The sequence below is a fragment of the Magnolia sinica genome, chromosome 9 (genome assembly GCF_029962835.1).
Source record: "Magnolia sinica isolate HGM2019 chromosome 9, MsV1, whole genome shotgun sequence".
NCBI lineage: Eukaryota > Viridiplantae > Streptophyta > Magnoliopsida > Magnoliales > Magnoliaceae > Magnolia > Magnolia sinica.
The window spans coordinates 20,655,396-20,727,484 of record NC_080581.1 but is presented as its reverse complement, the minus strand read 5'-3'; the positions used below and the strand labels follow the sequence as shown (position 1 = coordinate 20,727,484).

At 38.3% G+C, this 72,089-nt stretch overlaps 1 protein-coding gene across 15 annotated transcripts; it reads left to right on the top strand.

Moving 5' to 3' along the window:
• Positions 1-12,956: 12,956 nt before the first annotated feature.
• Positions 12,957-69,368, top strand: LOC131254709 (ubiquitin-like domain-containing protein CIP73). 15 transcript variants are annotated; one of them, XR_009175810.1, is made up of 19 exons: positions 12,959-13,175; positions 28,335-28,490; positions 30,755-30,872; positions 31,778-31,894; positions 48,996-49,114; positions 49,220-49,291; positions 49,460-49,621; positions 49,734-49,803; positions 50,141-50,316; positions 50,818-50,985; positions 51,074-51,145; positions 51,561-51,693; positions 51,799-52,326; positions 57,319-57,716; positions 57,979-58,059; positions 58,231-58,325; positions 58,416-58,651; positions 68,884-68,951; positions 69,063-69,368. XR_009175810.1 is itself a non-coding variant. In XM_058255410.1 (17 exons), the coding sequence occupies exons 2-16, from the start codon at positions 28,359-28,361 to the stop codon at positions 58,279-58,281; spliced, it is 2,397 nt and encodes a 798-aa protein (XP_058111393.1). In that variant the 5' UTR covers positions 12,959-13,175; positions 28,335-28,358; the 3' UTR covers positions 58,282-58,325; positions 69,063-69,368. The 15 variants fall into 15 exon arrangements, 11 of the variants coding, with proteins under 11 accessions (XP_058111395.1, XP_058111401.1, XP_058111392.1 ...); XR_009175812.1 differs by lacking the exon at positions 68,884-68,951 and having other exon boundaries at positions 12,957-13,175; positions 57,319-57,680; XR_009175809.1 differs by lacking the exon at positions 68,884-68,951.
• The last annotated feature ends 2,721 nt before the right edge of the window (positions 69,369-72,089 follow it).

The window sequence follows — 72,089 nt, the reverse complement described above, 5'->3', positions numbered from 1 at the left end:
GTTGATGGAAACCCCCAAATAGGACCTAAGAGTCATGTAATGAGGCCCACTTGTGGTTTAGATATGCCCCATCCCTGCGTAAGTGTCCCGCAACATGGTTAAAATAAAATAAAATGATTTATAATAAAGTAATAATCATAAAATTTGCATTAATATTAGTATCTGGTTAGTTACTCATTACGAAAGACATACAAACAGCCATTAGGACCCTTTGAACCATTGACGTTAAATTTCAGGATGATCTGACCATTAGATTAATGGGAATCCACCAATATGACCCAAAATCAAGATGTGGGGCCCACTTAAGCTTTGGATTTGCCAAATATGTGGTCAAAGGCCCTGACTTGGGGCCCTTAAAGAGCGTGGATGGTGCGGATTTCACTGATCAATATGGTGGACCCCACTTTCAAAGTTGTAAGTGCACAAGAGGGCGTGCACCCGCAGTGCACTGAGCTGAGAAGCTCGGTCAAATTACTTTGACCCAAAATTTTCCCAAAAAGAGAGTATTCTCTCTGCTTTTAGCTCCCGCCCGAAGAAGCTTTAAACGGACTGTCTCCCTGAACGTTGATCTATGGCCCACCATCACGGCCTAGGGCCATGATCTGACTCGTCCATCCGATAGAGGACCCATGTGCGACCAAAACTCAATAGGTTTCGCACTATTCCACATGTGTGCATGCACACGATTCCCGCTGATCGTAAATATGTCTACTTAGGTCAAGATGAGACATACCTGGTGGTGATTTCTTCCTAACTTAAAAAGGAGCAAGAGAGTATGCTTATTTCTACTCTCGTTGAGCATAAATGAGCCCTTAGATTATCAATTGTGTACCTTTAGGGAATTAATCCTTTAATTTGTACTCACCGCATTCATCTTAATGATAATGCAAACACCTCCCGACAACCACAACGTCAATTAAATCCAAATATGAAGTGGTTAAATGAGAGGTACTTCAAGTTGTTAGATGTGGGTATTATATACCCTATATTCGACGGTCAACGGGTGAGTCCAAATCAGGTGGTTCCTAAGAAGTCCAGAATCACCATCGTAGCCAATGCCGATAATGAACTCATGCCAACTAGAGTTACTACTGATTGGAGAATGTGCATTGACTACAGAAAGTTGAATACCGTCATCAGGAAGGACCAGTTTCCTTTGCCCTTCATTAATCGAATTTTGGAAATGCTAGCTGGTCATTCTTACTACTGCTTCCTTGATGAATATTCGGGCTACAATCAGATAAAGATAGCCCTTGAAGATTAGGAAAAGACTACATTCACGTGTCCCTTTAGTACCTTTGCTTATCGAAGAATGTCATTCAGACTATGTAATGCCTCAGCCACTTTTCAGCTATGCATGTTGAGTATTTTTTCTAACTGGTAGGGAGGGCAATATTTAGAGGTCTTCATAGATGACTTCTTTGTCTTTGGTTCATCCTTCAGCGAGTGCTTGAAAAATCTTTAAAATGTGCTGAAGTGATGTGAAGAGAAGAATTTACTTTTGAATTTGAAGGAGTGTCATTTTATAGTTCCTAAGGGAATACTGCTTGGATATATAATTTCGTCCAAGGGAACTAAGGTAGACAAGGTGAAAATTGACCTTATCTCTAACCTACCTCCACCAAAGAGTATACACGACATGCGATCCTTCTTAGGACACACTGCATTCTACAGACAATTCATAAAGGACTTTAGTCACCTCTCTTGTCCTTCGTGTAATCTACTTCAAAAGGACACCCCATTCAAGTGAACTGAGCAACGCCAAGAAGCTTTCACTAAACTCAAAGGCATGTTAACTACTACACCTATCATGCAGCCACCCGATTGGAACATTTCTTTTGAAATTATATGCGATACGTCTGACTATGCTATTGGGACGGTGTTACGTTAGAGAAAAGAGAAAAAGCCCTATGTTATTCATTATGCAAGTAGAACCTTAAATCCTTCCCAAGTGAACTACTCTAATATGGAGAAGGAACTTTTAGTCGAAGTATTCGACTTGGACAAATTTCGGTCCTATTTGATCGGATCCAAGATCATCATTTACACTGATCATGCGGCGCTAAAATACCATTTTTCTAAGAATGATGCTAAGGCCCCCTTGATAAGATGGATCCTCCTAATCCAAGAATTTGATTTGGAAATATGAGACAAAAAGGGAGTAGAGAACGTAGTGGCTGACCATCTCTCGAGGCTTGATCTCCCCGATTCCCTTAAGACAACACTCATAAATGACATATTCCCTGATGAACAATTGTTCAAACTCTCCCAACTACCTTGGTTTGATGACATTGTAAATTATCTTGCTACAGGTTTCACGCTGACACATTAGACTACATAAGATAAAAGAAAATTCTTCGCTAAGGTACGTAAGTTCTTCTAGGATGATTCATATTTGTTTAAATACTGCCCAGACCAAATTCTAAGGAGATGCATACCAGACAATGAACACAAAAGTGTCATCTCCTTCTGTCATTATCAGGCCTGTGGTGGTCACTTTTCTGCTAAAAAGACCACGACTAAAATCTTGCAGTGCGGCTTTTATTGGCCCACCATGTTCAGAGATACTCATGAGTTTTGCAGAGCTTGTAAGCATTGTCAGAAATTAAGAGCATTGTCCCATTGAAATATGATGTCTCTAAATCTCATCTTGATTATTGAAGCATTTGATTGCTGGGGCATCGATTTCATGGACACATTCCCCCAATCCTTTGGGAATGTGTACATTTTGTTGGTAGTGGACTATGTTACTAAGTGGGTCGAAGCAATCCCGTGCCGAAACAATGACCATCGAACGGTCATTAGGTTCTTAAAAGAAAACATCATTTCTAGGTTTAGAACACCTCGGGCCATAATTAGTGATGGAGGTCCACACTTTTGTAATAGGTCATTCGAAAATTTAATGAAGAAATATGGCACCTGCGGACAAGCAAAAAAGCTGAGATTTCCAACAGAAAAATTAAACAAATTCTGAAGAAAATGATTAACCCTGATCGTAAGGATTGGTCAATCCATTTGACCGATGCTTTATTGGCATACCACACAGCTTTTAAGACCTATATTGGAATGTCTCCCTTTAGAATCGCCTATGGGAAAGCTTGTCACTTGCTTATGGAACTGGAACATCGAGCCTACTGGGCTATCAAAATTTTGAACTTTAGCTTAGACAATGCTGGCTCTCTGTGCAAACTCTAATTGAATGAACTTGAGGAAATCCATAATGATAGATACGAGAATTCAAGAATTTACAAATACGGGATGAATGTGTTTCATGAAAGGAACATCCTTTAGAAATCATTCTTAACCGGTCAAAAAGTCCTCATGTACAATTCTCGGTTACACCTTTTTCCAGGTAAACTTGGATCTCGTTGAACCAGCCCTTTTACTATTGCTAATGTCTATCCTCATGGGGCCGTCGAGATAAAGAACCCAACAAATGGCAATGTTTTTAAAGAAAATGGACATCCCCTAAAGTCATTTGTTGAAAAGTTTGATTCAGAGGACATGTCCATACCTCCGACTGATACTGGGTACCAGGATTGACCTCCTAATCTAATAGAGGTGTAGTTAGGTTTATTACTTTTATAGAATTTAGGACTAGAATAGTTTGCTTACACTTGTTTAGTCGTTATGCTAACCCATCTTCACATTGAGAACTTTGGAAGAGCAGCAATTCACCGTCTTCAGGTACTAGCTTTCCATCACTTTTCCTTTCTTTTCGTTGCCTCATGTGCATTACATGCGTATATCTTTTACATTGAGGATAATGTAAATTTTAGGTTGGGAGTGTGGATTAGGTAAACTAATCAGTGTAATTAATGTTTTTCTTAGTTTTTGAACAAAACTTGTGGAAATTTTTAACTTTTCAAAGTAAAAACCTGTTTGAAAAGCGATATTTTGTGCATTTTTTAAGAATGTTTTGAGTATGATAAGATGAAAATTAAATTTTAAATTGTTGAAATTTAATCAACTGAGTAGTTTATCACTTAAAGTTCTTGCACTCAATTGATTAAGAGGAAGTTTAAATATCATGTTGATCTAAATCATAAGACACATTCAATTTGCTTTCTGAAAGTAGTGCTAGAATTACTGAACATTAGCATATGAATCATTGATAGATGTTGAGAATTAAGTCTGAAAAATTTTATCCACCTTAAAAGATGAAAAGAACCAGTTAAAAAATAGTGAGATGGACAAAAAGGTCATGTATGATGAAAAGAATGAAAAATCTGATAAGAATGATGATGAAAAGACTGAAAATAATGAATAAATAAAAAGAGACCGTCGATATAAAATTAAAATCTGAAAAATAAAAGAAAAAGGGGATAAGTTCGGAATCAGCACTTGATTATTCAATTAATCTTGAGGTGATGAACATGCCTAATATTATGAAATGATAGTATTTTTATGGAAAGTAAGTTGGAATTCACTGAGCACGTTGGAAAATTTTGATATATGAACTTATGCTCTTGAATAATTAATGAAGAACCTATTTGATTGATTGCTCACTTAGTTCGGCTCTAGGTTTTTAAATTTTCACTCTCGCTTCTTTGGATTATACTCATTCATACTCATCTGCACAAAAGATTGTTTTCTAAAAGAAATTTTGAACTTTGAGAATGGAAGATTATTTCACGCATGTTTTGCTTGAGACTAGCAAAATGTTGGTTGGGGAGTGTGTTGAGTGTCAAATATTGCATATTTTTTCCTATTTATATCTTGATTTTACGAACATGATAATGCTTAATGATATATTTCATACATGTTTGTGTTGCAAGGTGAATATGAGAGCTTTGATTGAAAAGAATGCTAAAAGTATAAATTTAATGCTCAAGAATCACCAAAGCAAGGAGTGGATTTTAGAAGACTAAGATTGAAGATTTCAAGACCTCAAGATCAAAGAAAACTAAGTACAAAGGATGAGTTCTGTTGGGAATTTAGCACCTGTACCACCACTTCAGCCAATGCCATAGATATTTCCCCTATGGTGAAATACACCACCTATTCCTATCCCTGGTCTAGTCTAAGACGTGTGAAATTCACCAATACCAGTAGATTTCAAATATCATAAGCGTATTCCTCTCCAGGATATATAAAATTCACCATCATTGGTAGATTTCAAGCGTTCTAAACTTGAGAAGAGGAATTTAATCTTAAAAGTCAGGAATCAAGGAATACCTGGGGAGCAACAATTGTTTAAAAACTAACTTTTTATTGAAAAATAATATCAAGTTAATCCGGAAAGACCATCAGTTACAATGCAACAATACTGGAGGCATAACCAAATTGTTCAACTGGTTTAGGAAGTAATAAGGCAAGCTAGCAAGGCAAACTTTATGCTAAACTACTACTTCAATTTATCATAAGTCATATCTTAACTGGATATGCCAGTAATATCCATTACTGACGAAATATCGACCTAACTTTACACTAATTACAAGTGATACATTTCAATCAAATATAGAACACATAGGTTAATTTATCATACAATGTGAAGAGTTGGCCAATAAATGGTATTATAAATTACAACTATTTGGTCATTCACTTATTATGGTAGCTTTTACCTGGTATTCTAATCTGCCATCAAATTCCGTACAGAATTAGTAAGAGATTAAAAAAAATTTCATACTCAATCTTTTATAAGGACAAAATTTTATATGGCCAATCTTGCTCGTTTTTAGCAGTTACCAATAAAATCGGTCGAAAATTATATTGTTTGGTTTAAGAGAGAAAAAATTTGATGCATGGTAGTCATGAACAAAGTAGAATTTGTCCAGTTAGCTCAAGATAGACTTGAATTCAAGCTTCAAAACAAAATTCACATATCTTTATGATTTGACAAGGAAAGTGTCATGGTATAAGGCATTTCTTTAGGAGTCAATGCGATGAAGAATTCATCAGTAAGGACCTATTATTATGACCCTAATTACAATGTAGCAGTAGTTGAAGTGATGGTTAAACAACCATTCATATGTTCGGCTTTAGTTAAAGCAAAGACAACGACATCCTTTAATTAAAAAGTTCAAAGAACGTACACCTTTGATATTTCTCGCGCTAACGAAATCTTTGATATTATGTTTAGCCAATAAATTTATCAAAATTCTTGTTAACCATAAGATTCTAACATTCGAAGAATTAAAGAAAGTTAATTACTGTAAATGACATGGAACTCGGTCGTATTTCACTAACAAATGTGTTATTTTCAGGAATATTATTCAAGACAACATCGACAAATGGTTATTGAAGTTTCCGAAAAAAGAAAAAGAAGTAATGTTGATTGATATTGATCTATTTTTGTCCAATATCGAGATTAATATGACCACCATTAATCCTCAAAGGTTAGTTCGGTCGTGACAAAAGATTGATCTCGAAAACCATATGAGTTAAGCCGAGGAGCTAAAGGATGGTAAGAGTAGTATGAGTCATAAGCCTATGGTCGATCAGACTGAAGCACATTCGAATGCAATAATATCAAATTATCAACCCTTTATAACAAATGTGTGAGGTCAACTGAATCAAATGGGAGATTTTATCAACCGAAATATCAAATAATACAATCAGTCAATCAAAACTCTGGGGAAAGAAATACATTTTACACATAAAAGGCTAAACACGCCAGCAATCACTCTAGGTCAGTTCAAGGGCAAATGATGGTTAACTGTCGGCCTGTCTAACAAGGAGTGTGGAAAATGCCCAACCATTTGAAATTTCCAATAATACCAGAAGGGATGACTCGTACTCAGAAATAACATTGGCAAAGGCAACATGCAGTAAAGAGAAGACACTTGGTTGATGTATGGGACAAACTCAAATGTACCCACCAACCTAATCAAGCCTGGCAATACCAAAAGCAGAAAGGAAAGAACAGATATCAGTCAATACAATCGAGCTTCATGTGGGGTTTAAAGTGGTTAGTAACCAAAACTACAATAATGAAGGAATTGATGTGGGGAGATCGACTAAATACTTAAGCGATGAAGAGTTCTCAGATGATCTTTATTAGGCAACCCTAAGTGTAGGGTTGCAGTGCGATAATAACTCAGTGAGACCGAGGTCAATCCATAGGGAATTGGTGAGAACACAGTGAAAGCTAAATGATTTTCCGAGTTTCTAATCCAACTAAGAATTGAATAAAAGTTAGGAATCCATTTATAGAAATTACAATATCTAATTTACTGCTTCAACTCTTGTGACTCAATTGGAATCGAAATTCGACCATATCTAATCATAATTATATTAAACCAATCATAAACACCAACAAAACATGAATTCAATTAAATGATTCTCGGAACTCAACCACAGATAATCAAGAGTATCTATTATAATTAAGGTCTACAATAGATCAATCAATTATATAGATTGATTTCTTCTCCAATTATAAGCTAAGTAATTGCTAAATCATATCATTCATTATATCCGTAGTTCATAACAAATTCAGAAATAAATAACTCAAAGGCCTTAAAGTAAAATCTAAATCAATTCAATCTAATATCATCATTCAAACCATTGTTGTTAAATCAAATAAACTAAATATTGTAATTAACTATAAGCTTCATCCATTAACCTTATCTAAGAGATTAACCTAACACGGTTAACATGATAGAACAAAAGAAAATATGAAAAACAAACTAGAACCGAAGAATTGAAGAAGAATGACAACTCCGTGGAAGCTCTATCACCCTTTGCTTTCTCTCCCAAGCCCTAATTCGTACTTAGGATGGCTTAAAACACCCCTTTAAATAGAGAAATTCAACTATAACTTTATACTGATTTCAATTTTTTGCACTTTTATTACACTTTAGTTGTACCAATGATAGCCATTGGTCGCACCAAAGTCGAGCCAAATTAACTTTCTATTGAAGCTAAATTTCTTCAAAATGTGTCTAAACCCTGCCTCTTTTCCGTCACACCGAACATCACTTCGGCCGTACCTAATAGTCAAGCCAAATTTACTTTGAAAATCACTATTATTGTTGGACCGTTTTTGGCACTTTCGGTGGGAACGAATAGTTTGTTATTTCTGTATTTGACTATATAATTTTCCAAACTTTTCTCCATTTTTGATACTTAGTTTTCTTTGATTTTTAGCACTTGAAATTTTCATTTTTAGTCTCCAAATCTTCAATTCTTCATTGTCTTTGAGCTTAATATCTTTATGAGCTTTAAATCATCCATTTAAGCACATATTCGACTTTAGATCCAAAATCACCTTGCATGTAGAAAATATATCTTATTAGATCGAATTAGTAATTGAATACATTCGAAACTAGTATAATTGAGGGGATAAATATGCAATATTTAAGCTTGATCAATCTTCTGATTGAAGAATTGATTGTTAAAGCAAGAACTCTAGAACCAACTTCTTCTAGACCGAGTAAAGGAATCAAGAATAAAGTTGTAAATGAATCGAATTCAAAGACACATGGGGCAATGCCCGAATTTAATCATACAACTTGACTCTTTCTACCGATCACATTAGATTATAATATGGTGCTGATATTACCATTAAATTTCAGGCTAAACCATCTCAGCCAAGCATGATGGAAAAAGATGTGGAAGAGTTAGACCCTTCGATAATCATACAACATAGATCCTTTGATTTTAAGGAGGAAGCCAAAAAGGTGTTGACCGTGACGAACGAAATAGGGTCCCCTTTAAAAAAAATCATTATTAAAAGGCCTACTCTTACAATGACTCAACATTTGAAACCATTGTATATCTTCGTTCACCTAGAAAGCTGTTCGACCACTTGGGTTTTGCTTGATAACAAGAATATTGTTAACATTCTCCTAGTCATAATGGTGGCTAAATTAAGAAAGACTCAAGATGACATTATCCTTATCGAGGTCATAATGAGTAATTTCGCTAGAAGAGTAGCGTAAACGTAAAGCATTTTACAGGTCAAATTAATGGTAAGAACCAAGAACGTGCTGACTGCTTTCTTTGTAGTCGACACTTCGTTAAATTATAATGTTTTGCTTAGACAAGATTAGATTCATTCGTTTTTGTGCATTCCATCATCGCCACATCAGTCGTGATCTTTTATAATCAAGATAGAATATAAATTATTTTGAGTGATAACAAATCATTCTTAACCATGTCTAATGCAGTCGATGCTTATTTCTATGGAAATGAGATTGGACCAATACGGTTTACAAGAGAAATAAGAACGATAAACCGACCGAAATTAATACTAAACCCAATTCTGCTAATGTCGTACAGGATATTATTGTCATACTTTGATTAAATAAAGAGTTGCCAAAGACAATAATTTCCTTCTGTGCAACTATAAGTTATACGATTAAAGAAATCCCATGATGGGTCGATCATCGATTAAGGCCGAGTTTGGGCAATAGTACAGCAGCTCGAGGAGAGTTTGCGAGATCATGATAATGAATATTTCGTTGATATGGCCAAGATAGTAGTACCAGCCGATCGGATAGTTGAAGATGGTATTGAGATGAAGGATTTAAGACTAATTCTAACGAAATTAGAAGATTCTCAAACTCAGGTTCAAGATCCTCTAATAGAGGCAGATTTGGGGACAGCAACATCCCAAGCCAATTTTTATCAGTGGATTATTTGATTCTCAAATATATGCAGAACTTATTAACTTACTTAAAGAGTTTGCCAATTGTTTTGCTTAGAACTATCATGAGTTGGCTGGATTAGAACGAAATCTAGATAAACACAAGTTACCTATGAAAGATGGCTATTGGTCACATAAACAACCGTCTACGAAGAAATCTAGCGGCTTTTGAAAGTATGTTTCATTAAACCCATCAAACATGCCGAATGGATTTCTAACATTATATATGTTGTTAAAAAGAATGGTAAGCTCAGAGTGTGTATTGACCTTTAGAATTTAAATTGAGCCACATCAAAGGGTGAGTACCATATACGTATGGTCGATCAACTGATCGATCGAGCTACTAAACATCAAATGGTATCATTTATGGATGACCATCCCCAATATAATCAAATAAACATTATAGTGGAAGATATCTCAAAGACAACATTCAAATGTTCTGGTACTTTAGGTATGTTTTGCTGTGTCGTAATGTTATTTAGGCTAAAAAAATGCAGGGGCTATTTATCAAAGAGCCATGAATGCCATTCTCTATTATATGATTGATTGATTAGTGAAAATCTATATCGGTGATGTAATGGTTAAATCAATTTGACTGGACATCTTGATCACTTACAAAAGTCATTTGAAATAATGAAATTCATAAATTTAAAATGAGCCCTCTTAATTATGCTTTTGAGGTATTGACTGGCAATTTTATGGGATTTATGGTTCATCATAGATGAATTAAAATTAATCAGCATAAGACACGAGTGATAATAAAAGTTCGACATCAAAGAACCAAAATTAAGTCACAAAAGTTTCATGGCAATGTTAATTTTATGCGGCGATTTATTTCTAATTACACCGTAAAAACTAATGTGATTTCCCCTTTAATGAAGATTAAACAAGGATATGAATTGATATGGGAGGTAGAGCATCAATTGTCTTTTGATAGCATTAAAAATTATTTATCTAGGCCATCAATATTGATGCTACCAGTAAAGGGTCAACCACTCGAGTTGTATATCACAACTTCTGCAGAATCGATTGGAACTTTATTAGCACAATACGACGATGACCGAAAAGAGCATGTAATCCATTATTTTAGTCGAACATTATTAGATACCGAGAGACAGTATTCTATCGTATAAAAGTTATGTTTATTATTGTACTTTACTGCTACAAAATTACGACATTATTTATTGACCAAGATAGTTAATGTAATTGCAGTGACTGATTTAATAAAGTATATGTTAAATCAGTCGATTCTAAATGTCTGAATTGACAAATGGATTCTTGCATTCTTTGAGTTTGATTTAGTGTATGTGCTACAAAGGGCTGTGAAAGGACAAGTCATAACAAATTTCCTAACTAATCATCATTCATATATGAAAAGTCAACTTTCATTAGAGGCCTTAGACTTATGTATGGTTTTCGGTCACATTGGAGACTGATATTTTACGATTTAAAGACCGACAAAGGATCAAGAGCAGGAATTGTTTTGATCGATCCAGCTGGTAGAAAACAAGAATTCGCATTCCATCTTAAGTTCGATTGCACCAATAATCAACAAGAATACGAAACAACGGTCTAAAACTGTTGGGCGATCTAGGAGCAAAAGAGGCTTTGGTTATGGGTGATTCCTTATTAGTGATAAACCAGTTAATTAGTTTGTATAATTGTACAGGATGACTGTATAATCATATCCTATTTTGACGACATAATTGTTAAGTAGATTTGATGAGGTCGGGCCAAAACATATAACTCAGGAGAGTAATATACATGCAAATGAAATGACACAGTTAGCATTAGACCTTTAAATCGCGCAAGGATTTGAAGATATAATGATGATCGTTTAGAAGAATTTATTACCCTAAGTTTTTCAGAGGAAGACTGCCAACAGGATTTGTCGAGTCAAAGTGAGCGATAATGATTGGAGAGCTCCAATCATAGAATATCTTCAGTCTTCACAGATGAAGGTTGGCCGAGACATTAGAAGAATGCTTGTAAACTATATGTTAATTAATAATGAGCTATATCGAAAAGGGGTAGATGGAGTGTTGTTGCGATGTTTAACAAAAATGAGTCTATATTAGCCTTAGGTGATGTGCATGAAAGAATTTGTGGAGTACACCAAGTTGAAGGAAAATGAAGCTTACACTTCGATGTTATGAATATTTTTGGCCAAATATGTCTGCCAATTGTAATTAATATGCTAAATGATGTGAAGCATGTAAGAAACATGGATCGGTACAGCATGTGCCTACGATCGAATTGCATCCTTTTGTCAAACTTTAGCCATTTCGAGGATGAGCTATTTATTCAATAGAAATTTTTTATCATCCATCATCCGAGGGGCACAACTTTATTATTGTGAGGACTGATTATTTTACCAAATAGGTAGAATCAAAACGCATGTTGGGAATAGATCATCAATATATTATTTAGTTAATTTGGGCTCATATAATTCAACGATTTGGAATTCTTGAATCGATTACTTTAGATCGAGGAGCAACATTTTTATTAAGGCAGATCAGGGCGATGGATGATCAATATAAAATCAAGTTAATGCATTCATAACCTTATTATGCTTAAGCAAACGATCAAACAGAGACTAACAATAAGGTCATCAAAAATATTTTACGAAAAATGATCGATGGGAATCCTAGACAATGACATGTTAAGTTATTAAAAACTTTTTCAGCTTATTGCAACTCATTTCGAACAAACACATGTATGATTCCATTTGGCTTAGTATATGAGCATGATGCTATGTTACCATTGAAAGTGATTGTGGTGTCATCACAGGTAGCCTATCAGGCTAACTTGACCCTGGCCAAGCTCACAGAGGCTGCTGATGGTCGAACTCAAGGACTTAAACGAAATTCGACAAATGACTTTAAATTCCATTACAACGAATGAGGCCATAGTTGCTCAAATGTACAATTAAACAGTAAAAAAAAAAAAAAAAGCTTTCAGTGAAAGTGATATGGTTTAAAAAGTGATATTACTTTTCAGAAATAAGGATGTTTAATTATGTAAATAATTGCCTATGAAAGATGGAACATATATAATTATAAAAGTTATCCATTGAAAAGCTTAACGCTTTGCAATATTAATGAAAAAATAGAGAAATTTTTAATAAATAATCAAATTTTAAAAGCATCCAATATCAATTTATGAAAAATATGAAAAGATCAGTCCAAACTAAATCAATTCAATGACAAAACAAACCAAAGTGCCAGCGGGACCAAACTTATTTTTGCACCAGGTGATGTTGGTGATGGGCCACCTTTTCAACCGCTCGGAAGCTCTCCACATGTTGCACGTGTGCATCCATTGCGTGTGAAGTTCACATGCAACGGCAGTGCAGGCGAGGTCGGCCATTGCAAATAGGACCCTAGAAAGTGTATAAATCCTCTCCCTCACCCTTTCTCTCTCTTTCGAGGAAGATGGATCTCTAATTCGTCGAATCCTTCAAGAGAGAGGAGAAAGGAAACCCGCTTCGTGCTTTCCGTGAGAGAGTGGAGAACTGAGAAAACCTCTCGACCGTCTCTTTTAGGTTTCCCTGAAAACCTGTCATCATCACCCTTCATCTCGTCAGGTAATACATCCAAAATCACCTTCTCTAATCTCAGCATATCATCCTCTTTCAATCTTCTGTAATCGAATTCAAGCATCTTGCTCGATTAGCCTTTCTCACGATTCCGGAAATCTATCCCTTTTCTAATCTTTTTTGGCAGTTTTTTCATTTCTGTAGGTGTTATGGATGAATTTATTGATCTGTTGTAAACCCTAGCCTCTTGCCTTTACGATTCAATGCGAAATTCAGGTGCAGGCTTGCTGTGACTCGAATTCCTGATGTCGGATGTTGCAATTTTGTTGATTTATGGTGATTGAGATTGCAATTGAGGTTGCATATTGTTGCTGAGTTTTGTTCTGATTGTGAAAAGATTTTGGCAGAATCAGATTTTTAGCCTTTGACTGCATTTGGCATTTGGGATGGAAGAAGAATAAGAAATTGTTTACTTTTTTAGAAAAGGGAAAGAAAAAATGAAGAAGAATTATGTTGAATTTGAATCTTTCTTGTATTTTGAGTTTGGACTAATTCAGCATGTGGGAATGCAGTTAGCTTCGATATTGCCAAGAATGAATTAGAGAGACTGGGAACGGAAATATAGAAAACTGATGTTTGGAAATGCCAAACAGCTGCTGCCCGAATCAGACATAGGTGTTCATTTCCTTTGGTAAAAGAGTGTTAATCCACCAAGCTCAGTGACAGTGTAGCCAAGTTGGTGGGTGGTATTCCCAGAGTGCAGTTTAAATGGGATTTCAAAATTACATTTAAAAAATAAAATAAAATTGTTGGGATTCACACATACCAACCTCGGATGGTTGGAGATTGGTGTATACCATGCATAGGCATTAGGCCCTTTCTTGTTTTATCCATTGACATAGCTTCATTTTATATTGATCACAAAAGAATAAAAACTATGGATGCTTTTTTGTAAATAACAAATTTATGGAAGAAAGCAAGGAAAAGAAAAAAAAAAAAACAAAAAACAAAAAAGGGAGAGCATTACAAGGGTTGTAGTGAATGCTGCCCAACAGACTATTTCTAAAGCATTCTGATTTAGCTGAGGAATCAACCACGTCATTAGCATCCGTTGGGATAGGAACAGATTCTACATTTGAACCGGAAACAAGACTGCAGATTTTGTCAAGCACAAAGGCCAACTGCCATGATTCCTTCTCCTTCTTGCTTGTGCAAGTGATGATGCCCACTGAATCACCCTCTTTGGTAATTCTTCATTGGAAATTCTTTTAACAGTTTGGTGCCCTTTGAGGGCTGCAACTTGGGTTCAGGTAAACCCGAGTTCAGATCAGGTTGGGTAGGGTTGTCAAGGTCCTCAGGTCTGGTTCGGGCTGGAAAACGCCAAATTGGTTTGAAATTTGGTTGGGTTCAGGTTGAGAAAATTGAGATTGGGTTAGGTCCGGTTGGTAATAATCACATTTATTTGGGTCGAGTCGGGTTGGGCCAAGTCGAGTATAGAGGAATTTGGGTCAGGTCGGGCCTAGTCAAGTATAGAGGAATTTGGGTTGGGTTCAGGTTTGGTACCTCAGGTTGGAATTCGGGTCGGGTTGTGTATTTGGTCCTCTTGAGGTCGGGTCAGGTTTGGGTTAACCCTCAACCCGACCCAACTCGCCTGAGTTGCACCTCTATTCCATAGATGCATTTTTCCCAATTGGTTTGAAGAAAGAGTCAACTGCCTTACTCATCCCATTTCTTATAATGTGACCAATGGTTTGTTTGAATGTCACTGATGCTTGTTAGATCTGAATTCCAGAGGCACTTCATCGAAGTTCATTTTAAATGTGCCTGACAGAGATCCCTCCAAACAACCTCACCTTCTCTATATATCTTTTGATCGATGAGAATTGAATCTATTAAGAAAGAGAAAAAAGAAGAAGCAGACAACAAGGGCTGCTGGCTACCTGGAAATTACATTACAATGAATTAGATGCTACAATAGCATCTCAAAGAGTACCTTCCCTTACAAGAAAGTAAGTGGCTGTATGACAATTGACAATGGATGACTACCACCTGACAGTTATGTTAGCAATGCATTAGAAGCTACAAGAGCATCTCTAAAAACACATTCCTTAGCAAGAAAGTTAGCGGCCTCATTTTCCTTTCAATGAACACGGGAAAAGGAAACATCACAATTACCAACATGGTCCATCATTTAATAAATGTCCGCCTTCTTACACAGGAACACCCAAAAGATGCCCATCAAAGTGGAGCCATTTGCAACAATTCTGTCCGAGGGATTAACTTTTGATGAATCCAGGTGCCGTTAAGCAACTCTCGAGCTTCAGCAGTGAAGCCTCATTTGAATCATAAGTCATAGCAGTACACCTAAATGTAGGATGGCCCTCTGGATCTCGAAATAAGCCTCATCTCTAGAAAGCCCTCTAAAACAACATTCCAGTGAGATACGAATCATTAAAAGTTAATCCCCAAAATTCCTTTCTACCTAGGTCCCAATGAATAATCATAGCTTTAACTTTCTCAGTGAACTGCTAGATGGATATCTGTCTTTCTAAAATATTCTTGCATTTCTCTCAAGCCCAATTTTGTAAAGAAGGATAGTATGGAGAATCCTCCAGAGAATTTTGGCTCTTAAACCAAAAACTCCATTGGCCAATTCATTAATTAACTCACAATTCTTCAAGGCATGACCCAATCAAAGCTGTAAAAGATTAATAGTACCAAATGCCTCTAGATCTATTGCAATGCAAAAAGATGGTCAACAGTTTCTTCGTCTTTCTGACACATGACACGTGTTAGCCAAATCATTCATTCATTTTATTTTTTATTTTTTATTTTTTTGCTAAATATTTTTTTAATGGTATTGTTTGGTTTCTTTTGTCACATTTGAGAATTTTGTTCACCGCTGCCAATAAACAGGCCTCTCTGCAGTGTTGTCAAGTTCAATGTTTTTGTTACTTGTGAACATGAGAAAGTCAAGTTCAATGATTTTGCTACTTTGTCATCATTTGTTGGGCCACTCTTTGATTGATAAATGATGTTTTAAAGGAGCCTGAGATCATGTGATTTCGACATGATGTTGGGAAGTTATTGCCAAAACACTAGGGTTGTAGTAGTGTGACAGGAATTTTAGATATATGTTTATTTTCATAGATTGTTAAGTTTATTAGGACCAGGACTCTTTTGTTGGGTTTTGTTTCTACTTTTCCAGAACTCGAAAATCTCTGTTTAGAGATCGGTTTATTTGAGTTTATTAAGGGCTAGGATTTTAGATATGAATGGTGAGGATTAGATTAGGGTTTCTTTTACGTTGGGTGAAATATATATTTGTGTGTGAATAGTTGAATGACTGATCGAAGAATTTTATGCATATAGAGAGATCATCTTGCCTCTTGTGATGCTAGCCTCATCAAGGTACAAACAATAAATCTTCTTTTTTGGCATTCAAATGTAGTTTATTTATGGCTTTTTCTTGACATTTTGGCATGTCAAGGCAAACCAATACATCCATCGTCACATCATCGGTTACATTCTAGTTAAAACATGGTGTGCCGTAAAGGCCGTTACGGGGCCGTAAAGGACGTTACGTAAAGGTAACGGTGGCAACCGTTACACGTTACGGGGTCGTAATGGCCGTAACAACCGTTATGGAAAAAAATGACCCGTAATTGCTGTTAATGGCACGTTACGTCCCCTATAAAGGCCATAACAGCCCTGTAATTGCTGTTATGGGGCAGATACAAGTTTTTCATACTTTTAAATCAACATTACAGGGCAAATACAGGTTTTTCAGGATTTTTTTTCAATAAAAAAAGAGACCGTAATGGCTGTTACGAGGCCCGTAATAGCTGTTACGACCCGTATTGTAAAGGTAACAGTGGTGGCTGTTACGGCCACCGTTACCGTTACAGAACACCTTGAGTTAAAAAGCCTAATCTTCAAGCCAAAAAGCTTACATATGGAATTGGTGGAAGGACAAGACAACCGATATATCTCTCATGAATTACATCCTATTTAAAAAGCCTAACCTTCAAGGCTATCACTCAAGGTGTACCTAGTAAATGATACTCGACTCATGATCACGATTGGCTTCCAAGTGAAATGTAAGGCACTAGCCATCAACATGCATAATCAAGTAGTCATAAGGAAAAACAACCTTGATGCAGCAAGCATTGTTTCAAATATCGACGATATCGGCCGATATATCCCACGATATATCTCGTATCCCACCTCTGCGATACGAAATGCACTGGTAGTGCCGATATATGCCACCTATTTGATCCGGTGAGCATTTTCGATTTTCGATCCATTTAAAAAAAAAAAAAAAACTATAAATCACATTAAATCAGTGTCAAATGGTTACAAATCTATAATTCTTCATGTTTTCAATAAAAAATCATGGATTTGGAGCTTCGATTTCGAGATTTGGGAGAGATGGGGCAAGTTGCAGAAAATTGGGAAGAACCAAAATTTCTCAATTTCTCGCAACTCAGTTGTAAATCTTTGTATCTAAACACAAAATCAAACATGTATGTAACCTGATCTAGTGATTCTTCTTTTGCTTTCAAATGTATTGTTTGTGTTTCCATACATGTCTTTTTACATTTATAAATTACATGAATATACTTTAAATATACTTGCATCAATTCAGTTAGACAGTGCATGTATTAGGATCCCATACAAAGGAAACCTCTATTATGTGCACTTTTTTTTTTTGTGTAATGTTTTGATTTCTAAGTGTGTATTGATGTCTTTTTCAACAATCCTTGAAGTTTCCGTGAAAAATTCGACCAATTTCTCGATGTTCCCATTTTTGCTAACAACAGCGATACAACTGATATATCCCATGCGATAACCGATATGTATCCGTATCCTAAAGGAGTGATACATTACGCGATAACGATATTTAAAACATTGGCAGCAAGTAAGATGGAATCAATGCAATTAAAGGCATTAGATGCCCTGGAGCCTTGAAACACCTAGGTGCACGCGTGGAGAATTCAAGTTTTTTTTATTTCTGAATTTAGATAATAACTATTAATATTTATGGGTGATCTTAAACATTTGATTAATGGAATGGAAAATGGACATTCGAGATTGAGCAATGAAACAAAATAGGTCTAATCATCATCTTGATTATTCGATAGTTTCCACTTTGTATTGCTTATTATTCCAAAAGTAACTCTTTGATTTGAACCATTCGATCCAAGGCTCATAAAAATGGATGAGGTGACAAATTGCCCCATTCAAAGGGTTAGGATCATCCCATCGGTGCGAGTCTTGCACCATGGTTTGCTCCTAATGGTACGTTTGAATGGATATCTGGATTGATGATGGGCGCGCCCCATGCCATTTACAAACTTTGGGATCATTGCTAACGTTCCCGTGATGGTGGGGATGTTAGCATTACCCTATATATATATGTATAAATATGAATAAAGCATAATATTCATATAGGGTTGGGCCTACCACAGCTTGTTGTAGGGTTGAGCTATGTGGGGCCCACCATGATGCTGTTGGACATCCACCCCATCCACTAGATGTACACTCCCATGGTGGGCCATGTGTCCAAAAATAAGCCAATCCATGTCCATGACTTACATGAGCCATAACACAAGGAATGGTTGAGTGGACGCCCACCCTCAATTGCATGTGGGGCCCACAATATTTAATCAAATATTTGATTCATCTAAGTGGGAGTGCCACCTAGATGAGGAGTTCCACCAAATTTCAGGCCATTCCAAAACTGAGGTCAGCCCTGCCATGTGATTTTAGAGATTTAAGGCATGATTCCATACTATTCCAGATGGTGTGGTCCTCTTGAGTCCTGGATATGGCTTTTTTTGGAGCTCAAAGTTCTTGATGGGGCTCACCATATGCACAATCCAGATGCTACATAAACATCAGGATGCGGCCCACTTTGTTCATCCTATCAGGTTGTGGTGGGGTTGACTCTATAAGAGCATTTTCCATATAATGTATATGGATTTTCCCAATGTCCCTACCTTCATGGGGTCATTAGCAATGTTGCCAAAGCTTTTAATCAACACATGGGAGGAGCAATCATCAATTAGAACCGTCCATTCTTTTCATACAACTAGGGAGAAGTGGTGTGACCAAGGTATTCTAAAATGGTTACATAATGGTCATACGGTAATGGTGGTAACTGTTACACATTACGGGGTTGTAGGCTGTTATGGATAAAATGGTCCATAATAGTCCCGTATCGGTTCGTTATGGGGTTGAAACATTTTCTTTTAAATGGTGTAATGGTCTTTACAACTTGTATCATAAGCAATGTTGTCAAATCGCATATTTGATCCCCCTCCTCGGCATTACCCAATACACGTGGTTGTGGGTAATTGCGTGTATCTGCAGAGAATAGTCTTACCTTGAAAGGAGTGGGGGCACCCTGTGTCTTTAAAAAAAAATAAAAAAAAAAATAAAATTGCATATGTGATCATATGCGACCAACATATGTTGTTTGCATATGCGATCCCATATTGCTCTGGCCTCCTTTTAAAAAAGTAAAAAAATAAAAAAATGTAAAAAAATGTAAAAATATGGGAGAAAATAGGAAAAACTGTCTAATTATTACAAGCGATTGGATTGGTTTTTTTTACCTATCGCATTATAGTATGAATGTTTGAGACTATTAGACCATCTATAAATTAAGTTATATACTTATATACTTAATTACTTATATTATATTTATATAATATTTAACAAAACTATCGACAAGTTACATTAAGACTTAAGAGAGAATTAATTATTGAAAACTTCGAACATAGAAATTTTATTGATAAATTATACCTTGATAACTTGAACAACTTACAAGTTACAACTTAATTTACAAATATAATTTATAATTTACCAAAAAAAGGCACAACTTACAAAGTATGCCATAACATATGGAGTATGCCATTGCATACTCGCATACGCGATCATGTACGTATTGCATAAAAAAGTATGCTATTGCATACTCTCATGGATCGCATATGCCATAATTGCATATGTAATCCTGCTAAAAAAATGGCATATGCGATCGCATGACAACAATGATTGTAATGGTAACAACGGTAGTTGTAACTATAGAATGCCTTGGGTGCAATAATCCAACGAATTGGTTGATCCTAAGCATTCGATCAATAACATGGAAAATGAATGGTCAAGATTTAGCGGATAAACAAATATGTCCAATCATTGTCTTGACCTATCTATTTGATAGATCCTACTTTGTGTTGCTTATGATTCCAAAGTAGCACTTTGATTTGATAACTCTAATCATGTGATCTATAGCTCGTAAAAAACAAAAGGTTGTAACCAATTGGCCTCATTCATAGAGTTAGGATCTAAGTTGTAGCCCAACTAGTCAGCTACACAAATCGTGTTCGACCATTCCACTATCAATGACCATATCCTCAATTAAACCATAGGTCAACAAGTCTTTTCTTACTAACCTTCCTCCATGCCCTTTTGGGCCTTCCCCTTAAGCTTTTTAAAGCCTTGAACTTGTGTAATCCTAATCGTTGTAAAAACATAGTTCTTGGTCTTTGTTGCACGTGGATCTCATACTCTCATGTATAGCATATGCCATCATGGCATATGTAATCCTTCTAAAAAAATGGCATATGCGATCGCACATGATAACAATGATTGTAATGGTAATAGTGGCGGCCGTAACTTTAGAATGCCTTGGGTGCAATCAAGGTGTTCCAAAACAGTAACTGTCGCCATAACGACCACCACCGCCATTAAGGCCCCTGTATCGGCCGTTATGCTCCTTTTTTGTTTTTTGAAAAAACTGTTACAGGATTGTTACGAGACTGTTACAGGTCCGTTAGGCCATTACAGGACAGTTATGGGGCTGTTATGGACCGTTTCGACCCCGTAACTCGTAATGGTTATGGCCGTTACGTTACCGATTTTGAATACCTTGAATAGTCCAACCAATTGGATGATCGTAAGCATTTGATCAATAACATGGAAAATGACCAGTAAAGATTGAGCAGATAAACAATTAGGTCCAATCATTGTCTTGACCCCATCTATTTGATAGATCACACTTTGTATTGTTTATGATTCCAAAGTAGCACTTCGATTTGATAACTCTAACCATGTGATCTATAGCTCGTAAAAAACAAAAGGTTGTAACAAATTGGCCTCGTTCATAGAGTTAGGATCCAAGCTGTATCCCAACTAGTCTGCTACACAAATCATGTTTGGCCATTCCACCATCAATGACCTTATCCTCAATTAAACCATAGGTCGTCTTTTCTTACTTACCTCTCCCCATGTCCTTTTGGGCCTTCCCCCTAAGCTTTTTAAAGCCTTGAATTCATGCACTCCCAATCGTCGTAAAAACATAGTTCTTGGTCTTTGTTGCATGTGGATCGCATATGCCATCATGGCATATGTAATTCTTCTAAAAAAATGGCATATGCGATCGCACATGACAAAATGATTGTAATGGTAACAATGGTGGTCGTAACTATAGAATGCCTTGGGTGCAATAATCCAACAAATTGGATGATCGTAAGCATTTGATCAATAACATGGAAAATGAATAGTCAAGATTGAGTGGATAAACAAATAGGTCCAATCATTGTCTTGAACCATCTATTTGATGGATCCCACTTTGTATTGCTTATGATTCATAAGTAGCACTTTGATTTGATAACTCTAACCATGTGGTCTATAGTTCATAAAAACAAAAGGTTGTCACAAATTGGCCTCATTCATAGAGTTAGGATCTAAGTTGTATCCCAACTAGTTGGCTACACAAATCCTATTCGGCCATTCCACTATCAATGACTATATCATCAATTAAACCATAGGTCATCAAGTCTTTTCTTACTAACGTCTCCCCATGTCCTTTTGGGCCTTCCCTAAAGCTTTTTAAAGCCTTGAACTCATGCGCTCCTAATTGTTGTAAAAACATAGTTCTTGGTCTTTGTTGCATTTGGGAAAACCATCTAAGTCTACTTTCTATCATTTTACTACCAATTGGTGCAACTCCCAAATTTCCTCAAATGTGTTCATTACCAATTCCATCCTTCCTAATATTGCCACTCGTCCATCTCAACATCCTCATTTCAAGTACGTGGTATGTCCATCCTATGAACTCGTTTTTTATTTAATTGCCTAACATTGTCCCATAAAGTATGGTTGGTCCTATTGCTATCTTATAAAATTTCCCCTTCAATTCAATTGGTATGCAGCGATCGCATAAAACCGCAGAGGCAAATCTCCACTTCTTCTGCACAACTTGAATTCTATAAGCAACATCCTTAATCTCTTTGCTGTCATGAATTATCGACACAAGGTATCAAAAATGGTCATTTTGGAATTTATAGGGTTTTGATAACATCCCCACCTAGATGGGGGGATGTTGGTGGGAATGTTAGCAATGTCCCTGAAACTTTTAAATGACATTTGGGACACCCCATCATTGATCAAGACAGTTCATTCGATAGTACCATTGGGAGCAAGCCATGGTGCAAAAATCACAATGATCGGATGATTCTAACCCTTTAAATGGGGCCAATTTGTTACAGCTGTCCTTTATTTAAGAGCCATATGTCACATGGTTAGAATCATCAAACCAAGGTGCTACTCTATAATCATAAGCAATACAAAGTGGGATCTATTTAGTATATGTTTCAAGATGATGATTGGACCCATTTTGTTTATTCGCTCAATCCTGCCTATCCTTTTTCCATGCTATTGATTGGATGGTGTGATTTTGGCACCATGGCTTGCTCGTAGTTGTATGAATGAATGAACGGTTCATATCAATGATAGGTTACCCCATGTGCCATTTGAAAGCTTGGGGTACGCTCCTAAGTCCTAACTTCCCCACCATATATATTCTTTCTTTGTCTCTCTCTATATGTGCATGCACACGCGTCCCTTTGATGGAGAAGAGGAGTAAGAGGAAGTGAAAGACAAAAATCCAGGAGGAAAATAAAAGTGAAACAATGGGGCAATGCTCAACCAAAATAGAAGTTTTAACTTCAAACAAGATAAGAAAGACCAATTCTAATGATCCAAATGTCCCTCCCTTCACCCTGAATTTAAAGGACTCTTTTCATCCCGACCCTTGATTCCACCAAAGATTTACACCTAATACAATTTTCAAGTACACTATTAACGATCTAAGACTTTGACATCCCTTTGGAACTCTAAATTACTGCACCATGAAAGTAACAACTTCCAATATCACATTCATATCCCAGGTGCATGGAATGCAAATTCAAAATTTAAAAAGCCTTTTGACGTTTTAATGTCCTTGTTGGTACCTAAATGGGACCCACAAGCTAGTCACTCATGGAACCACCGCCATATGTGCTATATCAACCTTTGTCCACAAAGCTAAATGCCAAACTTAATTCCTACCAGGCCTAACTTGCTTTGCCTACTTTAATTCAAAGTTCAAACTACCCAATGTTAAATTGTACTAAGAAAGGAAAGACTAATAATCACTATTAACCAACTCCTACATAAAGAACCATGTATACCTGTTGGGATGTATGTTTGCACAAAAACCCAGTTGATACATATGCGATTTGTAAATAAATAGCTAGAAGTCATCCAGTTCGACCTGTGGGCCCCACTGTCCAGTTGGTTCATTCTTTGGTCATCCAATTGGATCCATGGACCCACAGTCCAATTGGACCACTGACTTGGCCCTAAGCTTCAATCGACCAGCAGGTGGTTGACCTCCTTTACTGATCAGCTATGCCCCCTGCATGAATCCTTTGAGCACGAGAATCTACATGGGAAAATCCTTTGAAAGGTTCCTTGGGATGTAAACTTATTGAATGGTTTCAAGAAGCAAAGAGAACTCCCATGTTCTGGGAACCAAAGTTCCACTTGGCCTAGCTATTTCAGATAGTTCTCCATCACATAAGGATCTTCAACTAAATGAAAAAGATTGAAGATTCCTCCACAAGTGGAGCAATGCAACAAACTTATTTACTCAAACCTCGTATTATTCTCCACCTTGACCTAAGTTCGCTTCTAGTTCCAAGCATGGGACACCCACCAGCATGCCTTATATCCAATCCCTCCCATCATCATTCCACTCTTCGCTGGTATTCCCATTATAGAATTCTATACTAGCATTGATCTTTCTGCTCCATTGTCCATGACACTTTTCATATAGACGTAAAAGCTATTCCCCCGTTAACACCTCCAAATTTATAGAAGCGAACACCTTTTATATTGGGATTTTCCAAGCTATCGTTTATTGCCAAGTTCTCCATAGAGAGAAGACATTTGTTTCTCTTTGATTGCTGACCTGATGCAAATTTGATGTTGTTGAAGATAGTTTAGACAGATTACCTTCTAGTTACAACAGGAAATTTCCTTCCCACTAGGGCAGTCATTAACCCAAAATTTTTCTTTCATAATAGCAGGCCATGAGAGGTCGGAAAGGCATCACAACATATTCAAGAATTCTAGTGTTTAATACTTCTAATATCTATATATAATCTAAACCATGCCTTTTCATATGTTAATTATTGTTCCTTGATTCCCTAATTCATAATGCCTTCTCAAGAAACGAGCCTGGGTAATTGGCATGTTCCCAAATATTATCCATTGGGACATATTGCAAGTGGCATAGCATGGTCACTTTATCACTAGTGTGAGACCAACTAGCATGGATTTATTCATTGCCTTATAATTGTGCGAGCTGATCACCACCAGAGAGCGGAAGACCTTCCCTTGGACCTCTAGAGAGAGCAAGAAGGCCACTGGATGATTTAGGTGTTTGTTTGTTGGAGAAAAAGAGATTTAGGTATTGCAACTCATGAAATATGCTGTCAGATCTGCCTAGATTTCCTCTCCAAAATCCATTATTTAAAAGATTTATACACTCCGAAGGGCAATTCAACTCTCTCTTCAAGGCTAGTCCTTTGGCAGTAGAGCCAAAGATGCATTGATTGCTTCATGTGTTGTTAGTCTCCACACAAACTTGATGATGTCTTCTTCTTCTTCTTTTTGAAAGATGACGAAGTTTTATTAAGAAACGAAAGAAATGAGGAACTAGAACAGAGTGGGATACCGAGAAAGTGACCCAACACTACCCAAGAAAATTCAGATTGCAAATCCTTTAATTTGGAGACGTAAGAACCCCATTCAATAACCATAAGTCTACCCCTTTGGGATATGCTTCCCACCGGCTTACTAACATTGTTAAAGCACCTTGCATTTCTTTCTTCCCAAACAGCCTACCATATTGCGAGTAATGCCATTTTCCAAAGCACTATGTTTTTTTTTTTCCCTTATGTAGGACATGAAAATTTAAATATGCTATGCAAGATTCTAGGCTTTAGATCATATTAGTTCAAAAACAATCACACAAAATTTCATATCCCACATAAAGTCAAGCACTCAACAAAGTGGAATCTATGCGGGTCTAAGCTTATACATGCTAGGGCTGGATCAATTAAAGTTATAGACCAAACAATACTCAAAGGAGAGTAGATTCAACCACACATGCACATGAATACTTTCCCCAATCCAAGGGATTTACAAGTTTCAATTCGGGAAACCCTAGGGTTAGAAAAAGGAGCAAAGAAATTGAAATTTAAGACAATCTAGGGTTAGGGTAAAGGAAATCGGGTAAAAGAGGAATGAAAGAGAGGAGAGAATGAACCTGAAGTTAGCCCGCGTGTGTGAATAGCAAGCCAGGCCTGACGCATGTGCGCTAATGGCTGTCCGCACGTGCGTGGGGCCCACGAACCCAAAAACCCCCAGCTAAGGTCTGGTTGGCCAGGGCTGGGCCACACAATCATCAAGTTTCAGCCTGATCCGAGATCTGGTCCACGCGTGGTGCTCCGCCAAAGTTTCAGCCCTCCTGTAGGGCTGAATTCTGGAAATCTATTGCAAGGAATGATTGACTGCAAAATAATGATGGATTTGAAGGTTTAATGGCTGTAGAGAAAGGTGAATATGGATGGTAGAAGATGGGGGCGAATTGGGATGGGTGTGGCTTCGCACCACGGTAGTTAGCCCTTTGAGAAAGGGAATGTTTCGCACCCAATTGGATTTTCACAACTCGGAGAGGAGCAGGAAAACGCAGAAATTTTATTCAATCTTCAATGAGAAAAAAAGACTACAAGAGGTGCCTATTTATAATAAAATCCTATACCCCAAAACTCGCGCCATGTGTGCATCATATTACTTAGAGACGAAGTAATCACAAATAATAACTAATCAAAACAATATAAACCATCCATGATGTTCCTAATAATAATAATAACCAAAACTCATAGTACTAGCTCGTTTAGAATAGTGGGTCACGATCATGAGAGTCCATGGTGGGATTCACATGATGATCAGGTCTATTCCAAGGAACCAAAATGCAGTCCTCTAACTAGGAGACCCTCCCTGGCCATCGTCATTGATCCAGATCGATGGTGGAGCCCTCCTCCTCCTTGCGCGTGTGCATAAAGGGGGGGGGGGGGGGTTGCGTGTGCGCGTGATGTCCCCATAATTTTCTCTCCTAAGCCCACACCCCATTCCAAGAGGAGATAAAAGGCAACCCATCGAATCCAAGGCGACCCACATTAAATGGAAGCGACCCAACACATCAGCCTAAATCGGACTTAGGAAAGAGCAGTGCGCAAACAAGTGGTCCACTATCTCCTCATCGTGCATGCACAAAAGGCAAATATTTGGAAGCACCATAGATCTCTTTTGAAGATTATCGATGGTTAGAACTTTCTTCCCTCCCACCCACCAACGAAAAGCTGCTATCTTTGGAGGAACATTATAGTGCCAAATGAATCTCGTGCTCTCCATCTTCCTTTGGTGCTCGCCTCCCCTCGCATGGGAATAAAGGGATTTAACCGAGAAAGAGCCCGATTTATCGATCTTCCACACAATCTTATCCGGCTCGGAGGATATCGGAGCATATAAGTGAATGTTCTCAAGGAGGGTGGCATAATCAATCACTTCCTCATCATGAAGATAGTGCCTACGAGGAGGCTCCCAAACAACTGTCCCTCCAATATGGGAAAAGCACTTCGCCACCATGATAGTGGGATTTGGGGCCAACTGATAAATACTAGGAAAATCGTCTTTTAGATAGGATGCTCCTACTCAAATATCTTTCTAGAACCTTATTTTTTTCACCGTTACCTACTGAGAATCCCATACCTTCCAAGAAAGCTGATTTTACGGAATGAACTCCTTTCCATAGAGCCAAAGCCCTATAGATAACCGAGTCTTTGGTCCACCAATCCCCACTCGAGGAACCGTATTTGCTTTTGATAACCCTTCTCCAAAGGGCCCTGTCTTCCTCTCCAAACCTCCAAAGCCATTTCCCAAGCAATGCTATGTTCATTGACTTTAGATCCTTAAAACCTGCTCCCTCATACGTTCTACAAATTTCATCCCAACTCACTAGATGGAATTTCTTTTTTTCTTCCGCTCCTTGCCACATAAGGTCTCGCCTTAGCTTTTGAAGTCTTGTAAGAATCAATGCCGGACATTTGAATAGAGACATGAAATAAAGTGGAAGATTCGATAAGGCGGCTTTGATGAGAACATGACAGTGTCTTCTAAACTCTAGGGAAATTTACAAAATTGTTAATGCTCACTATTGCTTTTTTGCATACAACTTTCGATGGCTGCCATAACCTCAGCTTCAAAGTTTCCTCAATATTATGAAAGAATTCCATTGATAAGAAATCAAACCCACAGCTTTTGAAAATAACCCTTTGGGCTTCTTCTGGCATACACAGCCTCCATCTTGCTCATTTTGACCAAGGGTCTGTGTTTCTTCAACCTAGTTACGTATGGCATCCTTTTTACTGCATGATCTACGCGTTTATTAGAATTGTTAATGTCATTAACAAGTTATCAAAATATCTAAAATACTAAGAATGACATATTTGGTTTGGCTTTCATTGCGTTTTGTATGCATTTAGCTTTTCAAGATTCTCATTTTAATACATTGAATATTCCCTTAAACTTTGGAACTAATATAGTAATTTAGCCACTATATGGGGTCTTTCTATGTCTAAGGTTATCTGATTTAGAAGGCTGGTTTAGTTGAGTTTTGTGCAACTGATTGGGCAATTGAGAAGGATATTTGTTTCATGGGCTTGTTTCTTCATTAATTCCAGTGCAATTAGTGGTAGCTGTTTTTGTTCGAAACAAAATTTTTGATTTATTTTGTGGCCATATTCCTTTCAGGTTTCAATTAGGGTTCTGAAGAGGATGGAAGCTAATGGTGGTGCTGATGAAGTCATGATCTCTGGCAGTGATGTGGCTGAATGTTCACAAACCACTGTTGAAATAAAGATAAAAACTCTGGATTCTCAAACATACAGATTACGAGTGAATAAATGTGTAAACACCATTTTCCCATTTATTGTTAACCCATAAAAATTCCTGCAGTGTTTTTGTTTGGTTGCTGAATGATTTTGAAAATATTGTTGGACATATTGAAAATTTGAAACCTCTATGCTCTGAATGCTGTGATGTAGTTATTTGAACCATGTTTTGTGTAGGTCCTAGACACAAACATGGAAGCTGCACCATATCTGCTCACATATTGAAATTTTGATGTAGTTATTTGATCCATGTGTTGTGTAGGTCCTAGATACAAACATGGAAGCTGCACTATGATCTGCTCACATATTGAAATTTTGAAACACTTCTATGCTCTGAATGCTGTGATGTAGTTATTTGATCCATATGTGTTGCATAGGTCCTAGATACAAAGATGGAAGCTGCATCTTTATCTGCTCACAGAGTAAGCAGAAGGGTTACTGATGTGGCGATCCTGTCCAATCTTTTTCTATTTTCAGATCCCTTTCCTTCAATAATGAGATTTCTAAAATACCACTGTATTTTTTTAGCTACTATGATATTAAGGGGCATTTTAGTCTTTTCACCTTCATACTCAACACGCCGACATTGTTCGCAGAACTCTCCCTATATTATCGTTCTAAAAAATGGCTACAATGCAGCTGTATCATAATTGTATCGGCTACCCCTGAGATGTGATATAGGGGTGAATTAGACTGTAAAAAAAAGACCCTATCAGCCAATATAGGCTGATATGGGCCGTTTTGGTACTAGTACGGCCAATACGACCATAAAGCCCCCTTGCAATTTTTTGTTTTTAAATTTCCCTCATTTTCCACTTGTCTCTTCATTTCAACTATGGGTGAAAGCTTAGAAACTCATTTAGAGTAGATCTAGGCCTATTTTGGGATCAAACACATGATTTGTGTGGGATTTGATGAATTGAAGTGTGATGGGCCATTTTTAGGAAAAATTGGAAGACTCTCGTAAACCATCAACTTTTTTTTTTTTTTCTTTCATTTTCTTTATTGTTGTATTTCAATGTAATGGGCCCCAATCCATCAAGTCATTCTTGATTTGTGTTTGACTAGGGTTTTTTTTTTTCCCACTTTCAGCAAGTTAAGTGGACAGACCAATGTTGTCGAATCGCATATGCGATCATGTACGATCGCATATGGCTATGCGCATATGTGATCGCGATTGCATATGTGGCCGCATTTTATTTTATTTTTTTGAAAAGTTTATATATATATATATATATACATATAATAGGGAAAAAATTTAAAAAATGTAAAAAAATATAAGAAACTAAGGAGAACTTTTCTAAGTTAATAGATAACTAATTTTACATATTTAAAATACATTTAAGAGATAAAATCAATTAAACAATGAATTAAACATCAAGTCATCAACATTTAACAATATAGTTAACAAGAAGTAACAAAAAAATCAACAAGCTATTTATTTATTATTGTAGAAAATCAACAAGCTATCTTCCTTGAAACTTGAAAGTGCTTGAATCTTGATCTTCCAACTTCCAAGAGACAGGGAATGTAGGGGGGAGAGAGAGAGAGAGAGAGAGAGAGAGAGAGAGATAGAGAGAGAGACCACTTGTGAAGCCTTTTTTATAGGCAAAATGTTGTTTTTTTTTTTTTTCGAAAAAATTAAAAAAAAATAATTCAACGTGCCATTGCCAATATGCAATCGCATACATCGCATATGCGATCGCATATTTTCGCATATGCCACATATGCGATCGCATATGTGCCATGATCGCATATGCGATTTGCATATGGATATGTGCATATGCGGTCGCACATGACAACACTGGGACATACAACATTCTTATAAAAGAACGGTCTGGTCCACCATTGGATGCATGTCAAAAACACCAAAAATGAAGATTCTAGTGTCTTTTATATATATATATATATATATATATATATATATATATATACTATTTTTCATTAATTTTTCAAAACTTTTTGGGCCGAAAATATTTTTTTAGCGGGTACAGGTCTGTATCGGCCAATACGGTCCCTTAACCTTGGTATTGTATTGTTTTTCTAACTGGCCTATGATAAGTGATTTGGGCTGAGTGGAAGATCCAAATCAATGAAATAGATGACCTTTTATGTCCAATTTCAACTGTGTGCATGGGAAGCTTCTTTGCACATGACCATGTTTAGCGTTTTTCATATTTTAAAATGTCATTCACATAAGTCTTTTTACCTTTTTCATTGAAGGTTACTCACTTTACACTTCAGCCTTTGACTTCATTCTTTGGATTTTCTGTCCTGCAGATGCCAGTCCCTGCACTGAAGGAACAAATAGCGTCTGTCACAGGTGTATTATCAGAGCAACAACGCCTAATATGTCGTGGGAAGGTTTTAAAGGATGATCAGCTCCTCTCGGCATACCGTATCCATTATCTGTATTTCACTTGTCGTGGTTTATTTTTCTGATCGAGAATTAAGTTGCTTATACAATCTATGTTATTGAAAAGAGGAATTATAATCCTGATGCATCAGAGTGTACATAGACTCCTGATGCACCATCCTTGCAAGTGGGCCCCACTGCAGGAGAGGACCCAAACTTTCTCCATATTGGAAGGTTGTAGACATGCAGTGTTCGACCTTTATCTGGACAGCTGCTTTCTTTTTCTCCTAACCATCTATGTCCAAATCACTGATCTAAAAGTCTAGAAAATTTGATCTTGGAGATTTTTGTGGATCCCCCATCCATGGTAGGGCCTATCAACTAAATGCCCTAGTTTACCGAACTATGTGCCCCATTTGTACACATTATTATTATTAATTTTTTTATGACGATCCCTACTGATGAATGCAATCACCCGCCAACCACGTGCATCGGGTAATCCATGGGGAGGGGAATTGAACTCTTGTCTATGCGGAGCAAACCCACAACCCCAAGCCATTCGCTCAAACCGTGATGGCAATAATTTGTACACATTATTGCATCAGAACACTATTCAATGCAGAAAAGTTCTATAATTCCTCTATTGAGAAAGATAGGCTAAGCATCCACTAGTTGTTTGGGGCGCAACCCTTCTAGAGGGAAGACTCAGGTTTGAGTACCACTGATGCAAATGTTTCAGTCTGCCTATTTAGGATATTAGTTAGTTCTTTGGCTTCTTGGTCTGGTTTGTTTAGGCATTTCATCAAATATCTACCTCTTGTGATTTTTCTTTAGACGCATTTTAATGTGACTTTGTTTTTTACAATTATCAATTCTTAACGGTGTCCTCTTTAGCATTAACTTTTGAATTCACTGAGACATTCTGTTTCATACTTAATTCAGTTTAGATGTGGAAGATGGTCACACATTGCATTTGGTTGTTAGGCAACCACTTCATTCATCATCTTCATCCACAGCAGGGGCAGCAGGGGTAGTGGGATCTGAGACTGCACCAGATCATCCAGGTTGGCTATGCTTTAAGAAACTAGCTAATCTATTATGTTCAAATCAACCATTTTATTGACTACCCTTTTCTAATACTATTTACAATTTCGGTGAACTCCATTGCCTTTTTATGGTAGAGACGAAACTTTTCTTTGTGAAGCATTTCTTACAGGAGTGGCTATTTTGTTTTTTCCACCTATCTGTATTGGTTTATGCATATGCATCATGCGTTCTGTGTTCATTTCGTGAAGAAAGGCCCTAGCATTGGCATTGTCCACTGTATATAGGCTTCTTATTGTTTCACACTCCATTGCCTTTTTATGGTAGATGAGACCTTTTCTTCATGAAGCATTTCTTGCGGGACTAGCTGTTTTGTTTTTCCCAGCTATCTATATTGTTTTATGCATAGACATTATGCAGTCCTGAGCTCATTTCGTGAAGAGAGGCCCTAGCGTTGGCATTATACACTATATTATAGGTTTCATATTGTTTCACACATCTCTTCCCTAAATGGCTTCAGAAAGTGCTTAGATTTTGAAAGTAATTAAGTCTTTGGGAACACCTTGAGAAGTAAGAAAATTCATTCCAACTGTCAAAAAAATTTGTAGCAGAGGTGAAGTTGTTCTGATCTTTTTTTCTTTTTCTTTGGGGTAATAGAGCTGTTGATCTTTATTGCTGGAAAAAGATTTACACCTAATTTCCAACTTAACTCAAACCTTTTTGAAGGGTAACTTTTTTTTCTTTTTCTTTTCCTTTTTATGTTGGGTGAGGGATAACTTGAGTCACCCAACATATGTTGTATTTTAAAGCATTTAAATTTGTAAGTGATGCAAAACCTAGAAAGTTTTTACCAAGCCTTTTACCTGTTTGATACCACTTACTTTTTAATATGGTTTTATTCCTTTGAAAAAAAAAAATGATTTTAAGAGTCAAGAGACAGTTTAATTAGGTACTGTATGTATCATTGAGGCACTGATCTACTTTCGAGACATGATCTCTCTCCATCACCCATACAGCCTTTTTGTATTTGTTATGGAAATAGTAAATAGTGCACCCCCGTACTATTCTAATAAGTACAAAAGGGATGTATTCATAAACAATAGAGTACATATATCATTTCTTGCATGCGTGTGTGTGTCCATATGCTTGTGTGTGCGCGATATGTGCTATATGTGTCTGCGTGCATGGAAATGCTCCATGAGCTGTGAATGGAACCTCCGTATGCACATATGATGCATCTAGCTGCAGATCAGGCCTCACCCCTGCAGATTCAAAATTTGGTGGAATCTGATTGGATTTTGTGCCACACAAGTCCAATCAGATTGCATTTTCAGACTCAATATTGACTGGTTGGTTGATCTATTTCATGCATATGCACAGACTTATTGCATAAATACAGATACACGCGCTTCGTATGGTGTTGGTGTGGGTGGAGTCAAAGTGGGTTTGGACACTTCTGTGGATGGTATTTAATAATCTTTATACCAAATGCATGTAGCAAAAAGGGATCTTGTGTAATAGCTGGTTGCCACCATGGGATTTGCGTGATGAGCCCCGTATCTGTAAACTCAGTTCCTACAGTTGATACATGTGGAGTCCTGATGAGATTTGATGACTATATACAAACCATGTGAAGAAAAGAAGAGATTTGCCTATTCACACAGGCCCCGGCATTCATACGGGTGTGTGTAAAGACTCGTATGGGGGGTTATAATGAACCTAGACGACTCTTTAGTCTTTTTGTTTGCTGTTTTGTAGAGGAAGTTGACCATTCTATGCCGCCGCCTTATTAAATATGTTATCAACGGGGATTCTTCATTTTTTTCGCATTAAAGTACTGCTTATGTACTTATTGCTAAAAAAATCCATAGGGAATTGAGAAACATGGCTGATTGACGAAGAATTTATTTTATGAGGTTTATCATTATAGCATGCATCGCCCCGTTCATCATTAGTTTCTGGGATTATCATCGCATGTGTTGCATGTCTATTATCTGGCTCAGTACTCATTCTTGAGGTCTTCAAATGAACAAGTTTGGTAGAGAGTGTAGTGTGTATGAGTGATCCACGGTTCAATCCCTGGTAGTGTTATCTTTCAAAAAAAATTGTTTGGAATAAAAAACTGGTACATATTTTCAGATATTGCAAATGAATCTACCTTCCAGGATTTGTTGCATCAATTGTTGTATTAAAGCAAGTTGTTAGGGAACTTATGCTCTCTCTCTCTTCCCCCAATCCCAAATCTTTCCAATCAGCCTAAACCCTAAATTTTCCCAATTTTCCTGATTAGAATCCCCAAACTCAATATTTTTCAATTTCCTAAAATTCACAGTTCCCCTACATGTAGATTAGTTGATTTCTCTAATTTCCTAAACCCTAAACTCAATTCACCCCAAATCCCCATTTCCCTAGTCCCTACAACCCTAAATTTACAAATCCCCAGTTTTCTTTCCTGAAACCTTAACTCTGAATTTTCTAATTTCAATAATTTAAAACTCCAATTTCCCCAAATTCCTGTAAAACTAAACCCTAATTCCCAAATCTTCCCCCATATCTCCCATCTCTACCCCCTAGAACCATATTCCAGCTTTAAACCAACCCTGCTGCAAACCCTAACACCCTTTCGGAACCATGACCTATGTTTGGGAGGGATGATAACTTTGGAAAAGAAATCAATTTCCATGGATATCTATTTTTCCCCCATCTGAGAAAAGGAAAGTTGGTATGTAAATTGATTTCAATTTCCAAGGTTTCGTCAAGAAATGTGGATATCAATTTCTTTTTAAAAGAACCTGTTAAATGTAGATTACAGTGTGAGGCTGTCTCACCTTTTGACCATTGACGCTTTTAACATTTTCATGGAAAACTACTCTCAAGCCAAAGAATGGAATTACTGTTGGATTCCACACTTTTCTAGTTCTTGAGGATTCCATGGGGTTTTCCATGTCCACGTTTTGGATTCTCTCTATCCAAAATGGCCCCAAATGTGCAACCAAATTCAGTCCTAATCTTAAACCCCATCCAAAACTGTAAAGCTAACTTCAATCTATCCAAGCCTCCCAAATCATAAAATCAGCCCCAATATTTCAAAAGTTTGTCCCAGATTTCAAATCTAAACCTGTTCTGATAACTCTAAATTCTACCCTTCTTTCAACAAAAACAATAAATAAATCAGTCAGGATAAATATTAATTACTGCAGTAATTTCAGCCTCTTATTGTCCCCAATCAGCCATTAAAATTTATCCCTATTAGCTGTGACCAGTACCCATAATCTGTTGTATCTGCAGCTTCAAAACCCAGCCTAATTGCACTCCTTATCAGCTTAATACAGCCTGAAACATGGCCTAATTCTTGTCCTGAAACCTAGCACCCAAACTGCCTCTAGATAACAGCCTAACCAGCCATTTTGCTAAAAAATCTGTTCCCTATCACCAATTGCAGCAGGTCTCTCAAACTAGCTCTTTAACCTGTCTGCAGATTGCCTTTTATCCGAATTCCAGACCTAAATTCTGTCCCAGATAAACTACTGAATCTGCCCATTATCCACTCTTAAAAGTCCCTTGATATACATTGATATGCCATCCTCTAATGGCTCGAGCTTTTAGAGCAAAGTGGTTATTTGACATGGTATCAAAGTGGAAGGTCAAGTGTTCGAATCCCAGGGGCAGCAAATATGCCTCCGTAATATATTCGCCCATGGAGGGTGATGAGGACATCACTTCATGGACACCCTTGCGTACGTATCAGAAGAGGAGGTAGGCCACACCGATTTCCTTGTGGCTAGGCAAGTGCCCGTGATTATGCTAAAGACCCCATGTGCATGTGCAAACATCTGGAAGACCCCGCACTGGGAAGATGCACATGGGTTGCTTTATGGAGTGATCCGAACCATTGGATTGGAGGGACGTGATGATCGGGCCATTGATCGTAATCGTCCACAATAGTTTTTCTTAAAGTTTATCAGGTTATATGATTTAGTTTTGTTTATGTTATGTTTAGACGCCATTATGAGTGTTTTTAGTTGATTTGAGTTAGGCTAGATATATTTTCATCAAAATTCACAAAATAAGGTGTTTATTGTAATTTTCGAACTTTCTTGGATCCATAGAAGAGGGTGGGTGTGTGACTTTCTCCCTCATTGGATTTTGTGATTGTGATAATTTTTTTTTTTTTAAAAGAGAGAGAGAGAGAGAGAGAGAGAGAGAGAGAGAGAGAGAGAAGCTCTTGCTTTCTTCTTCCATCTTCATTCGATTTGAAGATACTTCCATACGATTTGGAAAAGAGATTGGTGCGAGGTTAATCTTCATCAACGGAGGTGCGAGGTCTCCATCTATCCTCACACCGTCTTCTTTCTTCCCCTCTATCAAGGTATTTTCTTCGAATTCTTCGATTCTCCCATCTTAAGCCTTCATCCTTTCATAAACCCATATTTCCTTTATCTTTCAACATTCTCAAACCCTAATTGACCTACCCATCCATCCCACGCCACACGTGTGACCGTACGACCACACGTGTGAATCCTTCAGGTTGGCTGTACGGCCACGCCTTGCCCCTTTTTTGATTTTCCATCATCCTTTTATCAAAACTCCTTTCTTCTATTCCCAAAACCCTAAGTCTAAATCTAAAATCCCTAATTTTGCTACTTTCCCAAATTACCCAAACCCTAATTTTTACCTTAGGTTGTATTAGGTTTTCTACTTTGAAATAGACTATACCCTATGCTAATTGGATGCCCCTACATCCATTAGATCCTAGTTTTGTTTTATTTAATGATCTTGTGTGATGATGTTGGTAACTTAGGCTATGATCATGCGTGATGTTTTTTTTGGTTTTCATGGGATTTGTGATGATTATGACAATGGTTGTGTTTTTTTTTTTTTTTTGGTTAATTGTCTTAATTCTGCTACTTGATCTCACATGTCATTTGGTTCATGCATCGGTCTTGCATTAGAGGGCCATTGTTTATGGTGTGAGTGTCCCTCCACCCTTGCCCAGTATGTTCCTGTGTGGAGTTCATTGGATGCCCCTATATCCATTAGATCCTAGTTTCGTTTTATTTAATGATCTTGTGTGATGATGTTGGTAACTTAGGCTAGGATCATGCATGATGTTTTTTTGGTTTTCATGGGATTCGTGATGGTTATGGCAATGCTTTTTTTGTTTTTTTTGTTTTTGTTAATTGTCTTAATTCTACTACTTGATCTCACATGTTATTTGGTTTATGCATCGGTCTTGCATCAGAGGGCCATTGTTTATGGTGTGAGTGTCCCTCCACCCTTGCCCAGTATGTTCCTGTGCGGAGTTTCACCCCGCGCGTGCAGGGAAGTGCTAAAGTCCCTTGATACACATTGATATGCCATCCTCTAATGACTCGAGCTTTAGAGCAAAGTGATTATTTGACACACTAATTCTGGGCCCGTTGTAGCACTAGTCCCCAAAACTGCCCCCAGACTTCAACCCAGTACAGACACCTTGTTCTAAATCGACACTAGTCCCCAAAACTGCCCCCAAACTTCAACTCAGTAGAGACACCTTGAATCAGCCAATATCAACCCCGAAAGTTTCAGCCCATAGCCTTTAATGGGCCAGGCTATGGTCTAACTGCAGTTATGGCCCTTGATATAGTGGAATGGTGGAAGAAGATTCAAGTAGTTGGTCCAATTAGTTGGATAAGGCTTAGATGATGATGAGCCTGTTGTGAGCTGGACCATTCAGCATTGCTCGGATGTCGATGAGAGGATGGTTGCATGAATTATGATTATTCCTATAATCCTATCTGAGATCTGGCCCTGTTATCAGCATCCTTATCTTTTGTATGATTCTAACCCTGGTTATCCCTAGTCCTGACCAATATAATTGCTCTTCATATCACCCCAATCCATGTTTTTTCTAATGGTTATTATGGTGATCTGTATCAATAGTCTCCCCTATGAAACTACGTAACGGTATGTTGGTCATTTGGAAACTTTCCATTATAAGGACCCATGTGAGAAATCAAAGGTGGTGGAGAAGACAGGAGGAAATGAGAGGATTCAAGGAATGGAATGGATTCAATGAGCAACAGAAAAGGATTTGACAAAGATTTCAAACAATTCGAAGAATCAGAAAAGTTTTTCAAGTGTATAACTGTATATGGATGGTATCATCATAAGGAAGATCACACTGAATCTCAATCTATCGAATCCGAAGACTCAAAAGAAGCCATGCTTGAGACTGTTAACATCTAAGAGTAATACACGATCATATTGCTTGATGGACCCACGAGTAGATCTGTTGAAGGATCAAATTGATTGAAAGATCAATCATTGAAGGGATCTGCAAAGGCAGAGTCCAAGTTGACCATTGGATTGACCTATGCATTGACAATTGGACCGACACAAATCCACCAGTGGGTTAGTTAATAGATTCAATGATGGATAAAGTTGTCAATGCACAATCAAATCTTTCAATTGGCACAACCTGAATATTCAAAATTGAAGCTGAAGCCAACCCTAGGCGCAGCCTATTAAAATTCTTGCTGATGGACCATTGACAAACAGATGGATCTCAACAATGTCCACATTGAACTGCCTTTGAAATGTTGATTGTTGCAAGAAAATAGGGGCAGACTGTTCTAGATCTAAGGAGAAATTTAAACTTGCAACAGGATTTGGAATTTACAAAAGTGTTAAGTGGAAGCAACCTTTTCTACAAAGACTCCAACAAAGGTTTTGCCAGACTTTGCATAGGATTGAACAATGTTATGAATAGCACTGTAGCGTCGTGTGTAGTGTATGCTACGTAGCATAGCGTACCAAAAACGCTATGTAGCGTATGGAAATAGTGTATTTCCACTGTAGCATATGCTACACATAGGTAGTGTGTAGCGTTCGTCGCGTACGCCTCAAGACTATGGTACTTTCCTTTAAAATAAAAGCTCTATTTTATTATGTGAGTTGACAAATTGTTTTAAAATGGTGGTGGCCCATATTTTTCACACGTGGCAGCATGTAGATCCATCCAAACCATCCTTCACACACGTGGCACTTTGTAGGTTATAAATATGTACTCATTTGAACATTTTTACAATCTAAACCATTAAAAAATGGGCCTTGAAATGTATGGCTGAGACTTTTTCCCTTTGAGTAGGCGGGAGACTCATATTTTAAGAAAAAAGAAAAAATTTAAAACTATCGAAATAGGGCTTTCGAACAACCCTATCTCAGTGCCGCAGCAGCTGGACTTTCTACCATTTTCAAGCTTTGATTCCTACCGATCAAAAGGCCCATTGTAGATCAGATTTTAGGCATTCAATTGGACCTACAAGAGCATCTTCTTGCTGGATTTTCAAGAGCATTGAAGCCCAAACAAGGGAGAAATCACATTTCCCTCTTTTCACAGCTGCGCGGACACGTAGCTTAAAAAAATTCCATTTTCAGTTGATTAAATCTCTATTTAAGGTATGTTTTGGCCCTTTAATAATTGCTAATGAGTTTTCTTTTTTATTTACGCTGAAAAGTTGTGGTTATTTTTTCATTTTTTCAATTTTTTTTCTTTTTAGGAGGTCGGTTCTTATGTAACAAAGATACATGAGGCTGTGGTGTGTATGGCATGGATTTGACCCATCCAACCATCATGTGGGACACATGCGTGGGGTTCACTGTGGTGTTCTATGCCATGGCCCACATGTGTGGGGTTCTCTGTGGTGTTTTATGTCATGGCCCACATGCGTGGGGTCCATTGTGGTATCATATATATATATATATATATATATATATATATATATTTATATTTATATTAAAAAATTGAAGTATTATGTAGCTTATGCTTCATGCTACGCTATTTCGTACACGCTACGGAGGATTGAACACTACGCAACACGCTACCGCTATTTAAAACATTGGGATTGAACTACCAACTTCCATCAATGCGGAAGAAGGTCGGCTACGGAGGCAGCGAATTAAGACTGACACTGGTTTCCAGCTTGAGGATGGTTATTTTATTTTACTTTATTTATTTATTTATATTATTTTTTGAAGCTGGGGGAATTGATACATCCACAATGCATCCAGGCCATGCATCAGGCATCATGCGTGTAAATCCAAAATTAGGTAGAATCTGATTGACCAGCCCCAAAAGTTCAATTATATTGTGTTTTCAGTCCCAATATCGATGGTTGGGTGGATCCATTTCATGCATATGCACAGCTGTCTTGCATAAGTACAGCTATACGAGCTCCTTACAATTGTTGCAAGTGGAGTTAGAAGTGGATTTGGACTCTTGAAATCAGGCTGATGCTACTATGACTTTGTGCCATATATATGCAGCAAATAAGGGCATTTGTTGGCAGCCAGTTGCCACCATGGGATTTGTGTACATATATTTGGCAAAGATCAGCCTCATATGTGTTTAAATAGAATTCCTATTAGTCATTGGTGAGATTTGATGAGTACATAAAAACTGTGTCAATGAGGTATTTGCAGGAAGAGATTCCATGGTGTATGTTGTTTGCAGATGTCATAGTTTTGGTTGACAGGATGAGGGAGGGTGTAAAGCTGTAAACACAAATCTAGTTTTAAGGGAGGGTGCTTTAGAATATAAAGGATTTAAAATTAATTATACTAAAACAGAGTATATGGAGTGCAATTTTAGTAGCAATAGAAGTGTAAATGAGGAATTTAGTTAAGATTGCTGACCCAAGAAGTTTCCCAAAATGATCACTTTCGATATCTTGGGTCAATAATTCAGATGAGTAGAGAGATTGAGAATGATATTGCCCATCAAATCCAAGCAGGGTGGAAGAAATGGAGATGTGCCTCTGGAGTTTTATGTGATTGTTGTGTACCACTCAAACTGAAAGGGAAATTTTATAGTATGCCTATTGGACCAGCCATGCTTTGTGGGACAAAATGTTGGGCCGTTAAGGAACGAGGGATGAGTGGAGCTGAAATGAGTATGTCGAGATAGATGGGTGGCAAGGCGAGGAAGGATAAAATTAGAAATGACTGCATTTGAGGGAACTTATGAGTAGCAATAGAGTGACCAAGATTGCACCAGTAGGAGATGTAGTATGCCTATTAGACCAGCCATGCTTTGTGGGACAAAATGTTGGGCAGTTAAGGAATGAAGGATGAATGTAACTGAAATGAGTATGTTGAGATAGATGGGTGGCAAGGCGAGGAAAGATAAAATTAGAAATGACTGCATTTGAGGGAACTTATGAGTAGCAACAGAGTGACCAAGACTGCACCAGTAGGAGATGTGCCTCTGGAGTTTTATGTGATTGTTGTGTACCACTCAAACTGAAAGGGAAATTTTATAGTATGCCTATTAGACCAGCCATGCTTTGTGGGACAAAATGTTGGGCAGTTAAGGAATGAAGGATGAGTATAGCTGAAATGAGTATGTTGAGATCAGTGTTTTAAATAGCGGTAGCATGTTGCGTGACGCTCAACCCTCTATAGCATGTAGCGTAAATACGTAGCGTGTAGTGTAGCTACACGATACTTCTATTTTTTAATTTTAAAATAGGGCAAATATAATAAATAGTGAAAAAAAAAAAAGAGGAAAAAAATATTAAAATGCCTAAAAGATGATTCATTTTATCAATTATAAGCATGTTCAAAAAAGTTATTAGTTATCATTAATCAAAAGCCAATCCACATATATAAGCCAAATCAAATAATTATCACATCAACAACTTTCGAAGCAAACCACTTTAATTAATAATGTCTAATTGAAACCACAAGTCACAATTATGAAAAGAAATAAAAATCCCATAGGTTAAAAGTATCAAGTACAATACAAGTGTCACATTCCTTAGCATTAGAAACAAAGAAAACGTGAAAAAATAATAAAAAACTAAAATAGTTAAAAAATACATTGTAGCTTACGCTACGGACGCTACGCGCTACGTAGCTGTAGCGTACGCTACGACCCCTGTAGCGTATGCTACAGGGGATTTACGCTATTTGGGACGCTACGTAGCGCTACGGCCAGGCTACGCTACGTAGCGTACGCTACCGCTACGCTACATAGCGTACGCTAGGCGCTCTTTAAAACATTGGTTGAGATAGATGGGTGGCAAGGTGAGGAAGGATAAAATTAGAAATGATTGCATTCGAGGGAACTTATGAGTAGCAACAGAGTGACCAAGATTGTGCCAGTAGGAGTAGGTACAAGTTGAAGACTCTAATAGTATGCCTATTAGACCAGCCATGCTTTGTGGGACAAAATGTTGGGCAGTTAAGGAATGAAGGATGAGTATAGCTGAAATGAGCATGTTGAGATAGATGGGTGGCAAGGTGAGGAAGGATAAAATTAGAAATGACTGCATTCCAAGGAACTTATGAGTAGCAACAGAGTGACCAAGATTGTGCTAGTAGGAGTGGGTACAAGTTGAAGACACTAAAAAGGGCAAGGGGAAAGGCCCAAAGGGACGTGAGTAGAGCTGTAGAGATAGTAAGAAAAGACTTGATGACCAATGGTGTAACTGAAGCTATGGCCCTCGATAGAGTGCAATGGTGGAATGGAACAAAATTCATATAGCCAACCCCGATTTATTGGGATAAGGCTTAGATGCTGTTGGTGATGATTATTGCCTATTCGAACAGTCCTTCATACAGATGTCTATAGGCTCGTATGGATGGTTACAAAGAATTAGATTAGGTTTATACTTTAGTCCCTTTTTAGCTGTTCTGTGGTGAAAGTTTAGGGAAGTAGACCAATAAGTTATTTCTTTACCCTTTTTTTAGATTAAATATGTAGCCAATGGAGAGTCTCGCTTAGTACGTAAGCATTAAATTACTGCTTATGTACTTGTGGCTAATAAGCAATATGCACGGAATTTTAGAGACATGGTTGTTTGAATAAAAAATATTTTTTGAGGTTTCTGGAATGTGTTACTCCCATCTTGGCATATATTGCCTTTTTAAGCATTAGTTGCTCAGATTTTCATTGCATCTGTTGCATGCTGTCATCTAGGCTCAGCTAGCAATCTTGACGTCTTCAATTAAATAAGGAATTGGATTCTAAAAGTGGTGGTGGTGTTGATGACATGTTGTTGTTGTTATTTTCAGATTTTGTGATTAGTTCTAGCTTTCAGTTGCACCCATATGGTTGCATTTTGAATGATCAAAAAGAAAGAAAAAAAAGTCTGCGTTTTGGGCATGTTGGCAGTCTAAACCAGTGTTTTGCATAGTGTTTCTAGTGTAGCATAGCGTAGCGTAGCTATGATGCTACGTAGCATTAGCAAATAGCGTAAATCCAATAGCGTGGGTTAAACTTTTTTCTTATAAATGATAATTGTGTTGTGTACTTAATACTCTTAACCCGTGGGATTTTAATTTCTTTTCATAGTGCATGTAGCGTAGGCTACTTTTTTGTTAATATATAAATGATAATTGTATTTGTACTTAATACTCTCAACCTGTGGGATTTTAATTTCTTGTCATACTTGTTACTTGTGGTTTCAATTAAACATTATGAATTAAAGTGGTTTGCTTAGAAAGTTGATGTCATAATGATTTGATTTAGTTTATATATGTGAATTGGCTTTTGATAAATGATAATAAATAATTTGTTTGAACACGTTTATACTTACAAATGAATCATCTTTTTAGGCATTTTTATATTTTTGTTATTTTTTACTTACTATTTATCATATTTAGCCTATTTTTAAATAAAAAAATTAGAAGTACCGTGTAGTTTACGCTACACACTACAGAGGCCCGAATGCTACGCAACACGCTACCACGACTTAAAATGCTGGTCTGCATTTGGTCCATCCATGAGATCAATAGAAGGAAAAGATCTTTGTATAAGATCGTTTATTAAATAGATTCAATAATAATCTTAATCATCCATCAGGTGGCGTGAGAGGGATTGCCTATGTTTCTAAAGAGTCACTTTGGTTAGACATCGGTAACCAATTAAAGCATGGATTGGAAAGTGGATCGCTAGGATCATTCAACCGGCGATAGAAGGAAAATAATGCAGGGGCATTTTCACACTAGGCTCGAGTGGGGTTGCTTGTTGGATGCAGGGGCACACTCGGGTTGGGTGACCCATGCGATTTGGGGCCCACGGGGGAGGTCTCGTGTTCGAGACTCCTTACCAGGGGTGATTAATGCGCATTTCACACCGGGCTCGAGTGGGGTAGCTCGTGGGATGCGGGGACACACTCGGGGTGGGCAGCCCATGTGATTTGGGGCTTACGAAGGGGGTTCGGACGAGGTCCTAACCCATGAGATGTGGGGTTTGGGCTATGAGATAAATAGATTAATTCGCCGTACTCTAACAGTTCGAGCTTTTAGAGCAAGTGGTTAATTGTCCTGTATCAAATTTGGTATCAAAGCTTAGGTTTCTTATAGGGGAATACATTACATGTTTAGGGTTAGTTTGTTTGAGTCCATCATGCATTTAGTTCATCATATGTAGCTTTTAGGAGTCCATAGTCCATGATATTAGTTGCTGACATTTCTGTTAGTAAGAAGTTAGCAATTTACATTGCTGTAACTTTCTATTATTCCTTTATTTTGACAACTATATTGCTGGATTTTAGTAGCACTGCGTAGTTTCCCTCATATAGAGTCTCATAGGATCATTTAGTCCCATATAGTCGTCGTAGAAAGTCCTTAGGTGGAGTTACAAGTTGTACATCCACACGTACGGGTCATGGTTTTGGCTAGCACCCTACACTAAACATGGAACAACTGCTAGAGTCACTAAACAAGCTGTCCTAGCAGATCGAGTCTTGGGGTAAGCGCTTGGAACAAGACATAGATCAACGCCTTGACCAAATAGAGGCCTCCCTCAGGACAAACCCCACCATTAGGGAAGATGGTCAATCTCAGGCAGGTGGCCAGGAGGATAGACCAATGATGGAGGTGGCCAAGGAATCAGTCATGGGCGTGCACCCGTACCCCCACCCCATGAGGGACATCAAGACTATTATTTTGAGGGGTATAACATGTGCGGTCTCGTGACTAGAGAGTGCACCAGAGGCTAGTGTAGAGTTATCTACTGAGGCCATTCCAATAGTGGATGAGTTTCATGATATCTTTCCTGATGATCTACTGGAGAGTCTCCCCCTAGGAGGGATATAGAGCACACCAGAACATGGGACACCGTAATACCTACAACGGAATTTGCGTTTAATAGTTATGTCAATAGGTCCACAGGTCTCAGTCCTTATGAAGTCGTTACTGGTTATAAACCTGAGAAACCTATTGATCTTGTCCCTATGTCACTGTCTCATAGGCCGTCAGAGCCTATAGAGTCTTTTGTGCATCACATTCATTCATGGCATCAAGAAATCAGGTAGAAGATCACTACTAGTAATGAACATTATAAATTTTCTGCAAACCAGCATAAATGTTTCAAGGAATTCAATGTAAGGGACTGTGATGGTCCGCATTAGGCCCGAGCGGTATCCTCCGGGGGCTGTTCGTAAGTTACACGCGCGTAGCGCTGGACCCGTCAAAATTATAAAAGGAAACGGTCTCAGCGCGTATGTTGCAAATCTTCCACCCTCCATGGGAATTAGTTTCACATTCAATGTGAATGATCTAGTTGCACTTCAAGGGGTCATTGATGCATTGTTTAGCCTTTCGCCTAACCATTCTGATTCATCAGACCTTTCCCTTGATCCATGGCCCCATCCCGACCCATTTTCCCAGCCTCTACCTCTCATACCTACCCGGCCCGATCCATCTTCCCAGCTACTACGTCTCATACCCACCCCCTCCGACTCATTTTTCCAACCTCTACCTCCCATACCTACTCGTTCCGACTTATTTTCCCAGCCTCTACCTCCCATACCTACTTGTCCTGACCCATCTTCCCAGCTACTACATCCCATACCTACCCTTCCCTACCCATTTTTTCAGCCTCTACCTCCCATACCTACCCTTCCCACACCTAGAGAGAAAATAAAGGATATTCTGGACCATCAGATAATATTCACGTCGGACGGTGGGTTTCAGAAGTACTTGGTTAAATGGAAGTCACACTCAGCTTCAGATAGCACGTGGCTCACTGAGGAGGAGTTTTAGAGACTTGATCCTGACATCCCAGAGCGGTTTAGGAGTTTTATTTTGTTAGTGGCGAAATCTTCGCAGCCGGGGAGAATTGATGGGGACATCATGCGCACACGCGCATGCACACCACCCCTCAACGCACGTACGTACGAAGAAGGAGAGCCCCACCGTCAATCTGGCTCGATAACGATGTTTAGGGAGGGCCTCTTAGTTAGAAGACAAAGTTTGGTTCAAAAGAGTGGGGCCAATAGTAAAGTAAAGCTTATCATGAGATCTCATGATCATAACCTACAAGTCGGATTGATCTCATGTTTTAAGTCTTGTTTATTGATATTATTTAGAACATCATGAACGCTTTAGATTTCTTTGTTTGATTTATATTTTAGTTTACTTTATCGCCAAGTAATAGGTTGCGCACATGGCGTGAGTTTTGAGGTATAGAGTTTTCTTATAAATAGGCCCCCCTTGTAGTTTTTTTGATTCATTAAAATTGAATAAAAATTCCTGCGTGATTTTTCTGCTCTCTGAGTTTCTGAGTTGTGGAAAAATTAAAGTGGGTGCGAAGCCTTTCCTTTTCGAAGGGCTAAGATTAAAGTGAGTCGAAGCCCTCCCTTTTCAAAGGGTTAACTACCGTGGTGCGAAGCCATGTTTATCCCCATCCGCCCCTCCATCTTATTTCATCCTTCCCACAACTATCTTTGCACCCAATCCTTTGTTTTGCAGCTGTTCATCCCTCCACAACTAGTTTTCAAAATTTGGCCCTGCAGGAGGGCTGAAACTTCGATGGAGCACCACGCCCAGACCACAGCCTGGATCGACGTAAAATTTGGAGGTTTTGCAGCCCCAACCTGGCCGACCAGGGCCAAGAAGCCGATTTGGGAAGACGGGCGTGCACGTGCGGCCAACCCATCTGCGCACGTGCGTCAACCCCGGGGCACCGTCTGCACGCGGGAGCTATTTTTGAGTCAGGTTTTTCTCTTGTTTTTCTCTTTTCATCCCTAATTTTATAAACCCTAACCCTAGATTGCCCTAAATCCCCAATTTCTATTTCTTTTCTCACCCTAGGGTTCCTTGATTTGAAATTGGTGAATTCCTTGGATTAGGGATTGATTGTCATGCATGTGTGGATGATTTCTATTTCCCTTTGAGTATTGTTTGGTTCATAATTTTTATTGATCTAGCCCTAACGTGTGTAAGCCTGGACCCACATAGATTCCCCTTAATTAAATATTTGGAATTTTGTGTGGGATGTGGAATTTGTGTAATCGTTTATGAACTATGTGATCTTAAATCTGAAATCTTGCACATCATATCTGAATTTCATGTCCTGCATCAAATTTGGTATCAAAGCGGGAGGTCTCGTGTTCGAGACTCCTCACCGAGGGTGATTAATGCAGGGGCATTTTCACACTGGGCTCGAGTGGGGTTGCCTGTTGGATGTAGGGGCATACTCAGGGTGGGTGAACCATGCGATTTGGGGCCCACGGGGGAGGTCTCGTGTTCGAGACTCCTTACCAAGGGTGATTAATGCGCATTTCACATCGGGCTTGAGCGAGGTAGCTCGTGGGATGCGGGGACACTTGGGGTGGGCGGCCCATGTGATTTGTGGCCCACGAAGGGGGTTCGGCCAAGGTCCTATAACCCATGAGATGTGGGGCTTGGGCTATGAGATAAATGGATTAATTCGCCGTACTCTAACAGTTCGAGCTTTTAGAGCAAGTGGTTAATTGTCCGGCATCAGAAAAGATCTTCATCGAAGATCATTTATTAAATAATTTCAATCATCAATCTTAATCTTCCATAGGGTGGCATGAGATGGATTGCCCATGTTTCTGAAGAGTCACTTTGGTTAGACATTGGTAACCATTTGAAGCATGGTTTGGAAAATGGATGGTTAGGGTCATTCAACCGGCATGATATTTTTCTCAAGCAGTCCTATAAAAGGTAGTGGGACTGAATGGAGGGCTCAAAGCAATGATTTCAACCCCCGAGTGTCCATGGAAGGCTTCCATGCACATAGCCCGCACATGGGGAGGGAGGGAGGGAAATATGGTGTGCCGTAAAGGCCGTTATGTAAAGGTAACGGTGGCAACCATTGCACATTATGGGGTCGTAACGACCATAACAGCTGTTATAGAAAAAATGATCTATAACCGCTGTTAATAGCTTGTTACGCCCCCTGTAAAGGCCATAACAGCCCCATAATGGTCTGTTATGGGGCAAATATAGTTTTTTTGGATTTTTTTTTTTTTAACATTATGAGGTAGATACGGGTTTTTTGGATTTTTTTTCTTTCAATAAAAAAAAATAGAATGTAACAGCTGTTATGACCCGTATCGTAAAGGTAACGGTGGTGACCGTTATGGCTACCATTACCGTTACGGAATACCTTTTGTAGAACATGAAACAGGCAACTATTGATCTACAAGGGAATAGAGTTCTAGAATTCATTTTCATCTGCCTTGGGCCATATTTGAACTTGTGAAAGTGGGTACTGGACCTTACGAAGGAATTTGCAACTCAGGCCATTATTGATCTTCAGGAGATAGAGAGTTCTAGAAATTATTTCCGTCTGCTTTCGTCCATTTTTTAACTTGTAAAAGTTGGTATGGAACTAACCAAGGATTGGGAACTCAGGCGACTATTGATCCACAGGAGATAAAAGAGTTGTAGAATTCATTTCCATAGCTCTTCTGATGTGCTGGTTCTAGAAAGTCTTTTACCAATTATTTTTGAATTTATGCGAAAGGAAACAGCTTCAAGCTGTTGATCTAACTTCTCTCTTCAGTTATGGTTTTGTTGAGGATACTAGGGGTTGCTTAAATCTCGATTCTGTTTTTTGGTATTAGCTTTTCTGAGTGAACTTTTTTTTTTGTTAGCTTGTTAGTACACCCACTGTCAGTTCACACTTCACTGTTAGCCACCCCCACTAGGGAATCGATACCAAGACCTTAGTGTTGAAACGAGGTATCTTTCACTCACTCAGTCTGCCACTTGAGCTTTTCTGAGTGAACTTTATAGCCTGTATGTTTCTGAATGAACATTTTAGTTCTAACCAGAAAAAGTTAACTTCTCTTAACTTCTCTCTACTATCATTTACAGCAACTGATCCTTCTTCAAATACTGCTCGTAATCGTGGTAATCACGTGGCTCATAGCGTAGTGCTTGGAACCTTCAATATAGCTGATCAAGGGGATGGGGTCATGCCAGATATCAATCGCGTGAGGCTATTTGATTTCAAACCGTCTCATTTTATTAAATTCTTTTTCTATCTGAATACTTTGTTATTTACTTCCCTTTTCTGTTTTTTGTTGCCCTATGTGCAGATTGTTTCTGCTGTTCTCAGTTCTATTGGAATTTCAAATTTAGGAACAGGGGGTGAAGGAGTAGACCTCAGGGTAATTTGTGATGTTAAAAATCAGGGACCACATCATGTATCTTGTCTAATTTACATTTTATTGGAATTCTATCATAGCTGGACGTTCATTCATGGAATGATCCATCTTCATTATTTTCTCAACTGATGTCTGTATTTGACTTTTGTTTATTTGTCTTTTCCTTGGCAGGAACATGTTTTAGAAAGACTTGACAGAACATCTGGTGCTACTGGCATGTCGGCTTCAACCCAAGTTCCAACTGACTTGTCTACTCCACAAGCTCAATCTGACCCACTGCGTGGTGCTCTTCGTTTTCCATCTGCAGTTTCTGTAGGGCCTTTGCAGCCAACAGTAAGTTGCAGGACACCCCCACCCCCCTCTTTTTTGTGGTTTAGCTACCGTCTTTTTGTTTGTTTGCTTCTTTTCTCAATTTATGCATGCATTTTATCTTTTCTTTCCTCAGGTCATTCCTGATTCTTTAGCAACTATATCTCAGTATTTAAGGCATATGAGAGTTGAATTCGGTGCCAACGGTTGGTGTTCTTTCATCTCATGACATTCTTTTAGGCTCCATTTGGATACTGCGCAAATCCCCTTGTGCACTATTCAAACAGTGCCGTCTACTGGTTTCAAATTGGGGTTTGTTTGGGAAGCAGATAAGCTCCATTCTGCATGGAGTGGAATGGACAAAGTCTGTCAGAATCGGCTCTAGATAGCAAGTGTGCTCAATGTGCAAAGATTCTAATTGAGCACAATGGCCATTCTGATCAATGCAAATAAAGTAACTTCCAAATGCACCCTTGAATAGTCTTTGCAATTTTCTGTATTTCTTTCAACCTGAGATGCTTGAAACACGTGTCCACTTGCCAGGCAGGAGCCATGGTAATGATACTGAAACTCTTGGCATGCATGGCATGGAAGGGCGGAATTCTGATGCTGGATCACGTTCAAATTCTGGACAAGGTCTGCCAACACCAGCATCCTTGGCGGAAGTCGTGCTCTCTACGAGACAAATGCTCGTCGAACAAGCTGGAGAATGCCTATCTGTATGTCTCCACCACATCATTGTTTGTTCTCTTTCTATTTTGTTAAAGCAGACTGGTCACTCTTTTCTTCATCTTTATCCATAAATAATGAAGGTTACAGACTTTTTTTTTTTCCCATGTTTCATTTGATACCTTTGCCTTGATGATCCTCTTTTCTTTCCAATATAGTTGTTACCCATTTTAATAAATAATTTTTTTCATTGTCTATGTTAGTGGAATGGAAGAATTTTCCACTGATGCTACCTTACATGTGAAAATCTCATGCTATTATTTCCAGCAAGTCTCTTCTGCATTATTCTAGCATCTTTTTTGTGTTTACATGGTCACTTACAGACCCATTTCTACCCAAAACCTGCTTCTTCTTTCTAATGTTACTTTCAATAATATCCAGATATTTCAATAGGTGTAACAAATCTGTGTTGTCTCAGAGTATCATAGATTATGACATATCCATTTTTTCTGTTATGATATATCTCTGTGTATTTTTCTTTTCTTTGGCAGCTACTTGCAAGACAACTAGAGGATCAAGCAAGCGTGACTGACCCCCTGGTGCGGACGATGAGCCTGCAGTCCAGCACAATGAGATCCGGGGTTTTCTTGCAAAATTTAGGTGCTTTGCTACTTGAGCTTGGTCGCACAACCATGACATTGCGCATGGGTCGCACACCGGTAGGCCACTTTTATGTTCTTCATGTCATTTGTATTTAAGAAAATCTTTCTTCTTCAAATGGTAATTTGTGCTTATTTCTTGACACAGTCAGAAGCTGTGGTTAATGCCGGTCCAGCAGTCTTCATATCCACATCCGGCCCCAATCCTATAATGGTTCAGGTTAAGACTCTTGATAGTTTTCTGGATCATTTTAAGAATCTTGCTGGCATTCCTATGCATTAGTTGCTTGCCCCTTGAGCCTCATCTGCATGGTGTGCCAGATGGTTCATCAAATAGAGCCACCATTGATAGGTCATGTGGGGAACGTCCCATAAATCAGTTACACTCAACGCCACCCCAAAGTGTTGAGATGTGGACCATTGTTTCTACCAATTCTTTGCATGGACAGTGAAGATTACTGAACAGTGGGATCTTTTTCACATGTCCATTCTTTGGTTGAGCCTACTGGTTGAATGGGCTGAGGCTCACAACTAAAGGTGAGCAACTACAGGAGAGAGAAAGGGTGAGCAATGCTAGCGAACCTCTTGTTTAATATTTGTAATTTCTTTTCATCAGCTAAACTTTGTATTAGCAGCCTCTTCCTTTTCAACCAGGAACAAGTTTTGGTGCTATTCCCACAGGAGCTGTGCAATCTGGCAATGGCTTGGCTGGTGGCATACTTGGGTCTGGATTTCTCCCAAGGAACATTGACATACGGATACGTACAGGTGGATTTATTTATTTATTTATTTCTAAATTTTTCCTAAGCCTTTCGACATCGACAGTGTTGGCTAGGCATGGATTACTCCTTGTATTGACTTTCTTACCATCAGGGCGTTCGATGCCTGCTACAAATGCTAACCAAAGGGATCAAGCTGGTGCACAGCAACCTCCAGGACAGCCGGATCCACCAACTTCTGCTGCTGCTAATTTTGTTCATCAGACGGTCTCAGGGATCTCAGGTGGATCATCCTTTACCGGAGACTCTGGAGTGCGTGTAGTGCCTGTTAGGACTGTGGTTGCTGTTCCTGCTGCACTCAGGCGTCCTCCAACTGATTCAGCTGGTAGTGCAGTTGGGTTATTCTACCCGCTTCTAGCAAGAATCCAGCACTTAAGTCCTGGGCAATTGGGCGACGCAAGAGGCTCTCAACCATCTGGTGAGACGCACCCTACTGGTCCTGAAACTGCTCGGCCGCCAATCCCAGAACCTGCAGCAGTTCATCAACAAAATCTAGGATCAAATGGTGTGTCTGCTAGAGGAGATGGTGATTCTCAGACTGCCAATTGTTTATCCACAAATGCCGCTTCTGTTGCTTCCGAAATTGGTGCTTCAGCAAACACATCGACGCCATGTCAACAAGGTTAGCCTTGGACATTCATAGTTTCATATGCAGTTTATATTGTTTGGAATCTTTTCAATTCCATGTTTAATACTCACTTTTTATGTAACTGTAAATACATGGAAAAGCTGACCTCCGGATTGTGTGCCATTGCCTGAAAGTTTATAAAGAAGTGATGTAGGCTATGTGACAAGGGCATTCCATTTTCTAGGAAATTGCCATGTAGGTCACCCATGTCAAGTCAAGTGCTGGAAGTGTCAACAAGGTTATTAGCAAAAACAAAAAAAAAAAAACCTTATTCATCTTTCGTAGTTTAGCAGTATCGATGATTTTATATGGTCATTTGTGTAGTTCTAGGTATGCAGATACATTATTTTATGTCTTAGCAATAATAGATATTTTGAATATCACTCTGTAAAATAAAATAAAAAACAAGGACCGTGGTTTTGAAAATCAGAGCATGTTGGTTTTCCAAGGACCATGGTTTTGAAAATCTGTTACAATTTGGCCGTATAGGCCCACATCATAACCATATTGGCCAACCCCATTACATGAATACAGGATGAACCAGTCCGTTTCAGGAAAAAAAAAAACGGGGGGGGATGATGGACCATAACGGCCAGTGCAGACCGTGCCAGGGCTAATGTGCCCATGAAAGCCCCAATCTAAATAGAAATTTCCAACTTTTCTCTAGCTTGTTCATGTGTTTCTTCGTTTCAACAGTCAGGGATGCTTAAAAACCCATTTTTATACTAGATCTAAGCCTATTTCGTGGATCAAAACACAAGATTTGAGGAAGCAAAGCGGAATGAACCAATTTTGGAAAAAATTGAAAAAGGGGGAAACTAACACTTTTTTTTTTTCCTTCTTCTTTTCTTTTTTCTTTTTTTTCATCTTTCCTTTGTTGTATTTCAATATAATAGGCCTTTTTCTATCAAATCATGCTTGATTTGTGTTTGACTAGGGCCTATTTGGTTGACTTTCCGCAGGTCAAGTCACCAAACAACATTATTATCAAAGAATGGTTGAGAAACAACCGAGTAAATGTTAAAAACATTAAAAAATGATAGATTCCGGTGCTTTACATTTTCCCCTATTTTCCTGCTAAATTTCAAAATGTTTTGGGCAAAAGAAGAACAAGAAAGAAACAGACTATTGTATTATTTTTTGGCTTAGCTGATATGCCCCTTGATACCAATATTCTAAACCTTGGCAACTACTCTCACCTGCTCCATGTCCGGCATGTAGCCGTCAACAAGTAAATACAGTATAAGTTGACAGTGGGGGCTTTTGATATATGAAATAACTTTAGTTTGCCGAATTGTTCCAGGAGACTTTTCTCCTAACCAGTGTTTCCATTGTCGACGAAAAATCGATAATATCGCCGATATTATCGGTGTCGCTGGACCGGCGACACCGAAACACCAAAAATTCGTTTCTCTTCCTAATGTCGACGAAATATCGGCGATATTTTCGATTTTATCGGGAAAAAAATAATTATCAGCGACAACTCTCCCTATTATTTAAAAAAAAAAAAAAAAAAAAGATATAGAAAAAAAAATCTCTTACCATTTTTTTCTCAAAATCTACTCGCGGGAGTGGCTTTCGGATGGATTTGGTGGGCCAATCACGGTTGATAGCGCCGGATTTTCAGAGGTAAGAAATTTCTTCTTTTTTTTTTCTTTGAAAAGAATAGGTTTGGAAGAAACCCAATTTCGACGAGGTTGGAGGGGATTTGGGTGGGGATTTGAAAAAGAGAGAAATTTGGGGAAAGATATTCGGAATTTTTTTTTAGGCGGAAAAAACGATGGAAGCTTTTCGTGGAAGATGAGAAGAAAGGGGCGCGGATTAGCTACTGACAGGTTGAGTAGCGAGACTAGCTACTGAAGTGGCGTCACCAAGTTCCGTGGGCCCCATCATGATGTATGTTTTGTATCCACGCCTTCCGTCCATTTGGAGAGATCATTTTAGGGCAATATCCAAAGAATGAGTTAAATCCAAAGATCCAGTGGGCCCCAGCACAGAAAACTATGGGAACAGTGACGTCCACCATTAAAAACTTCTAAAGGCCAAAAAAGGTTTAGATCAAGCTGATATTTATGTTTTCCCTTATTTCAGGTATTTTTTAACTTTTGAACGGGTTGGATTTCAAATAAACATTATGGTGGGCCATAGGATAGTTTCAACGGTGGGAATCACTCTCCCCACTGCTTTCTGTGGTGGGGTCCGTTACAGATTTTTATCTCCCTCATTCCTTGGCTCATGCCCTAAAATGATATCTCAAAATGGATGGACGGTGTGGATACAACACATACATCATAGTGGGGCCCACATAACTTGCTGACGTCACTTCAGTAGCGGACTCGCTATTCAACCGGTCAGTATGTACTCCGCGTCCAAACGAAAGGGAAGCAAGTGGACTGCCAGCATGGGTACATGTCATGCGACGACGAGCGCTGGAGCTCCTCGAGCTCCGAGTTGTACGAACGGTTCAAAGGTTATCAAAGTTAATGGGCCCCAAAATGATGTATTTATTACATCCATACCGTTCATTCATTTTTCAAAATCATTTTAGAGCATGAATCAAAAAATAAATCATAGCCAAATCTCAAATGAACCACACCAGAAATAGCAGTGGGTAATGATTTTCACCGTTAAAACATTTGTAGGGCCACCATAAAGTTTATTTTCAATTCAATCTTTTCATAAGGTCAAAAATACCTGGAATAAGAGGAAAAACACATATAATATTGATCCAAAACTTATGTGACCCCAAAAAAGGTTTCAATGGTATACGTTCAATCTCCCACTGCTTTTTGCGATGTGGTCCACTTGATCTTTATATCTATCTTATTTTTCAGCTCAAGCCTTAATACGAGCTCATAAAATGAATGGATGGTTTGGATATAACACATACCTCATGATGGGACCCACAAAACTTGCTAACGTCAATACACCCAGATGCTTGGTACACCAGCTAAGACGAAAGCTCCCTTCGGTGCAATTACGGGGCTTTACAAACAGTGGTGTGTCTCTCACGGCGGGGCCCACATTGATGTATTTATTTTTTATACACGCCGTCCATAGGTTTTTTCAGATTATTATAAGACACTAGCCCAAAAAAAGCAGGAGGTCGATATCTAAGCTGGGCCATATTTTAAGAAAGAGTGGTGGTTGAACCTCCACCATTAAAAACTTCTCTGAGCCTACATTAATGTTTTTATGTTTTTGTAATGTTTATTTGTCATCCAACCCTTTGATAAGGTCTCGTAAACCTTTATATAGAAAAGAACAAATATTAGGTTGGTCCAAAACTTCTGCAATCCATGAGAAGGCCGTCCACCAAAGATTTGAATCTGCTTCATTTTTTAGATTATACTCTAAATTGATTTTTAAAAATAGATGAACAAGATGGATATACAATAAATATATCAAGGTGGGCCCTACCATAAGTGTTGTACTGTCTTATTGAAGGCTAAGGTTGCACATAATCCACTTTACTCCCTTCCACCACTAAGTGGGTGAGAGGGGCCTATTACTTATTTATTAAATATTATTATTATTATTATTATTATTATTATTTTCAATTCATCCCAGCAGGAATGGGACCATGAACTGTTTGAATGTATATAAACATCATGCTGGACCAAGGAGGTTTATTTGTCATCCAAGTTGAAACCTTCCTAAGAGCTATGGCCCACAGTGGTATTTATTTGTCATCCAAGTTGTTCATAAGATCACACAAAGATTGATGAAGTTAAAATACAAAAATGACATGGATCCAAAACTTTTGTGGCCCCTAATGATTTTTCAATGATAGGCATGTTCAATTCACATTATTTCCTATGGTGTGGTCCATTTGAGCATTGGATATGCTTCATCTTTGGGATCAAGCCTTAAAATTATCTTGTAAAATGGATGGATGGGGTGGATAAAATACATAAATCACAATGAGCCCCACGTAGTTGACTCAGTATGATAAGCATACTGATTTATATGGTGCACATGTGTCACTTGTTTGTATCTTTGGATTGATGGGTCGATGCTCTGTGGGGCCATCATAATGATAAATATTTTATCAATGTCGTCCATTTATTTTGATAGATAATTTTAAGGCATGAGTCCAAAATGAGACAGATTTGCATCTCAGGTGGACCACACTAAGGGAAACAGTGGTGATTAAATGCCCACCATTAAAAACAGTGGTATGGCCCACCACCAGATTTTTGGATCTGGCTAACTTTTAGAACATTATCCTATTGTGGCCTTTCAAAACAGATGGTAGGAGCGGATTTGTGACGTACATCTCTATCATGCAAAAAACCACACTGATTGGATAATCCAATCCATCCTTGATTTGGCATCTTTGAGTTCATTCACTTTTACATGTCTTAATTACTGTATGCCAACTTCATTGGTAATATATAAACTCATTTTAGTTGTTATTAAAGTGATTTTTTATGGCATTGCATGCTTTTTTTGTCCCATTAAATGAAAACTTATTATGTAATGTATTTTTTTTGCAATTTTTTTATTCCTGAATATGTAAATATGTGTATTCATGTATGTCCTAAAGTTTCACTGAAAAATTCCATCATTTTCTCCATGTTTCCCCATTTTTTCTTGCATTTCCGGTTATCGGCGATATTATCAGCGATAACGATATTATATCTTTATCTCTGGCCAGCGAAACTTGTAGCGATACCGACAACTCGAACACTGCTCCTAACCTTGTTTGATTTTTGACTTCGTAACCTCAGATATGAGATTTTTTTTTATTTTTTTTTTTAAATTATTATTTAAATATCGATATAGATCTGAGGAAACTTCACTACAGCTGCATTTCTCCATTATGGCCCTACATTATGAATGAATGCAGGATTTCTTTTCAGTGTTTTTTCTTCTTATATGATGTAACAAAAGTTACAGAACCGATTGTTTGTTTGTTTGTAGCATCATTGCTGATTTGCAACTGAAGCCAACAAGATAACTGATTACATAGTTCCTCTGTAGGGTCAGTGCTGCCTTCCAATTCAAGCCAACAGGAGCCATGTGGCAATAGCAATCACAACACTCATGCAAGTGACAGGCAACAAAATGGCCGAGAATCTATGAATCAGATTCCCAGCAGATTCGATCAGTTGCTGAGAACCATATTCTCAGGTGAGCAGATCAATGTCAGTGACATCAACTTCCAGGGCACAGGTGCAGGCTCTGTTGCCGAGCAGACAGAGCCAACCAGAAATGCCGAACCAAATGAGGCATCAACAGTGGGTCTCGATCCAGGGCTTTTCTTCTCTGGTTTGGTTCGGCAGATTATGCCGTTTATATCTCAAGCCACAGCCACAGAGACGGACAATACTTCATCAGCAAGGGTGGGTAGAACTTTGCCTGATCATTCAACATCTCAGGTATTAAGAACCTGCTATTTACTAAAACTACTTTCTATTTTGCTAAAGCTATTGCAAAAGGGAAAAGCAGGAAAGACCATCATCCTAAGAGCTAGAGTATTAGACTGAAACTTTGTATTTGAGTTTTTTTCCTTATCTTTTCCTCTATGAGAAAGCAAGGGTTCTGTTGGCCTTGTGCCTTTTGTGAGGATTTGCCAAAAACTAAATGAAAAACAAAGCCATTCTTCCAGTGTTTGATCTTAAAATGATAATCCATGTGCAGGCTGAGACGGAGAATCCATCTTCCGCTGGGAACTCGCATCATCGTGACCCTCCTAGTCCACCGGATTCCAAACGCCAGAAGGTATTCTATTGAAGACTTAATTTATTTGGGTTTTCTTTGCTTTGCATTTGCAGTTTCTGAATCAGTTGGGTTTCCAGAGAAACATAGTTTGTTGTTTGTAGAAGTAAATGAAGGCCTGTGGCACGAAACAAACTGGATGATCTTTGACCTGATGATATGCAATGTCCTCAGCTCTTCAGTTTGTACATGTGGAGCCAGTGGTTTAGTGATCCAGACTGTTGACCTAACAGCCCCACCATGGATGGATCTACACCAAACATCTCGCAGTGAAGCATCCTATTCATTCCAATCTTTGTCCTTTACTTTAGTTGATTGTGGATCTTGCCGTGTTTCCTTTGTTAACCATCTATTTGCAGGCCACCAATAAAAAGGCTTGGGTTATCCCATCGAGGGTGTTGTAGGGTGTGATCTATCGACCATGAAGCCCATTAGATCAACGGTTTGGATCATCCAACCAGGTGTCCATTTTTTACCATTGAGAATATGGTACAAGAGGGAGTGAGAGAGAGAGGAGAAAGTGAGAGACAGAGGGGAAGAGAGAGAAACATAGAAGAGGAGTGACACACCCTCCCATTCACATCTTTTTATCAATGTAAGGATTTATTTTTTTCTGAAATATTATAAGGATGCGCAAGTTATTGGGAAAAAGACTAAATTAACCGTATTTGGGCTTTACCTAGTAAGGCACCTAATAAAGGCGCCCAATGTTTGAATAGAAAATAGTTTGTAGTGTAGCATTCGCCCCTCTAAATAAGCTACGTAGCGTGCAGAGTAAGCTGTGTGCTACTTCTAGATTTTTAATTAAGTTTGCACTTGGTGATTTTTAATTAAATTTGCACTTAGTTGAACCAAATATCATGAAATTTCATTACCCTAAATTAGACTGGTTAATAATAAAATTCCATGCTATTTGGTGCAACCAAACAAAGCCATAAATAATAGGAAAAATAGGCCAAAGATTAAGTATAAAGATAAAGAAATAGTAAGGAAACCAATTTAATAATGTTACTTATATTACTACAATCATTGAAAATATTAATTAATTAATTTGAAAATAGAAAAATGTATCAAATAATTGAAAACATTAGTTGATTTTAATGTTTTAGTGAAAAATAACTTATATGCAAGCTATGTAGTATTTAAAGTAGTGAAGACGCCTCACAAAATGTGGCTCAAATTGCCCACACTATATGTGTAGGTACAGATACAACAGGCGCGCACACGTGAAAAATAACTTGTACGTAAGCTATGTAGTATTTAAAATAGTGAAGAAGCCTCACATAATGTGGCTCAAATTGCCCACACTATATGTGTAGGTACAGATACAACAGGTGCGCACGCACACTAAATACAAGATCAGGTGTCAAGTGTCAACACAACCATACTGTATAGTTGTATGGCAATCAACACTCACTCAAGCTAGTGTGTAGGTGTTGTTGATGCCCAGCTTGCAATAAACTCTCATATTTTCTTCTACTCAGCGCCATGGCGAATACATCAAGTTGTTCTTGAGATTTTGGCATATGAAGTGGAATGTCATTGTTGGAGACCTTGTGAATGAAGTGATATGTTACTTCAATGTAGTTGGTCCTCTTGTGAAACACAGGATTATTGGCAATATGCACAGTTGCCTGATTATCACAACACAACGACAGTGGCTGCTTCGCTAAGAAACCATCTCATGCAACAAGGTTCTCGGCCACATTAGTTTGCAAGCAATGTGAGCCATGGATCTATACACTGCTTCACTTGACAATGCCAAAGCGCTGCTTTTACTCATGAACGTAACTAGATAGCCGCCCACAAACTTACAGTAACCGTTGGTAGATTGTCAGATGGAGATTCAGCCCAGTCCGCATTGAAGTAACCTTCGATTCAAAGATGACCCTTGAGCCTATATAAGACCCCTTCTGTAGAGGCTTTCTTAAGATACTGCAAAAATTGTGGGCCGCATCCATATGTTGGACCCTAGGATTATGCATGAGCTAAGTTCACAACAATAACAACACAGATTATATCAGGCTTTTTTATGGTTAGGTAAACCAGCTTACAACCAATCTATGGTACTACCTGGGGTCTTCATCAGCCTTTCTTGATCACATGCCAACTTATGATTTGAGTCCATGGGGGGTGTCAATGGTTTAGTAACAAGCAGTCCGGTTCTGAGAGAAGATCTATAACATATTTCCTTTGAGACAATTAATACATCTTCGACCTCAGAACTTCTAAAAATACCGAAGATGACCCAAATGCTTCATGCAGAAATGTTTTTGTGGATGTATATTCAGTTCTTCAATTCTCTTGCTGTCACTACATGTAAGCACAATGTCATCCATATAAATAATCAACACAATAAGACCTGAAGCACTGTCAAATAAAAACCGAGTCGATCAGCTTGGCTTATTGTATTCTATAAGCCAATACTTATCAAATCATGCACGGGGAGATTGTTTCAAGCCATAAGTCAGTCAAATTATAATTTGTACACCACGTCAACTCCCCCTGAGCAACAAACCTATGAGGCTGCTTAAGATACACCTCTTCATTGAGATCCCCATGCAAGAAAGCATCCTTAACATCAAATTGGAAAAGAGGCCAACATTTGCTGCCATTGAAAAACTAACTCTGATAGAATTGAGTTTAGCAATTAGAGAAATGTCTCTGAATAGTCTACTCCCATGTCCGTTAGCAAGACGAGCCTTTTGTTACTCAATTGTTCCATATGGTAAAAACTTGATCCGAGACACTGATCTATACCCAACAACCAGCTTTCTTTACAGCAAATCAGTTAAACTCCTAGGTATCGTTGTTGTCTAAAGAAGCCATCTCCTCTTCCAATGCTTTCTTCCACCCACCATGAGATAAAAGCCTCTAGATAAGCCTTGAGAACAAAAAAGAAATAAAGAAACCAGGCAAATTTGCAGTAGGAAGAAAAAGATAATGGAAAGAGACATTGAGAGATAGGATTAGTGCAAGTACGTTTACCTTTTCTAAAGCATATGGAATTCCAATTCGATAGAAGAGGGCGATGGTGCAATTTAAGGTTGGAACTGTGGATATAGAAGTAGATGTGGTGGATGATAATGGATTACAGGCTTGATTACCTGCCCTTCACACCCCCCACCCACCACAAAAAAAGAAGCAAAAAACACTGGGTGAGTCCCGTCTCACGCAGGGCTGAACAAGTCAATCCAAGTTGCCGAGTCTTTTAATCATGGGTTAGATATCATAGGAAGTGGCACAGGTAACCAAAGTTTGAAGAGGAGCCCCTTGTGTCACCCCTGACTCAGGTGAGTCTTGGCTCGACTCAGGGCTGAACAAATCGATCGGAGTTGCCGTGTCATTAAACCATGGGTTATAACCCACAAGAAGTGGCACACAACAGGTTGGATGAGGATGTGAAGAAACTATATGCGGTGCTGAGTCAAGACAATCACTCTCAAGGAACATTCATCACTAGAGTTGAGGGGTGCGGTCTTAGAAAAAGTGATGCCAACAAGGACATTGTTTTTGAAGACTTGAGCTATAACATCTGTCTCCTCTGAGTTCCTGAATACCCAGGTAGATACACTTTATTCTGCAAGGATCAAACTTGTCAATACCAGATCCTAAATAATAAACAAAACATATTCATCTTAAATCTTTTGGTGGAAAAGAAACCAAAATTAGAATTGAGTGAAGAGATTGATCATTTAAGTCGGAGGAGGGTACTATGTTGATCAAATAGCATGCAGTTGAAACTTCATGAACTCTGTATCTCTTTGGAACATTCATGTTGATAAGTGATAACCATTGAATGCGCAACTTTGATTAGGTGTGGATTTTTCCTCTCTGCATCACAATTTGTGGAGGCATGTGAATGCATGAAGTCCAGCGTAAAATCCTATTATTGGACCTATTTTTTGGCCCTATCTGAGCGTAAAACACACACTTCAAAACTAAATTGGTTACGCACTTCCATATGAAACATTTTAAAGGGTTTCTAGATGAAACATTTTAGAAATAGAAAACAACTTAGATTTGTCTTTCATTAAATAAACTCATGTAGCTATTGAATAATCATCTACAAAATGCAACAGAATCAAACCCTGACATACTAGAAACAGGAACTGGTTCCCAAACATCAGAATGGACTAGAGCAAAAGAAACTGGATTTCACATATCTGCCCGTGGTGGAAATGTAATCCCTATTATGCATATTCAAATAAGAAATCTTACACCCTAATACTGAACACTCCAGCTAAGGATCTACACATTAAATTTCCAATGAGGGGCAACCAAGGCGACAATGCCACTGATGAGTAGATACATTCATTTGTATGTTAGCTCCAACTGATTCTGTGTTCAGACAATAGAAGCCCCATGCTCATGTCATCCACCAATTGTATTCCTCATCTTTAGATCCAGAATCACATAATGGTTAGGATAGAAAATTGTGGAACAATTGAGGGATTTTGTGAGATTACTAACAAAATAAGGCTTGAAATGGAAGTTTGGCACATAAGGAACATAAAGTAATCAAAATTTTGGCACATAAAGAACAAAAGATAGAGAAACGGGAGAATTAGAAGGAATGGTACCCAAACCAGAAACTTTAGATAATATACTATCAGCTAACTTAATAGAGTAAATAGAAACAGATTTCAAGATACAGGAAGGGACTTGACTCTCCAAATCTTGTGTTAAGGGTTAGTAGACGTTCAATTCTTCCACTTGCCCTTTAGATGGTTCTCACCAAGAGATTTATCACTGTACTGAAAAGGAAATATTTATTCGAAAAATAAATAGATTGAAGAAATCTTTTTTATCTGAAGAATATCTCTCATAATGCCCTCCCAAGTTTCCCTGGCTTTATCTAGAAACATGTCATTGATGCTCACGAATGATTCCATTCTATTGCACAACCACTTCGTTGAGTCATTCTCTTGAGTTTACTCATCATATTTACTATCATGTTCCTTGGTTTTATTTGTAGTCCAAGTATTTCAATTTCCTTTTTGGTTGTTAGGAAAATTTGAACTGATTTTGACCACTGATGATAATGCGCTGCGTTTGACAGAAGTCATTTGAATTCCGAGGAGATCAGATGGATTCAGAAGTTCAGCATTATTATCCATCTTTAATTCTATTGGGAAGGGAAAAAGAACAATTCAATCTGGTACATAAATAACCAACTTACATATATAGGCCCACATCAATGAGTTCTCCCCACAACCATGCAAATCACTCAGAGGCCAAAACGAGCCTATAGAGTCACACGACCAACCATGAACGCATAGGGCAGCCTTACGTACTCCCAAATTTTTATGATTGTTAAAGGAAAGGGGAGATCATATACATCCAACATGACCGTAATGGTTCCTGCACACATCAACGAGAGAGGAACCGTAGATACCCACAAAGAAACCAGTCCTAAAGATTTGTGGATTTGATTTTATTTTTTTCTTCGAAATGGTTAATGATTGTGGATGTGGGCCGTACCTACCAGGATGAATGAAATAAGGGGCCATACAATGGTACTAGTACCATCCACCTAGTATTGTGTTTTGTCCATGTGTCTTAGTCTAGTAAGTACACATAAGATACACGTGTTATATTAAATGTTAGTGAGGGGTATTTTTTGGGATTTTTTTTTTTTTTTACTTAATATATAAAGGAAAGAGAGGAGGGAGGCGTAACCCTAATTTATTCTCTGTATTCTTTTTCCCATCTCTTTTCCTTTCTCTTTTATTATTTCTCCCATTGCTTTTTGCTTCTACATAATTCTACATCTGGTCGGGCATTTGTCGATGTACGGGTGTAGCTTGGGTTATGCCAGTCTCGATAGAAGGTCTTTTCTGTTCTTGGCACGCTGAGGGAGGAGGCTGCTGGGGCAAGTCAAGATGGAAGACTGCTCTATTGGTTGTTCTTTGATCCTTCTGGATCGAAAGAAATAGCCGTTTCTGAAATTTCAGAGGGTCAGATGAAAAGATTCTTGACCGGGTCCATTTGTACATTAGGGAATGGGTTCCCTAACTGAGGATCTGGATAGTTTATTTGTTTTGGTTTTAGGCCCTCTGTGTTAGGGCTGTTTTGTTTTGGTCTGTTAGTTTTCTAGGCTTATTTTCTGTCTTCGCTTTTGTTTGTTTTCTTCAAAAGCGAAGACAGAAAATAAGCCTAGAAAACTAAATGTTGTTGTTTTGTTTTCTTTTTTTGGCCTTTGGCCTTAAATAAATTGCCTCATCTTTCAATAAATAAATAATCAGAGTGGATTTCATTTTGATCTACACAACCTTCTTTTGTTTTATCTCATAAATTCTTCTTTTTCTTTTCTCTATGCCCTTCATGTCTCCCTTGTGCTGAATTTTCTCTAAGAAATGTGTTTTTTTTTTTTTGCTGGGCCTTTGTAATGGTTTGCTGTGAGAGGGTGAATGTTGTGTTCATGATCATTGCTCCTTTCATGTTCGGTTGAAACACGTGGGCTGATTGTTTCATCAAGTTTGGTGTGTACATCATGTGGAACATGCAATTGGAGCGTTCTTATATCCCAAAGAGTTAGCCCCTATTCTTGTAAGCTTTGTGGTAATCTCTTTAATTTCTTCTTTTAATGGAGATGAAGGGTGATTAAAGATCTGGGTTCGTAAATCCATCTTATTTTCTATGGGTTCAAATAACCTCTATGAAACTAAATGGAGCAAATTATCTCTAATAGTCTAAATCGATCCCTTTTTTATAGCTAAAAGCAAATTAAAATATCGGACTGCAGAGAAACCAGATGAAAGTGATAGCATGTACAATCAGTGGATTTAGAAAAATGATTAGATCATGATGTGGTTGTAGAACGGTATGGAAACATCTTTAGTGGGAATGTAATGCTTCTACATATTACAAAGGAGGTGCGAGTTTTTGAGATGCATGCAAGAGATGTATTCATCCGATGAAAACATCTCTCCTACATATCAGTTGTTTGAAGAGATTGTTGCATTCCATTGAGGGGATAGGTCTCTTATACCTTGGTGAATATTATTCAAAACTCATAAGGAATGTGGGAGGAGCTGAATGTGCATCAACCGCATAGTAGTGATCAGGAGAATGAAACAATGTCAGCATTGTGAGGAGTTCCATGTGGCTAAATTTCTGCTTGCCTTAAAACCAGACTATGAGCCAATGTGTGCGCATATCTTGGGTGACAAAGATGTTCCATCTCTAAACGAAGTTTATGCTTGCCTTCAACGTGTATCTCTTAGCTATGTGGCTGGAATTAGTGATAATTCTGCACATCATTTGTTAGACAAGGCAAAGGTGGTGGTCGTAGTTACTAAGGCAATTAAGAAAGTGGCAGAGAGGTGTTCAAGGTGGTTGTGGTGATGTAGGGAGAGTTCGTGGATATAAGTAGTTTACTCACTATAGGCTTACAAATGACATCGTTGATGGCTGTCCTTGCAGTCTGGTGGTCAGTTTGGGGGGAAAGAAACAATAGATGCTTCAGAAATTTATCCAATTCAGCTGGGACAGTGGCGACGTTGGCCAAGCGTCTTGTCATCGATTGGGCTTCGAATGTTAAGGATCTGTCGGGTCATGATTTCTTCTTTTTAGGAGTGTAATTTGAGGCCTGCTTTCTCAACAGCCTCTCTCTCTCTCCCTCTTTTTTTTTTTTTTTTTCTTTTTTCTTTCTTTCTTTCGTTCTTTTAATGAAATCCCTTCATATTTCAAAAAAAACAAATGACATCGTTGATAAATGTTAGAATATTCATGGGAAGCTAGCTTGGGAAAATCGGGCATCCCATTTTGAAGAGAGCAGTGAATCTTGTTCTGTTGGTTCTAATGTTAGAACTCAGCAGCCAAGTACATCTAGTGACGTAGTTGCACTTATAAAAGATGAGTATTCCAAGTTATTGAAGAATCAACCTATCTTTGTTGCTACTCCCACTTCTGAGCCATATTCGTGTACTCAGGTATGACTTGTTTAGTGTCCAAGTCCTTTGCTCCATGAGTCATTTGACTCTGGGGCCTCTGACCATATGACATGTGAGTCCGGTGCTTTTTCCTTTATTGATATATTGTTGTCGAGTTCATCAGTCACTCTAGCAGATGGTACCTAGTCCAAAGTATGTGGAAATTGTACTGTTCATCCATGTTCCTTTCTTTCATTGTCATTTGTTTTGTATATACCTAAATGTCCTTTTAGTCTTATGTCTACTAGTAAACTCACAAAAACACTTCATTGTTCTGTGAATTTCTATCATTCATATCTTGTTTTTCAGTATCTAAAGATGAATAAGAAGATTGGTGGAGGACATCAACATAGTGGGTCTTACTTGGCCACCCATCCTTGAAGATTCTCATAAGTGTTATTCTTCATTATTGTCTTTGCCAGCTTTAGAATATGAAGTGTGTGAGTTAAGTAAGCATCATCTAGTCACTTTTCCACCACGTGTGAAAAAGTGTAGTCTAGTTTCATTTTCCTTGGTTCATTTAGATGTCTAATGACTTGTCCGAGTTTCTAGTTTCTAAGGGTATGAGTATTTTGCTACTTTTATTAGTGACTTTTTAACAATGACTTGGCTTTATTTAGTGAAAGATAGATTTGAGTTCTATATTTTTAAAACCTTTCATATGGAAATACAAAATCAATTTAACTCCAAAGTGTATGTTTCTTTCAGATTATGCTAAGGAGTATATTTTCAATTCTTTTAGCTTGTATTTATCTGAAAATGGTATTTTGCATCAAACATCATGTGCCCACACTCCGCAACAAATTGCTGTCATGGAACAGGAAAACTATCATTTGCTTGAGGTGACGTTCTTATTGATTCATATGAATGTTCCAAAAAGTTTTGGCGTGATGCAGTTTTGACAACATGTTATCTAATCAATCAAATGCCCTTTACTATCTTAATGTGTCAGCCGTCTCATGCTTTTTTTTTATAGGTGTTCCATTGTTCTCTTTCCCCCCTAAGGTTTCTTGGTGCATATACTTTGTTCGTCAGTTGGAGCCGGGCCATGATAAATTATAAGTAAGAGTAAAGGAATTGCAGATCTTAAGAAGTATCTTTAACATTACTTCCTAATGAAAAATTTGGGTCATCTTTGATATTTCCTGGGATTAAAAGTTGTCAGATCACAGGAATGCATTAATCTATCCCAAAGGAAACATGTTTTGAACTAGCTCATAGAGACATCCCTTATTGGTACTAAGCTAGTTGGTATACTACTGGATTCAATCATAAATTAGTTACTGGTCAAGGAGACGTGGTTGAAGACCCAAGAGGTATAGAATGGTCGGAAAACTTATCTTCCTAGCAATCACTAGGCCAAATAATATCATGTGTTATAAGTGTGGTAAGTCAATTTATGAGTTCGCCTAGGGTGCCTCACATGAATGCATTGTTCGGATTCAGCAATATCTTAAATGGCTTCCAAGCTAGACGATTTTATATAAAAGGAATAATCATCTTCAAGTTACAAGGCATTCTGATGCAGATTTGGCAAGCTCCCCGACTGTTAGACAGTCTACTACTCGGTACTGCACATTTGTGGGAGGAAATGTCATCAAGTGAAAGACTAAAAAGCAGAGCATTGTAACTCGATCAAGCATTGAAGCAAAATATAGGATAATAGATCATACCACTTGTGAACTGGTGTGGCTTAAGAAATTATTGCAGGAAATGGGTTATGCAATGAACCTACCAATGCAAATTTTTAAAATTTTTTTTTTTTGCGATAATTAAGCAGCCTCCCATATTGCAGACAATCCAATTTGCAATATAAGAGAACCAAGACTATAGAAGTCTAATGTCATTTCATAAGTGAGAAGGTTGTTGGTGGTGAAATTTCTACATCATTTTTTCAGTCTCTGGATCTACTTGTTGGTGTGTTTACTTGGCCATAGTCAGTCTGCATGTATTTATTTCAAGCTAGGCACATATGACATCTATGCTCCAGATCGAGGGGGGGTGTTAATGACTGTAGATGTGAGCCATCCGATTATACAACGCACCCGGATGAGTGAATAAGGCACCAATGATTGGAATGCGCATCCCTATCCAAAGAAAGATTAGGTCACCGATGTTTTGGTTCCCCCTCCCTTTTCCTTGCTTCAAATATGCATGCATCGAACACCCTACGCCGCGCTAGCTAGCTGGCGGTCTTATTCTCACTCATTCACAAATTCTTTTTAGAAAGAAAGACAAATGTGGTTACTGAGAAAGCAACAATGTTTTGTCCATGTGTCGTCAATAGGGGACAAATATATTATATTGCAAGTTGGAGAGGTTTTTTTGGGAATGTTTGCTTTTCTAACTTTATTTAAGGAAGAGGAGAGGTGTGTTCTCTCTCTCTCTCTCTCTCTCTCTCTCTCTCTCTCTCTTGGAGAGGTTTTTTTGGGGATGTTTGCTTTTCCAACTTTATTTAAGGAAGAGGAGAGGTGTTCTCTCTCTCTCTCTCTCTCTCTCTCTCTCTCTCTCTCTCTCTCTCTCTCTCTCCCCTTTTATTCCCATCTCTTTTCTACTTCTGAAAAGAGGATGTGTGAGAGAACGAGAATTCTCTCCTTTTATTCCCATCTCTTTTCTATTTCTGAAAAGAGGATGTGTGAGAGAACAAGAATTGTCTAAGAGTTACACATCCTCCCTTTCTCATATATTTTATAATAATAAGGATGCCCTCAATATAGTGAAAAGACTATATTGCTCCTCTGTGGCCTTTGCATAGTAAAGGTGTCTCATAGTGTAGATCGCATATCCACAATCTGTGGAAGCACACGCATGCACGCGCACGTGCACACACACAATCAGGTGGGCTACCCACCTTATGGTAACAGATCTATGCAGCTCATACATTCCACAGATATGGTCTGTAAAGTCATAGAGACATCAGCATTTACAAACTGAGGACCAGGCAATTCATATTCTTGGGTTGAGTATCATTTAACTCCTCCAAAGTTATTGGCTGCTTCATTTGATTCAGTCATTTCCTTCAATCCAATAGCTAAACTCGTAACTTGAGGCTCACCTTGTTGTATGTAGAGGGAGTGATCTCTGTTAGAAGCCATGCACCTTCAGTCGATCTCTTCCAGCACAGATGATGATGCCTGCTGCAAGCTATGCCTGTGGTATGCTTAAATGAATACATATATTTTTTTTTCTCAATGTGATGGTTGTCGCAGTTGATGTATGGATGGACCTTCATAGGATATCATGATTTTGATTTTAAACTGCTCATATTTACGATCATGGTTTACCTTAGAGCTGTGTTGCAACTGTGTTTCATGGGCCATTGATCCCCAGACTCTGCAAAAGAAATAATGGAAAACAGCCCTCTTGGTTTGGTGATATGCTCCGCAGTGTTCTCCTGCTTTGCCGCTGCATGCAGTGGACCATGATTTGAAGTTTGCTAGCAAGGCTTTACCCCTAGAGGCTCACCCAATGTTCTTGCTCTTATGAGCAATCAAGTGATGATCTAGACCATTCATTAAGAAGTTACTATGGTATATGATCAACATGGAAAGAATCTCACTGGTAGGAGACAATTATCAATCATGTCAAGGTTAACTAAAAACTGTGGTTTTTACCAAGTCAACTTGTATGGATGGTAACATCTCCGATGAGCAAGAATTTCTATAGCAGATCTTCCATAGTGGTGTAGAAAGGGCCAACTGGATTGGGAGAGCCTCTAGGCGAGAACCTTTCTGGAAGAACTTTTCTTCTTCTTTTTCTTCTTTTTGGTTGAATTCCAACTACCAGAACCCTAGAGCAGACTCTGCACAGGTCATCAGACCAATTGCCAGGAAACATCACATGATGACTGATGAATGCTTGAATATTCAGAAAGTTTTAAGTCAAGACCAAGCTCTCTGCTTTACTTCTCACAAGTGCTCGCTGCATGGATGCACATCTAATGTCCCTGTGGACCACTGAATTGGTATCTTGCACCATCGTCTTTGTGGCACTTGGGGTATCTTGCACCATCGTCTTTGTGGCACTTGGGTTTCAAGCACAGGCAATGCTTGCACAAATGCTATTCTGTAAAATGCATTGTTTGGACAACCTATTTTTTAAGGCCCCTAAAAGCACCATTTTTGCTTAGAAACTAGAACTGCAAATTTAAGTTGGATAAGGTTCATGTTGTCCTAAGTAGGATCATCCAACGAAAGTAATTCTTTAGGACACATGGACAGTCAGATGTGCTCCTACTATTGGAGATGGACAGTCTATATTTTGCCTCCGGCTGACCATTTTCTTTGCTGTTGATGAAATGGTTTGGATCATTTAACTCAAACCAATTCTTGCCACGCGTGGGCAGTCAAAAGCTGTCCATATTTTGATGGTCTGGATCAATAATTCAACATCCAATATCAAGCAAATCCAGAGTATACATTTTTGTGGTAGCTAATTTGATGGTTGGGATCGTCAGTCATCTGATCAAGAGGAGTTTGAAAGTGGAAACATTACAGTTGTAACATAACGCCCATTGCAGTATAATCAATATGGGCAGTTTGATATGAAGTTTAGGATGCGTAGGGCCCATGTGATTGACAATCAAATTTATAATGTAGCCTCTGGTATAATCAATCTAGATCATCCATTTTCTTGGATATTGGCTGGATTGTTTGGAATCTAATCAAAGTGATTTTTGAGATGCACCGGTGATCAAGGTGGAGCTCGCACAATAAACTTGCATGTCCATGATCAGCACTTTCGCATACCATGAATGAAACTCTTTTTTCTTTTTTTACACCCCCAATCTTACCTAATGGTTAGAATCGAAAATGCCAAAATCATTATTGAGAGGAATGGGCAATCGAGGGTGGTGATGAAACGCGATGGACCCTCCAAGTTGACCTGCGGACCTTTTGCAGGATGATCAACGTTGATAGTCCACTTTCTGTATATGGCATGCACTGTGATGGACCCTCTAAACTGACCAGTGGACCTTTTACAGGATCATCAATGTGGATTATCTCCTTTTCCTGGGAATTGATCAGATGTTTGATCAAAGTGATTGTAGAGGCAAAGAGAGGCAAAGGCAACGAAGATGGCTTCTCATGGCAGATGGTTCAGATCAATTATGAGAACTTTACTATAATCTAGACTGTCCATTTCTTATCAATAGATTGCTCACATCATCCGATCAAAGTGATTCTTCAGAGCCGTGAACAATCAAAGGTGGATTCCAGATTATGAATGGATTATATTAATGATTGGACCTTCCAATGGTTGTGGCCAGACCTGAAGTGTATGTGGGCTTCATAGTTTTAAGACTCCTGCGAGTCGGACTTAGACCTGATCCCGTTCGACACCATGAGTCACCTAAATGATTCACCATGGACTCAGATGAGTTGCCCACTCGACTCAAGACCAAATGAGCTTCCGTAGGTCCCTGGGTCTTTTAACCATGGTGGACTATCCAATTCCTGGTCATTGACCTGTTGATCTCCATAGAGTGATTTGAAAGGCACAAATCGAAGTTGAGCCCTCACAATGGACGGTCAAGATCAATGATTAAACCTTTTCTATTCAACCTAAGAAGTAAGATCAGCCCATGGCCATTGATATGATGGTTAGGATTGTCTGATAAAGTGAGTCTTGAGAGTCAAAGGTGGTAAAAAAAAATAGGGCCCAAATAATGGACAATCCAAAAAAACATCTTGTACGTTATAACAAGTTGCATTTTGAAAGATGCAAAGCAAATTGCAATTTGGAAACGAGGGAGCCAAATATCTAAGCAAAATAAGGCTACCGTAAGGTATGACAATCAGATTCTTACCTTCAGGCATTACAATCAGATTCGAGGTTTGTCGGCCTGAACCAAGTAGCCTCACACATGCACAACTTTCTTAGAGGATCATCAATGGACCCTCCCACCTGTCGCATAAAGCGACCTCAGTTGACGCACTTTATTCCGTGGGTATGGGTGGTTCTTTCACGCGAAGGGCCAAGTCAAGGTCCATACACCCTAATGATAGAAGAACTTTCTCCTCCTTGTTTGATTTTTTTTTTTTTTTTTCACCACTCGATGATAAAACATGCAATGAGTAACGGCTCATAAATAAA

Bases quoted from the DNA above. Each gene is read 5' to 3' on its own strand.
- LOC131254709 (XM_058255408.1), top strand. From the start codon at position 28,359: ATGGAAGCTAATGGTGGTGCTGATGAAGTCATGATCTCTGGCAGTGAT. The intron at 31,895-48,995 runs GTTGGCTATGCT...TATCATTTACAG, and splicing joins GACTGCACCAGATCATCCAG to CAACTGATCCTTCTTCAAAT. The intron at 49,115-49,219 runs GTGAGGCTATTT...CCCTATGTGCAG, and splicing joins TCATGCCAGATATCAATCGC to ATTGTTTCTGCTGTTCTCAG.